Source organism: Cajanus cajan, chromosome 2, assembly GCF_000230855.2.
Source record: "Cajanus cajan strain Asha chromosome 2, NIPB_CcT2T_4, whole genome shotgun sequence".
NCBI classification, from domain to species: Eukaryota; Viridiplantae; Streptophyta; class Magnoliopsida; order Fabales; family Fabaceae; genus Cajanus; species Cajanus cajan.
Genome location: NC_138518.1, coordinates 71,588,127 through 71,649,074, shown reverse-complemented (window position 1 = coordinate 71,649,074; position 60,948 = coordinate 71,588,127). Strand labels below are relative to the sequence as shown.

Genomic DNA, 60,948 nt, shown 5'->3' with positions numbered 1-60,948 from the left:
AGAGAGATAAGGGGACATTTCGAAGAAACTTTTCACTAAATTTTATTGAGAAGCTAACTAAAAGTCTAAAACAAACAATCGTATTTCAGTAAGATTCATGGCCAACCAATCTCCTAGGCGAATACCATTTTATTTACAACAAACATATCACATAGCCATATAAGAAAAACTAGCTAGTTTAAGACAATCAGTACAAACTATATCACCAACACAAATGACTAATAATCCAATTACCATATACATATTCCTCAAACCTGAGAACATATGATACACCACTTATATTAGTAAGACACTAGTTACCTATAAATCAAATATTATTGATTATTTTTTTTTTAATCTTTTATCTCCTTTTAAAAGTTTATTATAATTCTTTATTTTTTTAAAAGATTCAGTTTTGAAATTTTAATTTTTAAATATTTCAAATCAGGTTCTATAATTTTCATATAGATAAATCTAAAAAAAGTTTCATGTCCTAAATTTGTAAAAAAAAAAAAAAATATTAATATAAAAATTAAAAGATCAAAATAAATCTTTTATTAAAAATAAAAAACCAAAAGAAACTTTTATCTTAAAATAAAAGATAAAAAATACATTTTAGCCCATATTATTTATATTCAAAAAAAGAATGAAGAAGAACGAGCGAAATGCTTGAGGTGCTGGTATGGAAGCTGTTCTGCCACAAATAGGTGGAAAAGTCCCATTGCTCCTGTGTGGCCTCGGTTGCTACTGTAGTTAGTCTCTAGAGTTAAAGTTTCACCATCAATTATTTTGACAGAACCTGGTCGAGGATAACATGTGGACATTCCTACAACGTAGCCTTCCTCATTTCCTGCTTCCTTTCCCTTTCCATAACTTGGTGTTGAAGAACATATAACCCTTCCATTCTGATCACAATGTCATGCAAAACATTTCAGAAATCAAGTTACACACTACAAAAGATTGAAAATGTTACACCAAAATATTTAAGAATATATGGATGTAATAATTTAGAACATGACCTGTCCATATAGAGTGGATCCAGCAGCACCTGCATGCATATGAGCAACACCATAAATGACATAACCACCCTTTTGCATTGGGATGATTGTCCTCTTCACATCAACACAGCCATTACCATCGTTTTGGCCAGTGCTGCAAGATTTAACCTCATACTCAATCTGTAACAAGGAACTAATTATTGTTAATCACTTATACGTACTCAACAAAGAATTTTGGACCGGTATATGTTTCTTTATGAATTCACTTACTTGGCAATCATGCTGAGGGATCATTCCTCTAGAATCATCATCTGATAATTTAAAAGTATCAGTGACATCAAATATATAAATCTTAACAGGCACTATAAACCTGTCCCAATCAACCCACTTTACTGTGTATCTTAGGTAGAAGCTCCTCTTTGGGCCCTCAAAGCCTTCCCTCAACCTGCATTGAGTTTGATCATAGCAACATAACAAACCTCCCTTATAGTCTGACCTTAGAGGCTCCCCATATTCATCCTTTGTAACATTATAAAAGTCACACACGCACTCAGTGCAACTTATCTTATCCACTACACCACGTGTGTCAATGGCATGGACATTGACCATTCACTTCTCCTCATACCCCTCTGGAATTTCTTCAGGATTACCTACAACTATCCCAAAAGGATTTGGAACTTTCGTAGTTGTTCCTCGTGTTCAGATCCAAGACCAAAGTATTGTCCCAGAATATCTCTCTGGCATATACCATTGTTCCTCACCGTTATATAATCAGAGTGGTGATGAATCTTATGGCCATCATACCTCATGTGTGTCATCAAATATTTAGGTTGATAGTATTTTACAACAGCCCAGTGGTGGAGATAAGTTTCATGGAGAGGAACAGGGTTCCCTACCTCATCAACTACTTCAAGATCGAAACTTTTCAGTGCAATATGACCTCTAGGAAAATCGATATCATAGTAATATTTATTGGCAACGGATCCCGGTCCAAGTTCAAACTTGGGGGACAAGACAGCTGATTTCACATTATTTTTAGTCTTCCCGAAGACACATGAGTAGGGTGTGCCTAGTATCAACACAAGTATTGCCAGAGGAAAAAACAAACCTCGAGATACAAAAAGCATCTTGATCTATCAATAAAATCTTTATCAGTGTCTAACTAGTTATTTATTCATTGAAAATTACATGCTTAAATATATTTTTAATTATGATGAAATGAACAAGTTCTAGCGTGGATCTTGTAAAAATTTTATCAATGTATTTTTGTTTAATTTCTTAAAAATGTAAAATAGTTATATTTAGTGTATAATATTCATTTTAATAAGATATATGTTTTAGAGATCTATAATTTTGTTTTAGAATTCTCTTGACATAGTAATACATACAATTATGAGTGAGCATGAAATTGCCACTTAACCTTCTAAAAATTACACAAGTAATTAACATAATCACATAATATTAAAAATTAAAGATAGTAATTTCAAGTTTTAGAGAAATTGAAAAAAAATTACATAGACTAAAATCAAATTTATTCATTTTATGATTGCTAAAAGTATATTAATTTAAATAAAATAGATTTAATTATTTTTTAATTCTTATACTTGTACAAATTTTTCCTTTTAGTTCATATTCTTAGAAATAGTACGTTTTAGAATTATACAAGCATACTTTTTTTTCCAAATTAGTCTCTGCCTTTATTTTGTATTGAACATTGTTTATGTATTGTTGACGTGGTCTTAAAATTCATTACTTTTTTTTCATATGAAATGTTATCCCGTGTGAAAACCTTTTATGAGTCTTCTCCTCATCGTAATATTCATTTCGTAACCACTTGTTGCACTATCTTAGTTGGAGGGTTGGATCTTCAACATATGACAACCATTTTTTTTTTAAGGTTTAGGTATTGTGTTAACTAACAATACTATGTCACCATCTATTTTCTAACTCATCAATAATCAAATAAAGTTGAGTCAACATTTTCATGATTGCGTCAACAATACAAACGCAATGGATACTGGTAGTCATCTAGGCATTCAACAACTCACTACTATAATTAAGCCAAACAAACAAATTCCAAAAGCAAGAGCATAACCGCGCGGTACCCTTTCAATCAAAGAAACAATAGAAACGTGATGAAAAAAGTACGAAACATACGAACAAGACTATGATATAAAGATGAGAGCAAACAAAAAGAATGAGGAGAAAGAAAAGGCTATATATGAATATGACTATGAAGAGAATTTAGCATGCAAAGCAATGAAAAGGGAATAATAAGTGAGGGAAGAGAATAAAAGACTATGCCAGAGAAGCTAAGCAGAGGATATGATGATGATGAATACAACGAGAGTATGGAGGAAAATGGAATTGCGTACTGCAAACACTGAGCCAAAAAGACACGACAGTTGAAGGCTTTGTTTTGCTTGACGAGATACATTGTAACATGATCCAAGCAGATTATTTATAGACCAAAGAAAATATGTACATCCCACACCACCCTATTTTGGCCAAGGGGTGAGGCAGAGGGAGGAGGGAGATAGAGGAAAAATGAAAGAAAAAAGAAAAAGTGATAATATGGTTCATAATGAATTAAAATTACACTTTTAATCAATTTTAGTTCTTTATGTCAATTGAGTATTAGTTGATAGTTAGTCAATAAAGATATGACATCACACTTTTATAGTGATATAACATTTTATATAGTCAAATAATTTGACACATTGATAATAATGTAAAATAATGACATGACACAAAAGTAAATATAAAATTTATTTTAAAATAAGAAAAACATAATCAAAGGTAGAAATTGACACTTTCAACAAACTTCATTATTTAAACAATCAAGCTACTCTTGAATTTATATTATATATAACATTTTTATATGTGTGAATTTCTTTTGATTTTTTCATTTAATGTTAATATGATTTAAAATTAATAAACAATAATTTTATTTAATAAAAATAAGATTTTTTTTGTCAATTACTTATATAATTTATTATTTAATAATATTTTTTTACAATAAATGAAGACATATAATCTCCTTTATTTTTTATTTTCTTTTAAATTCAATTTTTTCGTTTTAAAATATATCACTTAAGCTTTATTATTTATTTTAATATTATTAAATTTATATTATTTTGCATAAAAATATATTAAATAATAACCACTTTTAATTTTATATTTTAATAATTAAATAAAATTTAAATAAATAGGCTTAATAATATTATCAATAAATTATTTATGATAATATTATTAGTAATACTAATATTATATTTAATTTTATTTATTTAGTGATAACAAATATATATTTTTTGATACATGAATGAAATTTATAACATATATTTTAAATAGCTCAATAATTATATAATTTTAAAAAAATATAAAATAAAAATATATTAATATATTAGTAATATTATCAATATTAATTTATTACTAATATATTATTAATACTAGCAATGTATGTAATTTTTTTTATTTAATCGTGATAAATATATGTGTGGAATTTTAGACTTTGTTGCATATATGATAATAATAATAATAAATTCATTAGTGTAATCATTACTTATTATTATTATTATTATTATTATTGCAGGTAATAATTTTTTATTTAACCCTAATAAATATATGCATAATTTTGGTTTCCTTTAATATATATATATATATATATATATATTAATTTTATTTATGTATTGAGAAAATTTATTGGTGTAAAGAAGTATTATTATTGTAGATAAAGAAATAGACATCAAGCATCATATTAATAAAAATTGATAGTTTTTTAATGAAAAGTTGGTAAAAGGAACTAAAATTGTACAATTTTGAAATTAGAGGGAAAAAATTTGTAATTAAAAAAAAGAAAATCAAAATTGTAGATAAAAGATTATAAGAGAATTAACGTGTAATTTAGCTTATATAGTATATTAAAAATAGACAAAATTGTATTTTAAAAGAATAATATATATGTTTATTGATAATACTTTGGTAATACTTTATTTCTTCATTAAGTGTGCAACAAACAGAAAAATTGCAGAGAGAATAAAATTTGTATGATTAAAAGAGAAAATGCTAAAAAAAATTGAAGTTTGGAGGTATGCATGGTTGTGCTTCCCTATTGCATGGTTGTGCTTCAAGTGAAACATAACCCACATGTACGACCATGCATGATAAGCATGGTCGTTTTCAACAATATGTACAGTCATATTCCTTTATGTCCCAAGCACACCCTCCTTTGAATGAAGTGTGTATGCTAGTGCTTACTCACATGCATGACTAAACTTTTGTGTTTGTCCTAAATTTTGTTGTATATAAATAGGGATTTTTAGAAACACCAGAGGCATCCTGTTTTCTATTAAATTTTTTTTGTAGTTAGTTTTTCTCTTTTATATTTGTTATTGAGGCTTTATAAGATGTTAACGGCCAAAACCTCGGTAAAGGATTCTTCCAATTATGGTTTATTCTTCTCTCTGTTTAATGGGTTCTAGTACCATGTATGACTAGTTCTTTCATTCTAAGGTTGTGATGTAATTGTTTCTTGAGAACTCTCAATGATAAATTCATGAATATCTTCTTGTTTAAATTGTTGTGATATATATTTTATTGCTTCCAATTCTTAATCTAATTAATTAAAAGTTGCATGATCAAATTCTTTTGATTAACAGAATCTTAAAGTAATAGAATTATTGTAAAATTGACATAATCAAGTTATTTTCATAATTTTCAATTGAATTAAATTATTAATTCATTTCTACTAGGAATACTTTATTTTTTAAAATATATCACTCACAATCAATTTTGATTTTTCTTAAAATCTAAGACTGTTAACTTTCTGGAATCATAGGGTTGTTAACAATTTCAAAAATACAATTGGCATCAATGATTGTAATTCATGAATTTTTATTTTTGAGAGATTGGTAATAAAGTTACAATCCAAGGATTTTTTATCTCTAGATTTTCAATAATAATCTTTCTACTTTTGTCCTTAATCATTAAATTCTATTAATCAATCTTTACTTATTCAAGTTGTTAAAATTTAATAAGTTGATAATTGCTTGAAGTTAGGACTTTAGATTCTATATATGGACTCTATCCATTATTATTATTGGGATGAGATATGCTTGTCTTAAATGTATTTTACACACAACAATTAGTGATGATAAACGCTCATTGGCTTGGTGGAGCTTTCAAGTGATGGGATGACATGGTAAAAACTTTCATTTTTATGATAAAAATTCATTTATGGCTTTATGTTTCTCCAAAAAAAAAAAAAACTTAAATATTAAGATATATTTTTATTTTTTTAGTTATATTTTTACAATATTTTAAATTATTTTTTAAATTTTATAACCAATTATTAGTAATTTTATGTCATTAAACAAATATATAATAATACTTTAATATAAATTAATCTTCGATCATTGAATTTAATATTATAGTTATTATTTTTATTTTTATTTAGAAAATTTATGTTAATATTACACGTTTTTTATTTTTAAAATATCATTATTTAAAACAAAATTTGAACAGTAATAATAATTTCATACATGAATAATTTCTTTAATTGATCAAAATTTTATAATATTTTTTTAATTTTTTTTTTTTTGTGATTTTTATATTCTCATTATGCATATAAAATTTATACACTATAATTTAAAATTGTTATTTCTTTAATATATTTTTCTTTTAAAATTTTCATATGCAGATTAATTTCTTTTATGAATTGTTTTCTTTAAATTGTGCTATGATTTTGATAACAATATAATTATTTTTAAAATTTTATCAAAAATTGTTGAATATTTTAATCTTTTTTACGCATTTTCGTCCAAATTTTGTTTGTTATAACTAATTGCTTATAGCAAATTTTACACAAAAACATTAAGCTATATATCAAACAAAATTTGTACGAATAGGCTTAATATAAATAAATAAAATTTAAATAAATCTGCTTTATAATAATATTGATAATTTTATTAGCTTGTTAATATTTTTCAATACTAATCATATATTTAAAATTTATTTATTTAGTAATAATATATATAGATATATTCTTAAATACATAAATAAAATTTATAATTTATATATCTAAAATAGATCAAAAAATTATATAATTTTAAAATATTTTAAAAATAATATGTTAACATACTAATAATATTATCAAGAATATTATTAATATTCATAATATATAAATTTTTATTTAATTGTAATAAATGCATATAAGATTTTGAATTTTTTAAGTATATATATAATTTTTACTTATGAAAAGTGTTCACAACACATTTGCAAACACATTTTTCTAAACACATTTTTATTTATTGACTATAAAATTAGGAAAGATAATCATTAAATAAAATGTGAGATCTACAAAATTTATATTTTAATAAATTTTAACTAATTAAATAAAGTATGTTTAAAAGAATGTGTTAAAATGTGTTACTAACATTTTTCTTTCACTTATATATTAAGAAAATCTACTTATGTAATGGTTAAGTATCACTACTGTATCTCCCTAAAAAAAAAGTATCACTACTGTATCGTTGGATTAATACTAGAAATTTGTCACATGTAATATTATTATACGCAATGAACCGAATGGAGAAGGGTTTAGTTCTCATATTTTTTTTGTTTTAATAAGTTTTTAATCTTATTTTTACATAACATATTAGTATTGTGTTATCCATCAATTAGCGTAAGTGTCACGTTAATAAAAATTGGCTTTTGTGATTAAAAAAATATGACAAAAATAACATATTGTACAAAGACGGGGTATATTGGTTTAGAATTTTATAGGATTTTAAAATATCTTTTTTAAGTAAAAAAGTCTGTTAATATTTAATCAGGATTTTATACTACATAAACATAATTTAGTGGTATTTAATCTAGATTTTTATGATTTTTTAAAGAGTCCATTAAAATTCATTGGTATTCATTTGAGACTTTTTATAACTTAAAAATAATTTATTGGTATTAAAAAAATATAAGAATTTTAAAGAATTGTTGTATTAGAGAGATTTTGAAGGACTTTTTAGTAGTATCTATAAATACCAAATTCATAAAACAATTTCATTCAAACTCATCAAATTTTGGAAGATTGTTTAAAGTGACTTTTCTAAGTGAGTCTTTTATCTCTTCTCTTTTTTTTTCATCTATGCTCATGTCTTCTCCATTATTTTTCTTTGCTAATAATACTGCATTATTGTTTACATATAATATTGTATTATTGTTCTCATTCTATTTTCTTATTTGGTAAAACTTTAGTATCTAAATAATAGTGCCAATTAACTTGCTCTATTTAGTTAAATTTGTTTCTCAGATATATAATACAGAAAATGCTTGAAAGTTAATTTTTAAGTAATAATTTTTTTATAACACATATTAAGAAAAGGGAAAGATGAAAGCTAAAATTAATATCATGATGTCTATAATCAACTGTAGATCTTCAAGACCTTGTAATCAATTTGGATTTATTAGAACAATTATATATATATATATATATATATATATATAAGATGAATTTGAGTTAAAGTTTCTGTTAGTAGAATGAGATGAGAATGGATCTTTGGTTGGAGGAAGAACCCTTTTAGCACAAAAACTGTCATCTCTTCCTCTCTTGAGTTTGTTACTCTTATTTCTCATCATTTTATGACTCAATTTAAAAGAAGTCTTGTTTTGTCTCAATTTAAAATTTTTATTAAAAAATCTACATTTGTTATATTTTTCATTTAAATGAAAAATAACACCCTTACAGTATTTATCCAAATATTAGTGTATTTTAAAAAAAAAATTGAGAAGATAGAAATATCTATTAAAAAATAGTGGTATATATAATAATTGCTGTATTATTCTTTTACCACAAACTTGAATTTGGGACTATTTTTATTTTTATTTCAAAAAATTCAAGTCTAATTTCACTTAAATCAACTTCATGTTACTAATTGTTCAAAAATACTAATTATAATATAAAATAATAATTTTGATATCAAGTGGTAAAACGTTATTTATTATACAATATTAGTAATTAAATGTTAATTTTAATATTAAGTAATAAGATTAATTATATCTAATTTGGTCATCAAATTTTTCTTAAAAATGTTTAATGTTATCTTTCGGTCTAAATTACATTAATAGGTAATATTAAATATTTTAAAAAAAATAGATAACTAAATTAAATTATTTAAAAATAATAAGACCTAATTAAACATTTTAAAAATAGAGGGGCCAAAATTGAATATTTTTTTTTCTAACATTTAAACACTCATTTTAATATTTTACATAGACATAAATAATTTTGTTAATTATTATTTAATTTGATTTCACTATTTTAAATGTTCAACTTGGTCATCAAATTTTTAAAAAATATTCAATGTTATCTTTTTGTCTAATTTTGTTAATATTGTTAGTGTCAATTTAGGTAAAAATACAGTATTAAACATTTTTTTTTAAATTAAAGAACTAAATCGAACCATTTAAAACAGTAAATATAAATTATATACTAAAAATAAATGAATCAAAAATATAATTTAACCTTAAATATATACTTCTACTTATGCTTGTTTTTTAAAATAGTTACTTTAAAATATATTTCAAGAACAATAGTTATTAAAAAAATGGTTTTATAAATATGAAGTTAAATTTAAAACCATTCATAATATTTTGTTTTAATTAATAAATATATAAAAGATATATTAATAAATAATTTCATATAAATATATATCAGGATAATTTTTTTCCTAAATTTATTATTAAAATATTTATATTTATTATAAAGAAGATATAAAATAGTAACTTTTTTTATCTTCACTTTCTAGTAAATTATTATACTCCTATTAGTATATATGGACATTTTTTCCCCCTTTGAATATAAGAGACAACTAAGACAACCTAAACCTAAATAAAAGAAGTTCCTATAGTATCTGTGCTAAGAATTTGTTTGAATATAAATTTAAAATTATTTTAAAGATTTTTTTATTAAAAATATTCTTTATTTTAATATAAAAAAACTCATTAATTTTTATTCAAAGAAGTTCCTATGGCAATTGAAACTTCCACCACGGACTGTGACATTTAAGAATTTATTATTTTTTTTAAAAGGGACTAACTGCCAGAACTCAGCCACAAAAACATCAGCTATTTAAGAATGTTGTTAACCACACGCAAGTGGACGATGAATGAGACTTAAACAAACACTAATTGATGATCAAAACTTCAACTTCACAATATTAGATGTAATAATATTGTTGTGACAACTGTACTTCTAATTCATTAATTTTCTTCTTTGTTATAAATTTTTATGTAAATTCACTTAACACAATTTAATAAATTTTTATATAATTAAATTATCTCTCTAATTTTTTTTTTTACTTTTATTCAAGTCAATTGCCTAATTACATGTTCATACACATTGACTATATAATTTATTATAAACTTCAACATTTATTAATTGTTACAATGAATTATTATACAAAAATAATCAATTATTTTTATAAATTTTTTTTATATATCATATAAGTATTTAAATGACACTTGATGGTGATAAATTAAAATAAAGGCCTTTATAACTATAATTGGGTTCGGAAGTCAATTACGTGTTGGAAAAGTGTTAGGCATCCTACACCGTCCTAAATCAGTACCCTATAATGATATTAGCATAATAATAAATAATATTTTAAATATCTTATCTCTTTTTGTTTAATATTATTTACATTACAAAAAATACCTATTATCTACATGATTATTTATTGACATATAAGAATTATAAATAAAATAATAAATAAATAAATAAACAAAATAATAAAAACAATAAATAAGAGAGAAGAATTTAGAACTTCCAAAACAAACCTTTTATAAGAGAATCTTCCCAAATGCGTGCGGGGCGTATTTTGGTAATCCTTCGCTCTACAAAATTCTCATTATCACTCAGAGATTTATATAGGGAGAGGGGAAGCTATGTAGCTTTTTGGTTACCTTTCACACTTACAATATCTCACCAAATCTCAAGAAATATAATAGAAGAGAGGGAGAGAGAAATGCTAGATTTTAAAGAGACTAATTAGATCTCAAATTTCCGGCCTGGCAAGCTGATATGTGAAAATAAGAGAACAATAAATTGTCAAAATATTAAAGTTTAGACTTCAACTTTATCTCTAACAACTAATTTTATCTTATATAGTAAGACACTTTATTTTATTTCCTTGAAATATTTGTTCAACAATACATGATGGTAAATGACAAAAATAATGCAGATTAACATAAAAAAATATTAGAAAGTGATTCATGGGTCTAACTCAACCTTTAAAAACTTGTTTGTAAGATGAAAATTATTTCCCATTTATATATACTATTATGATCTCATCTCTAGTCAATGTGAAATCTCTAATGCATATCTCTCATATGCTGAAGATTGAACATTTAAAACTTAAAGTGATTCATGACGGTAAATGACCAAAATAATGGAGACTAAAATAAAAAATATTAGAAAGTGATTCATGGGCCTAACTCAACCTTTAAAAACTTGTTTATAAGATGAAAATTGTTTCCCATTTATATATACTATTATGGTTTCACCTTTAGTCAATGTAAAATCTCTAACGCACATCTCTCACGCCAAAGATTGGACATCTAAAGCTTAAAGTTTGCAAGATTTGAGATCTAAAAGAGATTCGATAATGACCTAATAACAGATGATCTAATAAACCCACTAACAATTGTTAGTATAAGCTTTGATATCATATTAGAAAGTAGTTTATAGGCTAAACTCAACCCTAGATTGCTTTTCACGTCTCCTTATGTCGAGGACTAGACATCTCAATAAAGCATGGAGTTGCTTTTCACTTATATAAGCTATTATGAACTCATCAATATTCGATATGAGATCTCTAACACATCCCCTCATGCCAAGAACTAGACATCTCAAGCATATAGTTGTAGGACTAAACATCTGCAAATGATTTGATAACTAGTTGTAGGACTAAACGTTTACAAATGATTCGATAATGCTTTATAAAGGGCAACCTGATAAGCCCAATAACAATCATCAGGATAAGCTTTGATACCATCTTAGAAAAAAATTTATGGGTCTAACCCAATCCTACAAAACTAACTTGTAAGATGAGAACAACTCACCACTTATACACACTATCATGATCTCATCTCTAATCAATGTGAAATCTCTAACATATCTCTTTTACAAAACAAAAATTAAAGTTTAGCATAGTATTTTAAAATCTCCTACCCTAGGATATATAACATTCCCCTCTCTAAGGTCCTCACTCTTTGACGATCAACCTCAACGATGATGTTATCAATCTGTTGCTCCACAAACCAATGAAAGCTTCATGTAGACCTAGTGCCCCCTTTCACGCACACGAGGGAGCTTTATGTAGTGTAATTAAAAATTATTAAAATTTAATTTATAAATAAATATAATACATAAAAAATAAATTAGATAAAAGGTTAAAAAAATTCTAAAAATGTTCCTATCAAAGAATAACCCCTAAAAACACAATATAGTTATTCACGTTTAATATATAGGAATTAATTTGAATATATAAACTATATTTAAAATTTGTATAAATACATATTTTTAAATATATAAATTATATTTTATATTTAAGATAGATGATTTATATTATAGAATAAGATTATTTTAATTATTAATAATTTATTTTAAAATATTAAAATTTAATTCATAAATAAATGTGATAAATAAAAAAATTGAATTAGATAATAAATTAAAAAAATTACTAAAAATGCTTTAGTTGTAGAATAACTCTTAAAAATATTATCATACAATATAATTGATCACGTTTAATATAAAAAAGTTACGAGTTGATTTAATTTATAAATAAATATGATAAATAAAAAATTAAATTAAAAAAAAATTTAAAAAAAATATGCAAACTCTACCGTTTAAACAATGACCCCTAAAATGACTCTTACATAAAATAGTTCTCTGTGTTTAATATATAAGATAATATAAAAATAAAAAAAAAAGTATGTATTTATTTATGGATTAAAATATTACTTTTCAAATATTAATTTTTATATTTAAACAAACATGTGACTCCCAGGTATTACATCTGGCAATGGTATTTATATAAACTATATTTGCACTTCTGAGCTTTACAAAAGTCGATGAAGCTAATGAAACTTGATCTACCTAACCGCATTTAATGAAGAATTAAACGACCCATATTAATTATATTTATTATAGTCTTAAATATGTATTCAGTATATGTAAAACGTGCAAGTTTTCATTTTATTTCTTATTAAAAATTTCTTTATATTTTATCTTTTAAAATTATAAATTATTATTTTAATTCCTACTATTTTTGTGTTACTCATTAATTACTTCTAAAATTATATATTATAAACCAGGTCGAACATCTAAAACATATTTAAGTTTTTATTATATAATTTTAATAATTTAAAATTTAAAACAAATAAATTAATGGATAGATAGGTATAATGTTATCCGAAGCAAATCAATAATCAACTTCATTAAGATACTAATTTGGGGATTATTGGTTGAACTAATATATTATTAGGAACCACGTAAATTGATATATTAAATGATTTTAGATATATTATATATACTAAATATTTATTATATGTTACTAAAACTTATAATAAATTATATATGTAAATAAATATTATATTTAAATATACAAATTATATTTTACGTTTATAATAAATAAATACAATATTTATTTATTTATTCATATTTTAAAAATATTAAAATTTAATTTATAAATAATTATGATAAATAAAAATTAAATTAAATAAAAAGTAAAAAAAAAAAACTAAAAAACTCTCTTAAGTCAAAGAAAGTCACGGGGTTGATTATTTGTTTCATATATTAGTTAAACAAATGACTTAATTGGATTGGAGGTTGGTTACACACCTTCATTTTTTGGACAGTAAAATACTCAAGACTAGGTTGACAAGAAACAGATTTTTAAGATGTTGCAACTACTCTAAAACAATATTAACGTACTTAAATGTAAATAATCACAATAATCTTCAAGTTTAGTATCGTTCAAAATTCACAACATAATGTTAAGTTGAAGGAATACTCCAGAGTTCTTGACTCCTTGTAATATAAACAATTCAAATGCCTAATATTAATCATAACTCAAAATAGTAGGAAAATCTTATACTACATTTATTGATATTACATTCTATTTGAGTTTAATACTCTATTATACCATTAGTTACTCAAATTCAACATCAATTTCATGTATTCATGCAATTAACATCAATTTTCACTTTACTCTATAGCTCAAGGTTCTCCACAAATATTATAGATTCATGATTAAAACACTCAACATGAAATTAATCACACATACAACTTAATTATTACACATAATTAATACTAATAAGAAACATATAGATCTATGATTTTCTTTTCCCGAGTCAAATCATGAATTTCTCCAAGACTTAGATAAACAAGCAGACAAGATTGGATTAACCCCTTTACTAACAATTAATTTATACCCAAAAGAGAAAACCCTCACTCTCCCTTATCCCGGTAAGCACTAGATAATGGATGCGAAATCCAGGATGATATCTAAAAGCATAATTGTAAAATGCCAAAAGCATGAATTCACTAGGCTTAATCCCCTTTTATAAAAGAAGAAGAAAAAGAAGAAGAAGAAGAAGAAGAAGAAAAAAAGAGACTACTCCTTCCCTTATTTTTTTTAAAACATAAAACATAATTAAAATAAAATCACATTATAAAACATAAATTTTCTAAAATACACTCAATTAAAATTAAAATGCATTTTTTTTTCAAATACTTACCGTAACAAAATAATTTTACAAACCTTTCTTTATTAATTAAAAACACTCATAATTATTGAAAAATCTTTAAATACGTTTATAAAAACCATTTAATTAATTAAAAATTCTTTTAATAATTTTTAGAAAACTTGGGCATTGTAAAACTCATTTTTTTTCTTCTGGAAAGTCATTTTTGAAATATCATAACCCATTCATTTGGAAATTTTGTTCATATTTGTAGAAAGTGTAAGAAGATAAAGTTCAAGATCTTTAAAATCTCAATCAGGGTTTTGTTCAAACAAAATACTGAAATAGTAAAAAATGTGAAAAAAATTACTTCTATGAAAATTTTCCAAGTAGATTTATATTGAAAAAGGGTTATGGGGAGCATACTTTAACTATATTGGCTGCCTCGACCACCAAGATGAACTAACAATGTGCCCAAGAAGATAGCTTAACCCCTCATTAGTCTTAGTCGAGATAATTGAAATGTTCATTGCTCCATGTACAATTCTCAATTATCGAGACAATCGAAGTAATTAGCTTATATACATGTTCATTTTAATTGGGAAGTTCTTAGTATTCTCAACACCTAAAGTAGCTAAGATGACTAGGACTAGTTAATCTATATGTACATTTTCTTTATTTTGCAATAGCCTCAACATTCTTGACGATCGAAGTAGTCGAGAATACCGGGGCAATCATGTCTCGAAAAATTCATAATGTGAATTTCATAACTAATGAAGGGAATAAACAAGGTTAAGAGATTAATCTATCATTAACAATCATATCACCTAATTAGTAATTGAGAACTAAAATCCATTAGATTCAACATTGTTCACTTTTTGTTCACTTATAATGTCTTTTATAAGTATCTCACCTCTTGAAGCTCGAAATTTGAAAATCCTAGACGTTAGAGAATTATCGATGTATCTCTAAACAAGTACAAGATTCTCATAGTAACTATAAGACTAGTCAAAAATAATTTTCCTCAAATTTTTTGCACACAAGTCATTTTTTGAACCATAAAAACATATACAAACCATCAAATAATGATTCATTCAACAAATTAATTTATCAAACTTATCATATAAGCATTTTTAGAACCATACAAAATGAGTCAGGATAGTAACATGCGTTATATTTATGAACACTTTTTTCTAGATTTCAACTATAAAAAGGAAACTATAAAACTTAATAGCATACCACAACATTATAAACTTCATTTAAGATTCTTTCCCTGGAATTATTAAGAGGTATCACGCACACGCACAGCTAGTTATGCATAGAATGATAAAATCAGTTCGTGCGTGACCAAGTTGGTGTCTTGGATTAAGTTGGTGCTTATTTATCCCACTTGGTGTGACTGTGGTAAGTCGGATTTTGGTTTGTCGGGTGAGCTTAGGTCGACGATACGGCATTCTATTACTGAATTGATTTTGTATTATATATGATACCTAGGTGCCTAAAAAAAAGTGTATAAAAGAATATGTTAACTGCCATTTCCTATTTTTAAAATTGGATAAATGAAAACACCTTTTCTCAACCTTTATTTTATGACATGAGTATTTGATAAACAATAAAAGGACAAAATGTTTCCAGAAGAGTGGTGACGCACTCGTCAAAGTAAGATATTGAGACAGTTTACAGTTTGAAGAATTTGATTTATGCAAGGAGATATATAATCATTGTGCAAGTTTTTTCAATTTATTTCACTAAATTTTATTGAGAAGCTTTTCAAAATAAACTCAACTTATTTCCGTAAGACTCATGCCCAAATAGTCTCCAAGGCGAGGACCATTTAGTGTACAACAAACATATCACATAGCCATATAAGGAAAACTGGTTTAAGACAAACAGTACAAACCATCACAAACACAAATGACTGAATCCGATTGTTGTATTCCTCAAATATGAGAATATGCCCTTTGCCTGTGCTAGCTGCTGCAGAGAATGACAAATACATTTTCCAATTACATTTCCAAATTCTGTCGTCATATATTTTGACATTCATAAATACCAAGATACCGTCGATGATACTACACTAGCATAAGCATGTCACTACTTACCTATATCAATCAAATATACTATTTATATTCGTAAAGAATGAAGAAGAACGAGAGGAATGTCTGAAGTGTTGACGTGGAAGCTGTTCTGCCACTAATAGGTAGAAAAGCCCCATCACTCCGGTGTGGCCACGGCTGCTACTGTAGTTAGACTCTAGAGTTAAAGTTTCACCATCAATTATCTTCACAGAACCTGGTCGAGGATAGCATGTGGACATTCCTACAATGTAGCCTGCCTCATTTCCTGCTTCCTTTCCCTTTCCATAACTTGGTATTGAAGAACATATAACCCGTCCATCCTAACAATGTCAAGCAAAGAATTTCAGAAAACAAGCTACACTACATTATTTAAATTCTGAAATATATTTATCAGAACTGTAAATTTGCATCCTATACTTTCATTGTATACCAATCAAAGCAAAAATATGCCACTACTAATAAATTGCAAGCAAAAAAACTAACTATTTCAGCATTTTCTTATAAACTAAAATTGTGATCCACAATTGAAAACTACTACATGGAAAGACTTAAGAAAATAAGAGGTGCGAACTCATAATCTCTTTTAATTTAAGGACAAGGGTCATTATTCATTACCATCTTGCATGAATAGTTTTTATATAAAGTCATGCCACATATGTTGTACCCAAATATTTAAGAATTGCTGTAATATTGAACATCACCTGTCCATATAGAGTTGATCCGGTGCCACCTGAATGCTGATGAGCAACACCATAGATAACATAACCACCCTTTGGCAATGGGAGGCTTGTCCTCTTCACATGATTACAGCCATTACCATCCTTGTGGCCAGTGCTGCAAGATTCAACCTCATACTCAATCTGTAACAAAGAAATCACTGTTTATCACATAAACCCGACAAAGTAATGCACTAGTATTATGTTTTGAAATTAAATTGAAATTGAGACGATCGACATGTTTCTTGATGAATTCACTTACTTGGCAATCATGCTCTGGAATCATCCCTTTAGAATCATCTGATATTTTAAAGGTATCTGTTACATCAAGTAGATAAATCTTAACAGGCACAATGAACTTGTCCCAGTCAACCCACTTTACTGTGTATCTTAGGTAAAGGGTCCTCTTTGGGCCCTCAAAACCTTCCCTCAACCTGCACTGAGTTTGATCATAGCAACAAAACAAACCTCCTTTATAGTCTGAACTTAGAGGCTTCCCATGTTGATCCTTTGTAACATTGTAAAGGTCACACACGCACTCAGTGCACCCCATCTTATCCACTACACCACGTGTATCAATGGCATGGATATTGAACATCCACTTCTCCTCATACCCTTCAGGAATTTCTGCAGGGTTACCTACAACTATCCCAAAAGGATCTGGAACATCCGTAGCAGTTCCTCGCGTTTCAGATCCAAGGCCATAATATTGTCCCAGAGTATTTCTTTGGCATATACCACTGTTCCTCACTATCACAACGTCAGAGCCGTGAAGTATCCTATGGCTATCATACCTTGTGTGTGTCGTCAAATATTTAGGTTGATAATACCTTACAACAACCCAGTGGTGGAGATAAGTTTCATGGAGAGGCACCGAGTTCCCTGCTTCATCAACCACTTCAGCATTGAAACTCTTGAGTGCAATATGACCTCTTGGAAAATCAAGATCATAATAAAATTTATTGGCAACCGATCCAGGTCTAAGTTCAAACTTGGGAGACAGAAAAACAGCTGATTTTACATTACTTTCAGCCTTCCCAAAGACACATGAGCATGGTGTGCCTAATATCAGCACAAGTATTGCAAACGTAAAAGACAAACCATGAGACACAAACCCCATGTTAATCTGTCAACAAAATCTTTATCAGTATGTAACTAGTTATTAATTAAAAAGATGCAGATTGTAAAGAAAAGGGAATTCTGATATGAGAAATGATGAAAAGGGAAATCTAGATATAAACAGGCATGTGCTCGCTCGAGAGTCCTCTGAGAATTCAACAAATCAGCATCTATTTCTAACCCAAACCGAATTTGTACAAAAAATTTAAATAAAAAGACAAAGGCATATATACAGTGTTGGTGGTATGAAAAGTTAAAATAGGAACAACTTATAATATAAACTTAAGACAAAACAAAAACAAGTAAGAAAAAGAAAATGTTACAATTAGCAAATTAGCATGCAAACTATAGTAAAGGGCATGCGAGTAGTACATGAAGCCAAGATGTAAGTGCCGGTTGTAACTTGACAAGCCACAACACAATAAATAAACTTGTGTTATATCTCAAACAGATAAACTGTGTCAGGGGCAGTGAAATTCAAGAACAGTTTGTAATAATAAGCGCAATAAGCTAACCGGGTCATACAAATTAGCGATGAATCTAAAATATAAGATAGGACTATGAGGAAGACGAAGAGAGTGTGGAGGAAAAGGAAATGCTTACCACAAATAGAGAGGCACGAGGACACTATAGTGCAAGGCTCTGTTTGACGATAGACAGCATAAAAGTAGATTCATATGTGGACAAACAAACACCTTCTGGAAAGATACTGTTTCAGCGTATCAGTTTTCATTCACACCCTGAATTTTCTGGCTTTTCATTCATTCCCTATCTTGTTTGTTCTTGGATCGGTTGACACTTTAAAATGAAACACGTGTAATATTAATTCTTTATTTTTTTATTGTGAATATCAATATTTTATGGTTTTAACATATTTGATATTTTATTTTTCATTTATAAAAAACTAGAACATTACTTTATTTGTAATTATATATCTCATTTTAGATGCATTGAAATAGAAGAAAGATAAAAATTAAAAAAATGAAAAGAGAAAATGTCATTATTAATAAATCATATGATAATAAAATAAATAAAGGAAAAGTTAATATAGAAGTATAACTATTGTCATAATAATCGCATTTATGTATTTCTCAACATTTTACATTTTGTTTATTTTTTAATTATATTATATTATTTATTACTTTTTTCCTTTCTTTTCTTTATCTTATCATTTTTACTTTTAGTAAATATATAGTGTTCGGGCATTTATGGCCACAGTTAGACAAAAACAAAAATAAGTCTATGAATAATGTCATGTGTCGTAAGTCATGACGTATTATATCGATCCGACCAAATAGTATTTTGCATCCAGTTTATACACGTGTTTTCAGTTTTCACCATCCATTTTATACCAGTGTTTTTGGTATATCACGTGTATATTTTATCGGATACAATTTTTCACCGTCCCTTTTATACTAGTTTTTGCTATATCACATGTATATTTTATCGGATCCAATTTTGTTTTAGTAGAGTATAGTTATTAGGGCAATAATTTTTATACATGTTTACGACTCAAATTAATTTTGTTTAAGGCAGTAATTTTTATACATGTTTAGGACTCAAATTTGATATATTTAACTCAAAGATTTCACGTCAATTAATAAAATAATTAAAATATAATATACAAATGATAATAATTTTAATTTATAGACTGATTTTGTAAAAATAGGTCAAGTTCAATCTCATTTTCTTAAAAATTATTTTAATAATTATTATTGTTGGACTTATAAGTTACTCTTTATTAATTTGTTATGAGACTATCTCAATATGATAAAAAATGTTTGAGAAATCTCACATTGATTAATGAAATGACCAAATATAATATATAAGTGAGATTAGTTGTTTTTACAAATCTCACTTTTTCAAGATGGTATGAGATTCTTTCCTAGTTATTATTAATTGTATTAAATTTATTAGATCATCCATTATTAGACTACTTGATTACATTTAGTTTTGTAAACTCCATGCTTGAAATATCTAGTTTTCAATATGATGGGAGTGTGTTAAAGATCCTAAAATAACTAATGAGATAACCAAAATATAATATATAAGTGAGAGCAATTATACCTTACCAGTTGATTTCATGATGTTAAATTAGACTAAATTTTACTTTTTTAAGATGATATAAAAAATTATCATGATGATTATTGTGGTTAAAGTTATCAAGTCACCTAATGTTAGGTTGTTATTGGATAATCTACAAATATCCAATTCTACAAACTTCATTATAGATGTGTGTTTTTAAAATCTCACATTAACTTTTGATTAATGGAAGTCCCACACAAGTAGTACTTGTTTCTTTCTTTCTATTTTTGTTTCAAGATGTCATTGTTTATCTAAAAAAAAAAGGGGTATCAACTAATTTCCTTATATATAACTGAAATTCATTGAAAAATGAAGAAAAAAATATGCATTTTGAAGGTAAAATCTATGTAAAAAAAATTAACTCCTTTTATTGTGTATTCTCAATTAATGTAGTCTTATATACTCAAATTTTATGTTTTCGATATAAATGGAATTAGATTAACAATAACCTACTAGTATAATAGATAACATGAGGAAAGAGACACTACAACCGAGAATAATAACACAAAAACTTTGTGTTTATGTGTGTGTATTCTTCCATATATAATCAAGGTTAGGACAATTATTTAAGGAAAACTAATACACCAAACAATTGCATCTTGAAACAAAAAAATAAAAAAACTAGAACATCATACTTAGCCTACTAACAAAATCATATTTACTAAGCTATACCATTCTTATTTGTAATAAGTTGTTCTTATCGGAGATCGGTCGTAGGGGACGATTTGCTGGGCAAGATTAGTGAGCCTCCTTCGCTGGGTACGCTTGCTGTTCCAAGGCGGGGGTGGTACCTGCAAAAGAGACTCCCATGCTAAATTTAGTGTTTGTGGGTGTATGAGTTTCGTATAAGTAATGCACTTAACTTTGTGTGAATTAGGGTTTCATTGGGCCTTAGGCCTGAAGTCAGTTATGACCTATTTAGACAAGGCCGATGTCGTCTAACGCGTGACCGAGTTCGTTCTGCACTGTGATGCCGAACTAGAGCTCGGCTTCCCGGTACGGATAGTACATAAGTGAATGCCTTTTTTTAGCCCAGTTATCTTTATATTTTTTGTTGTTCTTTTGTAACATGTCAATTGTGAAAAAAGTTTACTCATTTTTATTAAATAAATAAATAAATAAAATTAATGTTAGGTTGAGTCAAATGTAACAAGATATTATATGTTAAAGGGTGTTTGTGGTGCAATTTGATTCAGGTTTTGCCTTAAAAGTCACCCAAGCCAACATAAAAAATAAAATTAAAAGTATATAAATACTAAAATATTCCAGTCACTTAATATATTTAACACTAACTATTATCTTATTATTTTAGTGAAAATATTTCTTTAATAAAATCTTAGTTATCATATTAAATATTTTTTCTCATATATATAATTTGTTACTTAAAAAATTATTTTTGAACATTATAAATAATTTATAATTTTCATTCTAAAATTTAATTTAGTAACTTATAATTTTATAAAGTACTTTTAAATATTATAATATATTTTTTGAGAGAAAAATCTTTCAATAGCTTACAATCTTATAAAACACCTTTTATGGTATTTATCAAATTTGTATACTTCGACAATATATTTAAAGAAAAAAAATATTTACAAATAAATGCAGCTTGGTTCGATTTGGATTGATTTCACATTTCAATTTGAAAATCAAATCAAACCACACAATTCTAAAAATTTAAAAATCAAACTGAACAATTAATTTGCAATTTTTCATCAATTTTTAGTTTTTTTGAATCGATTAGCAATTTTTTGTTTGGATTGATTAAATTTTAAACATCCCTATTATAGGTGACTTCAACTCCATTAAGAACTACTTATGTACATCCATTTTATATTAACCCAAATAGTTCATAAGAGAAAATTAAGTTATTTTGTTCTTGAGGGATTGATAGGACAAATAACTAATTTTGGAATATGTATATTTACACATTTAAAGGATTTAATAACAATTTAAGTGAGGATTGATAGTTAGAGTCTATAGAAAATTCTCTTTTGTAAAATCTTAAAGAAATAAAGAATACGCATATTTATTTATCATCATGTAAAGATGAATATTATATAATAATAATAGAAATTTTTTTTAGATTTAATTGAGATATTCACCATGATCATCATCAAAGTATTTTTTCCCTTCAATATTTTTCTATAAGAGTTTTACTAATTCCTTTTATAAAAAATAATGACGTGAGTCATGTTAGAAAATCTAATAAAAAAAGAAAATATCACACAAAATTTATATATTGTGACTCGACCCTTTATGTCTATGTATACAAAGATGTTTATTATATATTTCAAAATATATTATATATATACCCTAAAAATTCTCCTTTCAAGTTTTGTGGAATAAACTTAATAGCCTCTCCTTACAAATTTTATGGGTAAAACTTGAAAATCTCTTCTTCACATATTTTATGGATGAAACTTTGAAACTCCTCTATCACAAATTTTAAGGTAAAACTTGAAAATCCTTTTTCAAAAATTTTTCAATGAAACTTGAAAATCATTCTTTACAAGTTTTCTAATGAAACTTATAAATCTTTCTTCATATGACCTTATCTTTCATTTAAGACGAAAATCATCTCTATAAGATAGATGATTTTTCGTGATTTTTCTCACCTTAAGAACCTCTATTTGTTAACTTAACATTTTATTTTTATAAGAAGAAATAAATCTCTAAAATAAATATAATATTCTTAGTTTTAAACAATTTTTTAAAGACAAATAATATATTTGTACATGAGAACAATAGTTTAGAGATTTAAAATTGAAAATTTGAATTATTTTTCTATTTTATTTTCTTGAAAAATATTTCAAAATTTACAAGTTAACCCCATCTAACTTAACTAATTGAGTTTAATACATGAAAATTACATCTAGTTAGATGTAAATTAGTCTATACTCATAATAAATTATCTAAATTCGTAGTGTCACATGTAATGCAAAAACTAATGACAATTTTTTGGGATGACTTTTTAAACTGACACCGCTGCCCACAAGAGTTTGTGGATGGAGTTCCCTATTGAGGGCTGAAAATGATTTTCCAAGAATGGCCAAAGTTTTCAAAAATCATGCAAGCAACATGTGGATAGCGCCACCATATTTCAGTTTTGGGTCTCTCTCTCTTGTGTCTTTGGGCTTGGCAGGGTTTGTATCAGATCAACGTGGGAGTGAGAAGAGTTTGTTAGTCACGTCACTTTCTTCTAGAAAATAGAGATAATAAGGCTTCTTGGGTTTTGTTGTGAGGGTGGCTTCTTCTTATTGTGTCTTGATCCATATGTTTTATTTACCGTGGAGTTCCTCTCTCACACAAATGTTCACATTTGCAAATTTTGTTCTGCAATTTTTTTTTTCTTTTCTTGTTTGCTGTTTTGGTTTAACATTATCAGGCACTTGGTATTCCTGATCTGTTTTGGACCAGCACACACGCGTGGAACTCTCCATGCAATGAGGGTTTTAAATTGTGCTCGTAATTTTGTTGCAATCCTTGATTTGCGACCCAAAATTTGTATGTAGTTTTACTGTAGCATAAATGTTTCCTAAAGAGTCGTGACACACTCATCAAAGTGAGATATGGGGACATTAACAACTTAATTTATGCTAGTAGCTTTATAACCTTAAACCTTTACATAAGATAACCATATAAGGAAAACCATTCTATGTATAACAAACATAACATAACCATACAAGGAAGAGTGGTTTAAGACAAACAGTACAAACCATCAACAACACATGACTAATAATCTGATAACTATATATTTCTCAAACTTGAGGCTGAGAATCTACGATACAGCACTTATATTACCATGTCGCTCGTTACTATCATTCAAATATACTATTTATATTCATAATGAATGAAGAAGAACGAGAGGAATGTGTAAAGTGTTGATGTGGGAGTTGTTCTGCCACCAATAAGTAGAAAACCCCCATTACTCCAGTGTGCCCAGGGGTGCTGCTGTAGTTGGACTCTAGAGTTAAAGTTTCATCATCAATTATTTTGACAGAACCTGGTCGAGGATAACAAGTGGACATTCCAACAATGTAGCCTGCCTCATTTCCTGCTTCCTTTCCCTTTCCATAACTTGGTATTGAAGAACATATAACTCTTCCATCCTGATAATGTCAACCAAAAAAATTCAGAAAACAAGTTACACTACAATATTAAAATTTTGAATCAATATTTATTAGTAATTCCTAATTGAAAAATTTCTTCTTTTCCTTCCATTGAATACCAATGAAAGCAAAAAGATGCAACTACCAATAAATTTAGCAGACAACTCATTATTCAGGATTTTCTTGTAAACCACACTTGTGATCCTCAGTTGAAAAATATTACATGGAAAGACTAAAGAAAAAAAGAAGTGTGAACTTGTAATCAGTTTTAATTTAAGGGACAGGGTCATTATTCATTACCATCTTGCATGAATAGTTTTTATATAAAGTCATGGCACAAATGTTATACCCAAATATTTAAGAATGGCTGTAATTTTACCTGTCCATATAGAGTTGATCCAATGCCACCTGAATGCTGATGGGCAACACCATAGACAACATAACCACCCTTTTGCATTGGGAACGTTGTCCTCATTACATCAAGACAGCCATTATTCTTGTGGTTAGTGCTGCAAGATTCAACATCATACTCAACCTGAAACAAAGAAATATATGTTGCTGACTTGTACCCAACAAAGTAATGGACTAGTATTATGTTTCGAAATAAAATTAAAATTGAGACGTTCTACATGTTTCTTGATGAATTCACTTACTCGGCAATCATGCTCTGGGATCAACCCTTTAGAATCATCTGATATTTTTAAAGTATCGGTCACATCTAGTATATAAATCTTAACAGGAACAATGAACTTGTCCCAATCAACCCACTTTACTGTGTATCTTAGGTAGAGACTCCTCTTTGGGCCCTCAAAGTCTTCCCTCAATCTGCACTGAGTTTGATCATAGCAACACAACGAACCTCCTTTATAGTCTGGCCTTAGAGGCCTCCCATATTGATCCTTTGTAACATTGTAAAGGCCACACTTGCACTCTGTGCACCCCATCCTATCCACTACACCTCGAGTATCAATGGCATGGACATTGATAATCCACTTCTCTTCATACCCCTCTGGAATGTCAGCAGGATTACCTAGAACTATCCCAAAAGGATCTGGAACATCAGTAGTTGTTCCTCGCGTTTCAGATCCAAGGCCATAGTATTGTCCAAGAATATTTCTCTGGCATATACCACTGTTCCTCGCCATTATAAAGTCAGAGTCGTGAAGTATCCCATGGTCATCATACCTAGAGTGTGTGTGTGTTGTCAAATATTTAGGTTGATAGTATTTTACAAGAAGCCAGTGGTGGAGATAGGTTTCATGGAGAGGTACAGGGTTTCCTGCTTCATCAACTACTTCAGCGTTGAAACTCTTAAGTGCAATATGACCCCTTGGAAAATCAACATCATAATAAAATTTATTGGCAACCGATCCAGGTCCAAGTTCAAACTTGGGAGACAGAAAAACAGCTGATTTCACATTACTTTCAATCTTCCCAAAGACACTTGAGCATGGTGTGCCTAATATCAGCACAAGTATTGCCAATAGAAAAAGCAAACCTGGAGAAATAAATCCCATGGTGATCTGTCAACAAAATTGTTAAGAGCAGTTAGTTTGTAAGTTTGTTACAGATAATAGCTAGTTCTTATAAGTTCCCCATATATAGAGCATTTGCATAGTCTAATTCTATCTTAATATGATGTTTGAACTCATCAAGTTGGAGTTGGCGTTACTTGTATCTCCTCTTCTTAATTTTCTAATACAAACTAACTACTCTTAACAACAATCTTTAAGGGTATCTAACTAGTTATTAATTAAAAAAAAGTATATTAAACAGTTGCAGATTGTAAACAGACATGTGCTTGCTCACAGTCCTCTAAACAAATCAGCATCTATAACTAAGCCAAACAGAATTTGCACAACAAAATTATAAAAAGGCAAAAGCATAAACGGTGTCAAAGGGCAAAAGTTAAAGCAGGATAATATAAACTTAAGACCAAACAAAAACAATTAAGAAAAATAAAATATTACAATTAGCAAATTAGCATGCAAACTATAGTAAAGGGCATGCCAGTACATGAAGCCAAGATGAAAGTGAAATTCGTAACTTGACAAGTCACAACACAACAAATAAACGTGTTATATCCCAAACTGTCAAACTAATAGGGATGAAATTCATGAACAGTTAGTAATAGTATGTGCCATAAGCTAAACGGATCATAAAAATAAGTGGTGAATCTAATATACAAGATAGGATTATGAGGAAGACGATCGAAGAGAGTGTGGAGAAAAAGGAAATGCTTACAACAAACACACAGCCAAGAAGACCCTATAGTGCAAGGCACTGTCTGAAGATAGGCAGTATCAAAGTGGATTTATTTATAGACAAACAAACACCTTCCTGAAAGATTATTTCAGCTTTTCAGTTTTCATTTCGAAAGTCAAATGCAAAAATAAATCTTATATTTTGACTTTATTTATTAAAACAATTCTAAATTTTTCTATCATAGTTTTTCTTAATATTTATTACTTTATATTGTAAATATTAAATATTTTATAGGTTTAAAATATTGTATATTTAATATTTTATTTTATACTGTTTATAAATATTAAAAATATTTTTAAAAATTATATCATTATTTATAATTTTATGTTATTTTAGATGTATTGAAATTGACGAAAGAGAAAAAATTAAAAATTAAAATAGAAAATATCATTATAATAATATATGATAAAAATAAAACCAAAAATTAAAAGAAAAGTCAATATAAAAATGTAACTATTTCCATAATAATCACGTTTATGTATTTTTCATTAATTTTACTTTTTTTTAAAATATATTTATCTAAACATACTATTTTATTTATTACTTTTTTCCCCGTTTATCTCTTCCTACTTAATACTTATAATAACTAGAGTGTACGAGGCCTTTCTCTGGACTCAAATAGTAAAAAAAAAAAAACAGAAACCTATGAATAACGTCGTATGTCGTAAGTGGTGACGTATTTTACACTTTGTACTGTGTTAGTAAGGAAAAATAAATAAAGTAAAAATAAAAATTAATTTGGTGAAAGAATATAAAAAAAATGAAGTAAATATCAATTTTAATTTAAAAGTAAAAAATAAATATTTACTATATTATTTATTGTAATAATTCTTTTTATTTTAAAAATAAATAAATACAAATTATATATTCACATATCGTAATACACATATATATTTACTTTTTATTTATATTGTTTATAAATATTAAAAGTACTTAAAAATTATAACATTAGGTTTTATATTTATTTTTTTATGACAAACCTCAAATAAAGAAATTACAACGAAATAAGGAAGTAAAATCTCCCAAAACATCATCTAATAAATGGTAAAACTAATCCCTTGCGCACTATCCAAATTTGCATATTTGTTTCTCCTTTGATAAATATAACACTTTCTTCTTTCGTGGCCTCATTTAGGAAAAAAAAAAAAAAAAGTCTATGAATAACACCGTGTGTCGTAAGACATGACGTATTATAGCGAACCGACAAAACATTGAAGACAGTATTATCAGTCTATTTTATTGGTAAGTGAAAAAGAAACTGAGAAAAATAAATAAACCAAGAGAAAGGATGTAATTAAGAAATAAAATAAAATAAAAATTATTAGATAAAGGAGAAGTAGAAGAAAAATACAGTGAAATGATTAGAAATTATATGTATATAATTGATTATAAATATATATTTGAAAATTAAGTTACTGTTAATAGAATTCTTGATAGAAAAAATTACTTGATAACTCATCATAATATATACTAAATTTTAACAATCTAATTAAATTAAAAAAATTATTATAATAAATTAAATTTATAAATTTTTGTAAAACTTAAAAATTATTTAGTATTTCATTATATAAATTTAAATTAATATATAATATCTTTTTATATAAACAAACAAAATCAATCACTCTATTATTTTTTTTCTCTCAAAACTACCATGTTAACACGTTGTTTCAAAATTAATATTTCATATTATCTTATTAGAATATTTGTTTGTGTAAATTTCTATGCCCATCTTTCTTCTATTATATTTCTGTTTTACAGTATAACTTACAACATGGAGAAGATAAAACGTGTCAAAGCTATCACTTATGAAGTCTTTAGAGACTGTCATGTCTCATAAAATTTTAATTGTGTCATTATCATAATTGAAAATTACTATTTTTTCTGTTTTACTTTCAAATTTTTCACATATAATTTAGGATGTCATAATTTATTTTAGAGGTTAATTTTTGCGTAATCTTATCATTTATTACATATTTCCTCTCCTCTTTATCATTTATATTATATTTTTATATTTTATCCATTGAATCACTTATTTTTTATTGATTAATTCTCATCTCACACGATAATTTGTATAAAAAAATAGAATGTGCTACTTTTTCTTCTTTTTTTTAATATTCTCAATTTTGTACACATAATTTAAAATTTGATAAAAAAAATTATATATTTCAACTATTTTGTTTCTAGATGCACAAAAATCATGTAAAAAGTGAGGAACTAATAAAATTGTAAACAAAGAAAATACAAAGGTAAGTGCTTCAATTTTATTTATATTTTATTTGTAGATTTAATGTGTCGGATAAAAATTTTAAATTATGTTAATGTAAAAAATATTTTTGCAGAAAAAAGAATAAAAATAAAATTGTTAAAATTGAATTGGATCCTCACTTACATGTTTATTGTCAACATGATTTATTTATTAATTTTTGTTTTTACTAGAACTTGAAAGGACAAAATTATGCTATCTATACAATACTTTCTACATTATTATTTTTATAATTTTATTGTCCTTCCATATTAGATTACTCATTATTTTATGAATTTTTTTTCTCTAAACTTATTTTTAAATTTTCTTCTATTTTCTCCCTGCATATCACTTCACCTTTTTCTCTTTAATGGTTAATATACGAATTTTTATTATTTAAATTTCTTAAATTAATTATGGTGACTAACTAAATATACAAACTTAATTATTTTTTCTTCAATATAAAATTTATTTTTCTTTCTAACCAAATAAAGGTTGAATCTTTTATCAACCAAAATTCAACACAATTTTTATAAAATTATAACTTTGATAAATCATCAACGATAAATTATCATATTATTGTCATGTATGTACACTTATCATTAAATAATAATTAATAATTGTGTTATAAAATACTTAAATTCATTTCCATTTTAATAAAAAATATTCAATTTGATCGAATATAGATAAACTCAACTTATTAATATATATGTATTCGTTTTAAATTTTTAGAAATTTAATTTATTCTTTCAAAAATTTACTTGATATTTATATAATTTTTATTCTATTTTAAATTTATATTAAATGAAACTTAATTAATATAGTTTTATAATTGTAACTTTATATTAAAATTCTTATTTTTAATATTTATTTTTAAAAAAAAATTAATTAATTTTTTATCAAATATGAAATGAATACAAATATATTTAATATCTAACAGAAATAAGAATATATACACAAATCCTAAACCCATTATATATAAAAGTAAAGATGAATATAAAATACAGAAATAAAGACGAAAATGGAAATGAAATCTGTATCCACCTCATCTTATTGCCATCCCAACCCTCACTATAATTATGATATAAGATATAAAGAACTTGGTATAATTATAATATAAGATGTATAATATACAGGTGTTATAAGAGTTTGGACTGGCCAAAAATTTGGTTCAACAAGGGGGAGAAACCTATAGTGAATGGTTGTTTAGACCCAAAACACAGAAAAGGAGTTTGAATAATTCAGAGCAGCCTTTAGAAGGATCCTAAAAGTCCATCTATTCCTTAACTCCTGAAACTAAAAGAATTAAATAAAAATGAGCCTCGAAGTTTTTTTCCTCATTTTTCACTATTTCGTTTGAACAAACAAGGAATTTGCCTGAGGAGTTCTATACGTGGTTTTGAAGAACTTAAACTCTATTTTCTTAACGCTTTTTACAGATTAAAAAAAGTTTCCTGACGAGTGAATTATAATCAACTCCAATAAGCATACTTGGGTTGATTATTATGTAACATGAATTGAACTCAAGCCCCATCCCAAAAATCTTCAAAATTTTGTCTTTATTTCTATTGACTGTCATACATACTTAGAGATACTACACTTATATTAGTTTATCACTAGTTACATATCAATCAGATTTACTATTTACATTCATAAAGAATGAAGAACGAGAGGAATGTCTGAAGTGTTGGTGTGGAAGCTGTTCTGCCACCAATAGGTAGAAAAGCCCCATTACTCCTGTGTGCCCAGGGCTGTTGCTGTAGTTAACCTCTAGAGTTAAAGTTTCACTATCAATTATTTTGACAGAACCTGGTCGAGGATAACATGTAGACATTCCTACAATGTAGCCTTTCTCATTTCCTGCTTCCTTTCCCTTTCCATAACTTGGTGTTGAAGAACATATAACCCTTCCATCCTGATCACAATGTCATGCAAAACATTTTCAGAAATCAAGTTACACTACAAAAGATTGAAAATGTTATACCAAAATATTTAAGAATATATGGATGTAATAATTTAGAACATCACCTGTCCATATAGAGTGGATCCAGCAGCACCTGCATGCATATGAGCAACACTATAGATGACATAACCACCCTTTTGCATTGGAACGCTTGTCCTCTTCACATCAACACAGCCATTTCCATTCATGTCGCCAGTGCTGCAAGGTTCCACCTGATACTCAATCTGTAACAAAAAAATCATTGTTGATCATATAAACAAAGTAAAGGCCTAGTATTATGTTTTGGAGTTAAATTTAAATTGAGACAATCTACATGATTCTTGATGAATTCACTTACTTGGCAATCATGTATAGGGATCATTCCACTAGAATCATCTGATACTTTAAAAGTATCAGTTACATCAATTATGTAAGGCTTAACAGGCACAATGAACTTGTTCCAGTCAACCCACTTTACTATGTATTTTAGGTAGAGGCTCCTCTTTGGGCCCTCAAAGCCTTCCCTCAACCTGCAGTGAGTATCATCATAGCAACATAACAAACCTCCTTTATAGTCTGAACTTAGAGGCTTCCCATGTTCATCCTTTGTAACATTATAAAGGTCACACCTGCACTCGGTGCAACCCCTCTTATCCACTACACCACGGGTATCAATGGCATGGATATTGAACATCCACTTCTCCTCATACCCCTCTGGAATATCTGCAGGATTACCTATAACTATCGCAAAAGGATCTGGAATATTTGTAGATGTTCTTCGTGTCTCAGAACCAAGGCCAAAGTATTGTCCATTAATATTTGTCTGGCATATGCCACCGTTCCTCGCCATTATAATGCCAGACTGGTTATGGCCATCATTTTTAGGTTGATAGAATTTTGCAACAACCCAGTGGTGCATATAAGTTTCATGGAGAGGCACAGAGTTCCCTGCTTCATCAACTACTTCAGCATCAAAACTCTTAACTGCAATATGGCCTCTAGGAAAATCAATACCAAAATAAAATCTATTCAAAACCGATCCTGGTCCAAGTTCAAATTTGGGAGACAGAAAAACAGCTGATTTCACATTACTTCTGGTCTTTCCGAAGGCACACGACCATGGTGTGCCTAATATCAGCACAAATATTGCCAACAGAAAAATCAAACCTCGAGATACAAAACCCATGTTGATCTGTCAATAAAATCTTTATCAGTATGTAACTAGTTATTCATTAAAAAATATATTAAACAGATGCAGATTGTAAAGAAATTTCAGAGACATGTCAGTACAAGGGAATTATGCTATCAGAAATAATCAAAAGGGAAATCTAGGTGTAGACAAACACGTGCCAGAATTTAACGAATCGGCCTCTATAATAAATCAAAAAGAGTTTGCATGACAAGACTAAAAAAGGAAAAGGCATACACGGGGTCGGTGGTATTAAAGTATGAAAATTCATAGTACGAACACAACAATGATATAAACTTGAAACCCAAAAAAAGAAGTTAAGAAAAAGAAAAGGCTACTATTAGCAATTTAGCATGCAAACTCCAGAAAGGGCATGCAGTATACGAACCCAAGATGAAAGTGAAAAGTATATATAAGTTCACAAATCACAACAACTTGATGAAGATTTAGAATATGTTTAACACGTTTGCTTTAACGTCAAACATATTCTAAACATGTCCTTAATCAATTTATTATGTTCAAAATGACCAAAATCAGGTTTGTTGAATGTTTAATTATTAATAAAATTAATTTCAATATATCAAAATTTAAATGTATACTTTGAAGTAATTATTAATAGTTTCTTCATCATATAAAATCAATTTTAAAATTTTATCTATCCAAATTTATAATTATATACTTAATTAATTTTGATAACAGTTTTCAAACAACATTTAATACAAAAAAATTAAGTATATATATCTTATCATTCAAACGAAAATCACATTCCTTTAACTCAAGTTTACTCAAAATTAATTTTACAAGTTCATATCAATTTAAAATCAATTGTATCAACAACACATATCTAATGGTACACTTATAATGAGGAAGAAGCTAACTGTGCGTCAAAATGTGATTTTTCACGTTTGACTGGAAGGAGGAAATAATAGTTTCTCCTTAAATTGCTACTTGGACATGGAGAGACAAAGAAATTGAGTTTCAAAATTGAAATCAAACACACACTGAGTAAGGAGATCATACGTACCTCTACCAGTGAGCCAAGAAGATAAGATTGTTGAAAGAAAATAGCTTTATTTATAGAGAAAGAAATTAAACAGCACTTCTCAAAAGCCAATATTTGAGGCTTTTCAGTTTTCGTATTGGGAAGTGAAATGTGAAGCTTTTTTACTTTCATTCCGTTTTGAGTTTGTGTTTAGAGAGTTGTGGTATGGGATAGCAAATGTAGAGGAAGTGATGGCATCTGTAATAAAGCAAATAACAGCATGTTTGGTTGCGTGCTGGAATGCCCAAAATCACGTAAAGTACGTCAAAAAAAAATGAAAGTAATCGATTTTTAAGAATTACAAAGAAGCTTCACCGTAAATACGGATAAGTAATCGATTTGCCATTGCCACCATTGCACTTTCTACTTCCAGATCTCCGGTTTCAATTCTCTGAAAAAGTAATTCTCTTAAATTTAAAATTAATTTTTTCAGTCTAATTAAAAAATATTATATTACATTTTTGTTCATAATTTTGATCTCTCAACTTTGTGAAACTAGCAACATTAGATAGAGATAGATGACAAAATAATTAACATGAATAAGTTACACTTTCTTTCTAATACAAATATTAAACTCTTCTTTTTTTATATTAAAAATTATAGTTCACTCTCTCAACAAATTTTAATATATAATACTATTCTTTTTTTTTTTTTAAGTTTTTCTTTAAAGTTTCTAAAAAAGTTATTATCAAAACACCTTTTACATTAATATCTCATTAGAGATATAAATAATGTACCACCATCTCTTCTTGTTTAAATAAACATTTTTTCACTTAACAAATTCAAATATATTACACTTTTAACAATTTATCTTTTGATTTACATATTTAATTATTATTTTAAAATTATATAAATCTTTTTAAATTTGATTATACATTTTTTAAAAGATATTTTTAATTATTAATTTTACAAAATATTTTAAGTTATAAATCAATATATATATATATGTATAATAAAATTAAATTCAAATATTAAAATACTATTTAATTATATATTACCTTTATATATAATGTGATATTTAAGCTTAATTCTTAATAAAATACAACCATGTCCATTAATAATAACAAATTTACATGTAAAATAAAAATATCAAATTAATATAGTTAAATTATAAAAAATAAAGATACTAAAAATTATAAGTTAACATAAATGATTAAATTATATTTTATACAAGTATTTAAAAAAATTCTAATTTATAATTTTTTATTAACTAATTTTTTAAAATTATTTTAAATTAAAATTTAAAATTAAAATATATTTTAATTGGAGCGATTTAACCTTTCTTTTATTGGTTTTGACTAGTTTTGGATTGGTTCTACTAATTTTCTAGTAGTTCGATACAAAACAATTTACTAGGCCAACCAAACTGATTAAGGATCGATTCTGTCCAATTTTAAAAATCATGATAATTTATATTAACAATGTTAAGTTAAATAAATTAAATTATATATTTTAACATAAAAGGAGATAGTTTAATATTTTTATCTCTTAGGAGAAGGCAACGTAATTTATTCTTAATATATAATTGGTTCTAATTATAAGTAATACACGATAAATCATCAAGACCAACTAATGTTCTTTGGTTTGACTGGTGTTGCGATTCGTCTTCTAACCTCAAAGTCTCTAGTTCAAGTCTTCGATTTGATTAAAAAAAAAGTTAAGAGAGATATTCTTAATGTAGTCAAGATTCACAGAGTTTGAGTTTTATATTTGATTTAAGAAAAAAAGACTTTGGAATGGATAACCTTAATGCAGTCAAGATCTCAAAAGAGACTAATTTTCTTAATGCAATTTAGGTCTTAAGAAAGAATAGTTTTCAACGAAGTTGATAAATACTCATTCCAGTATCCATAATACCAAAAAAAGACTAAAAGAAGTAATTAAGTTGATTGTTTTTAATTAATTTTGTCATAAATTTAAATTTTATTCCAAAGATACTCTTTGTTTTAATTGAATATGTTATATTTAATGTTAGTTATAGAAAATAGAGTTAGTAATTAATTAAGGATATAAAAGAAATTTATTGTTGAGTAACTTTAAAAACTAATAATTATGGCTTATAATTAAGATAAAAGAAAAATTTATTTATTTTTGCTTATAATTAGGACTAAAAGTAGTAATATTTAGCCTAAATTACACTTTTAATTCTCATTTTCATCCTATTTTCATTTTATTTCACTATTTTATCTGATAAAAATGAGAAATAAAAAGTGAAATTTAGTCTGTATATTATTAAATATTAATTGTTATGTCATCTATTTAATCTTATATCATTAATATTACAATTTTAACAATTAACAGATAAATGTTTTAACAAGAGGACCAATTTTTGAAAATTTTATAAAATTGAAGAACTCAAATTGTGAAAATAAAAATATAATGACCAAAATTACGAATTTGATATTATAGAGGAACTAAAAGTATAATTTAAAAAAAAAAAGTCTTTTTTCAAATATTATAACAAAATTCATCACATAAAATTCACTTTTTAATGTCATTATTAATCAAAATATTAAACCTAATTAATGATGTACAATTAACTCAAATTGTCACCACATGTAATGTTACCGGTGGTATAAGCTTTTTATAAAATTAAAAATACTGAAGATTAATTTTAAACTAGTAATTCACTAGTGTGTTACACAAATAAAGAAATATATATATATATATATATATATATATATATATATATATATATTAAAAAAAGATTAAAAGTATGTTAAATTATTATATTTCATAAATAAAAAATAAAATAGCAAATGCATAATAGTAATATGTAACATTGAATATTTGTTGTTATTCTAATTTTTTTAAGTTTATTGTGTCATTAACATGATTAATAGATTAATTGAAACAATTAATCTTTTTTATTCTAGTGATATACATTAAAGAAAAAGTGTTATATTTTTACTTTGAATTTTTACTACGTTGATTTTAAAATTCAACTCAATTATAAGATGTATCGAAGAGTAATTAAAATTAACAATATAAATTCAAATCAATCAACTCTCAAGTTTTATTCTCCTTGTGTTTGTGTTGTTGAAAATCATAGTTATAGAACTTGTCTTGGATCTTCATGTAGAGATGAGTTGGGTAGAGTATTTAGTATTGAGAAGTTGTAAATAGGAGACAAAATTACAGTAAAATTGTCATATTTATGTTATTCAAAACTGTAATTGTAGAATCTCAATGAGATTCTCATATAGATATGGGTTGAATAGAACATATAATAGTGAAAATTATAAATAGAAGACTAAATTGTATGAAATTGACATGTAAGCAATTATGCTAATATGACAAAAAAAATTAGTATTGTGACATAACAATGTATAGTTGTGTTGCTCAACTTTTATATATATTCTAAATAGATTTAAGAAACTAAAAATAAATTTACTTCATATTTAAGAAATTAAAAACGTATTAAGTATTCTTTAGAAGGAAAAAAAAAACTTAGGGTTGTTTTTCTATATATATTCAATGTTCTTTACTCTTAGATGAGAGTAGAACAAAATACATATATTTTTTTAAAGGCTACTTATATTATTTCATTAAGAATAAGAGATTCAATACAAGTAGGACTAAAATCAAAGATTTGTTGGCAAACAAAAAATCTAGATATCTTAACCAAAGAGTGAACAACTTAATTGACTTGCCTACTAACAAAATGTATACAACAATTTTGAAGAGAAGAAAGATTAGTAGCACAATTTTGTAGAATATGTCCAAACTCATTATTATGAAACTCCTTATTATGAAACAATTTTGTAGGTTTATTATGTACACTTTAAACTGTGGTATTGAACTTGAAAATGTAAGTGAACTTCCATTCATGAATTTATTGTAATGCAATATCCAACATCAATATGGGCTCATCAAATACTCTCCCACAACAAAATACAAAACTTTTTTTTTTATAACTATAATATTAATATGAAATATTAACCGTTAGAAATAATTATTAATCTTCAGCTGAAAATCGTAACCTTACATAAAATAAGCATTCCCCCAACAAACATACATAACTAACACTTTTCTTTTACTCTATTTCGTTTAATCTCCATAAGACAACTACATTTTATTTAATAACCATATGATAGCTTCCTAATCTTTTAGTTCCCAATAGTGCGGAAAGAAATCAAGCCAAATCAAATCACTTTATAAAAATGATTCAATTAATCAAACAATACTTTGAAAAATTGAATTCCTTGTTTGAAATAAATAACCAAACCAATAAAAAAAATGCAAATCAAATTGAAAATAAAATCCAAATAAGATATGTTAATATAAACGGTACAGTTTGAAACATTTTTTTTTCATTCATATGAATCAAATTTGGTATTAAAAATGTAGAGCAAGTCACTCATTGTCTAACCAATTGAATTAGCCTCCTGGATATACTTGTTCTTCTAATTAGCCCTCTCTAGTGGCTTGCAATTTATAAATTAAGAAATGGAGAAGAAAAAAAAAGATGGAACGCATTTATTAGTTTTTCTTCTTGTTGAGTTCATATTCATATTCATACAAAAATTATCCAAGAATTTGAATGAATTATCAAATGAAACATCATAATAAATGGCAAGCGCTGCAAGAACTATATGAAAACCAACCAGGCAGGGAATGGCGTTTCTTAAATTTATTTCAAAACAATTAATTGGGATAGCATAATTTAATCAAATAGGAAACCAAAAAAAAAAAAAAAAAAAAGATCACAAAAAGCTATTTTCCTCGACCAGTTTCCCCGAATCCCCATGGATATACACCTGTCATTGACTTCCTTCTTTCTATATTTGTTGGAACCGGTTGATTGTATCATTTGTATGGTCCAGCAATTGCTTCATTATGTGCCCCCATAAACACCTATGAGCAAGGAAATCAGGATAAACCGGCCTCTTATCGTCCTTACAGTATATATCAAACTGCAATGTGTAAAATAGGGCGTATTCTGTTAGATCAGAATTGAGAAAATTTTAAGACATTATAGAGAGAGAATTAACATCCTAAATTTAATAGTTTGATTTAAGTCGAGCCATAGCAGTAGCACACTCTACTTACTAACATTAAAAAACAATTGTTTTGATGTCATGAGTAGAAGTTGAATCAGTGATGAATGATGATACCAACATATTTCACCCTCGCCCTCATTTACAGATAACATGGTTGTAGACATCCTATTGTAACCTAGTCATCTCATCCAAGTTCATTTTTTCATTTCAATGCTTGATTGCAGTAAAGCTCATCTTTGCAATAGGATTTCCCATTGAGAAGATAAACTTAGAGGGGCCAAGTGTCTCCTCGTCTATATAAAACTAAGATTTTGTGTTAGGTTAGGAATCCATTCATTATGTTGCAAGTATTATTTGGTTATCCTTGTAGCCTTGTACCATTCATTATGTTCCGAGTGTTTCTTAGTTGGCCATGACCGAAATTATTAGAAAAAATATATTCACTCTAAAAGTCTTAATTTTCTAAAAGGATCCGCATTTGTATTAATTGGATCATAAAACTCCTGCAATGATGAGCTCATTGTAAATAAATGGTAAGTGTAAAAGTTGATTATTCAAGATCCATGAAATTAAAAAAGAACCACTGTTTAAAGTTTCAACTATTGATTTAAGCAAGCAAGCACAATAGACAAAACAAGGCAGAGGCCAGGTACTATTCCAAGTCTATGGTAGAATGACCCACCAATCAGAATCAACACACAACAGAAGAGAAGATCCTTCGGTGCTTCCACCAACAAGGACCAGCCTTAAACAATACTTGGATTTAACCAACAAAGTACTCCTTGTTCGTAAAATTGGACAATCCTCTCCTCTTGGAACAAGCTTTTGATGTGCAGTTAATTCTAGTGTATTTCTATTAGGATATAAGTTTGGTGCATTGTTAACATTAACACATTAACAATAGGTGCCATGGCATCGTAAAATTCCCTTTTCATATCCAGTTCATCAAATTAAAATTAACATTAATAACCTCAATTCAATTAATAATCACACGATGAACTTTAGATTAAATTAGGAGTCGAAAAATACACTCTTTCCTTATTTAAACGGAGACTTAGTCAATCAAAAACATTTATCTCACCATCTCAGCACTAAGCGGAAGATCAAACCTTTTTTTTCTATTTTAAGTTACCAAAAATTACCATCATTTTATCTATTAATTTAATTTCATACATTGTCATTCAACCACAAAGGCACAAACTACTATATATGCTAAATTTGTCAATTGATTGATTGTGTAAAATTTTACAACAGCAATGTGTAGAAACTAAACTTTTTTCCTTTACACTTTCAAACAATTATTATAAGAAGGTTTAAATATCATTTTAGTTTCTATAATCTCATAAACACTACAGTTCCTTTTAGTCCATGTAATTAAAAAATTCTATTTTAGCCTTTATGCATTCCATTTCATCTATTACCATAGGAACTAAAAGAGTAGAGTCTTAATTATAAGAACTAAAACAGAATGACATGTATAGAATAAAATGAAATGTTTTAATTAGAAAAACTAAAAGGTAAAATTTAGGTCAAAATACTTTTTTAGCATACATAATTTCACTTATTTTACCTTTTAGTCCCTCTATTTATCTTTTTCAATCTTTTTTAATCCCTATTGTTTGAGATAAATCTCTTTAATTTAGAGTAATTTTGGCAAAATAAATTTAACACAAAGTTAAATTAATACCTTTGTCATGTTAACATAAAAAGAAACACTGTTACAAAAAAATTAACGACAGAGAATAAAAAGTTTAAAAAACTGCAAATTAAGGGTATAAAAAGATATATCTTAAACTATAGGAATTAAAAAAGATTGAAGAAGAAAATTATAGGAATTAAAAGATCTATTTTAAACCATAGGGATTAAAATGTAAAGTAAATGAAACTATAAGACTTAAAATAGTATATTTTAACATAAAATTTGTAAAACTACGGGAAACAAATGATCATTTAAAGCTGGTAGAAATCATTGATTTTACTATATATATGGGGATTTATTATGGTCACATGACATGGTAATAAAAAGAATTACATTATACAAGTGCATTCAAAGTAGAGTAGAGAGTCTAGTCTATGCAAGGTTTGTGTTGTGGTACAATAAATAATAAATTTAATGAGTTTTACGGTCTCTACCTATAACTATAAGCATAGAAATTGAAGTGGTGTTTGTAATTAAAAAATAAAAGATGAAAAAGGAGTACCTTTTGTGTGTAATTAACGAGGCTCATCTCATCTGGAAAGAGGCTTCTGCAGCAACGCCGTCAAGTAAAGCTCGCCATTCTTGAGGCCACCGGAATCGGTCTTGTTGCCGGTGGCCCACTTGACCTTCTTGTAGCCCAATTTCCCGAACAAGGGCCCATAAACCTTTTCAAGGTCCAGGCCCTTGCTGAAGAAGTGGTCCACCCAAAGGTACCCACCGCCCCGCAGCACGCGATCCACGTCCATCACCAGAAACTCCAACACCGTCAGAGGGATCCACCGGTTCACGGCGCGCCCGCACCGCACCAGATCCACCACGCCGTCGAACACCGGCAGCCGCTGCTGCAGCGGCACGTGCAGCGGCACCAGCCCGCGCACCGCCGCGGCCTCGCTGTAGGGCGCGGCCACGCTCATGGTGGTGGTCAGCACCGTCACGTTGCGCGCGCGCATGGCGGCGGCGAAGGCGCCCGCGCCGCCGCCGACGTCGAGACCGAGGCGCAGGACGGAGCCGGCGGCGGCGGCGATCTGGAAGAGCTGGGGGACGGGGAGGTCGAGGGCGGAGCTGTAGGAGTTGAATTTGGCAGCGTCGCGCGAGGGTTGGAATGCTGCGAGGTTAGGGTTAGGGTTTTGGTTGTTGAGGCAATGGAATGATTTGCACTTGTAGTGGTCCCAGATGACGGCGGAGTCCGGGAGGGAGGAGGGGAAGGGGTGTGTGGGGAGGGTTGGGATCTTGGGGGGCGTCCGGGAGAAGCAGCGGCGGCGGGGGAGGGGGTGGCAGCCGCGGAGGATTAGGGATTCGGCGATGTGGGTGTCGGAGGGGCAGAGGGAGAAGGGTGTGTAGGTCATGTAGGTGTGGAGGAGGTCTGGGTGGTTGTGGCAGGCCGAGGGTATTGGGGCCAGCTGCGAGTAGAGGAGTAGATCTGGTGGGATGGTTGATTTTTGGTCTGGCTTGTGGAGGCGCGTGAGGTGGTTGATGGTGGCGCGTATGGTGTGGAGCTGGCGGATGAGTTGGTCCGGGACTGGAGGGGGCGCCTTGGGGGACTTGGGGGATTGCAGGGTGGATGAGAGGTGGTAGAGTGAGAGGATGTTTGTGGCCACCATGGCCATTAGGAGGAGCAGGTTCAGTGCCATGGTGCTGAAGGTGAAACCCATTTCCCTAGGTTGACTATTTCCACTTCCTCACCTGGGAGTTAGTGAAGTGAAGAGTGAAGAGTGAAGAGTGAAGAGTGAAGAGTGTGGGATGAACTATACTAACACTGTCGATTGGGATCTGTAGCATGTGGGACCAGGGAATCTAGATTTACTTACTGTGTTTATGTAAATCTACAATCTATTAGTATTATCTATGTCTGCTCAAGACAAATTTTGGTTTAGCTTTTACTAGCTTCTAGTTCTAGTTCTAGTTCTAGTTCTAGGTCACTGCTTCTTTTTCTTTTACTACAATTAAAGACCATTTACTAGAAAAATCTGAATCAGAAATAGACTACTGGATTGGATTGCGATTTTTGTTTGTAGAATGGTTAGTCTTGTTGACACTGCATGTTTACGATCGATGAGAAATAGACTGCTACAAAGATTAACCTTTGTTTGACTTCATACTTTTAGAGCGCTAAGTTGTACACTTAAAACTAACAATACTTACTGTTGTATCTTTTGATATTTTAGACATAGATTATGGATGTTAAACACAGATCTAAAATGCACTAAGAGAAGAAGGGATTTAGAAAAAAATATATTAACTCTTTCTTTTATATATTTATTTGAAAGGGAATTAGGAAAGAGAGTGATACAAATTTGGGCATGGGCAAAGTGTAGGCCAAAATAATTGTGAGAAATGATTAGTTTCTTAATTAACCATTTTAATATATTTTAATTAAATATTCAATAGTTATCTAGCGTATTTCATCAAATTATTAAAATAAAATTATATTTAAAGTTTTAAGTAAAATTATAATAATAAAAAATGAGTTTTAAAAAAACCAATGAATGAGTGAGTGTATGAATATTCAAATACTCATTAATGATATTATTAATATATACTATCCTTCTTTCAATACATAATAATATATGTGTTAAATCTCACTTTCTAGTTTTCATTACATGTTTCATTAACTTCATTATATAATTTATTAAATAAAATAAAAATAAAAACTAAAATAATTTATCTTAAATGCTCTGAAAAAAATATCCCAAAATTTTTTCCCTTTATATTATAAAAGACGTGAAACACCTAAAATCGTGACAGTGATAACTTTTGTGTGTGGCTGTACTCATTTATACCTAACTAACACGAGTTGCACTGCTGTTGTTTTTGTTAATATTTTTTGGTAAATTAATTTGAATTTTATATTAATTTGTTCAAAAAAGCCTAGGTAAATGGGGATGTGAACAGTGATGTAGTTAGTTTCCTTCTATTTCTTTGGTTTCTATTTCTTATTTTCTTCTTTAGAATTGTCCATTTTCAAATCGAGAAACAAAAAAAGAAAAACGAAAGAGAAACTTTTTCCAACAGTAAATGAAAGAGCTATAACTTTTTTTATGAAAATATTTTTATCTTTCTTCATTATATTAACTACTTATCACACGCTTCTTTTCTTATTATATATATTTTGTTATACTCTATAAAAGTTATTACAGTATATAAATAGAAATTCTCCAAATCAAAAATAAGAAAAGAGCGGCAGAGCATCGAGATTCACGTGAATTCGTCAAGCTAGTTATTTATTGTTTCAAGCATATTTTATTATTTTTGTATATATCTTTATTGAATAAAGAATTCATATACTAATAGTATAAAAAACTTTTAGGATATCATCTAATCATAAACAATTGTATTATGTTAAAAACCATACTAAATATAATTTTTAGTTAATTAAAAATATTAAATGTTTTATGCTAATTAAACTCGTCTTTATTTCGTTAATAAAACAAGGAAACGTTACAAAAAAAAAAAAAAAAACTCATCTTTATTTGGACCTCATTGAAGAATCTCCAAGATAAACTAAAGTGATATCTATATCGAACGGTAGATTGTATTAACTGTCAAATGAAAGCCATTAATTTTGTTTAATTACAAAAGCTACCAAATTTAATTAGTCTGATTGGAGAGGGGGAGATTGGTGTCACGTAATTGATGGAGAATTAGAAGGAGCCTCACAAGTAGCGGAAGCATTAAATCTTGGGCTAACGTGGGAGACGTAAATATGGCCATAATTATTATCACTTTCCATTTATCATTTTGTTCAAATAGGAAAGTGTGAACCACAATAGCATAGATATCATACAAATGATATGTTGCCTTACTTGTCACGTTTTGGGATCATTGGAGAGTTCAGAATTGGAGTATAACGCACTCTACTTGCGTCAACTTTCAATAAATCTTTATCCTCTCCCCCATATCCATTATAGATTTATAAGGGTAACTTTTGACGGAAAAGAGAAAAAGGAATCTTCATAAATGAATACTTCCTTTTATGTCACGGGTTATTTAGTTGTGGCGCTATCATAAAATTGTCACCAAACATTTTAATATTATAAGTGTTGTTAATATTCTTTATCAATGAAAATTAAATATTTTTCTTAGTAAGTTACATATCGAAAGCTAGCTACAATTATTGAGATGAGTATTTTATTTTAATCAAAAAATAATACTGAGCACATAACATATTACATTATTACACTTAAGTTCTATATTTTAAAACGCAATAGTACACTCTTTGATTGGCCAAACAAACTCATACATAATCATTATCCCATTCCAGTGCCACAAGCAAGGAGTACCTTAGTATCTGAAATTAGATAGTTACAGCTGAAAGCCAATTCTAAAGCCAAATCTACCACTCAAATGGCAAAAACCCAAATACCCAAGAATAGACACATTGTTCAGGACTGAACCATAGCAACAGAAAATAAATAAATAAATAAAATTTAACGCTCTTATGCATTTACGCTCTAGCCTCGATGCACGATAAAAACCCAACGCTCTTATGCTCAAAGCAAATATTTTAACATGATAGAAAATAGAACCTCCAGATGGGTTAACAAACTAAAAATCAAATCAGATTTTAAAATTTAGCTACAACATAAAATGATTGGCAGTCATTTGCTTTAGAAAAAACGAAGGCACCAACCGAACACACCATTCTAATTTTTGAAAGTGATCGTTAACTAAAAAAGAAGAAGAAATTAAGTGATAAAGGATGAAAGCTACAAAAATTTATATCCCTATAATTTGGGTATGAAGCTATCTGTGGGTCTGAAATTTAGACTACTGCATCAATGAATCATCTAATCCTCAACATAAAAAAGGGGATATAAGTATCGAACAAATTTTTTTCTTCTTCTGTTTCCAGAGCACAAGTTTAAAAAAAATAGACATCTAAATGATCAGAATACAGAGGAGAACACTTTTTTAATCCGCATTGAATCAGAATAAACAATTTCAAAAGACAGTATTAGCAACTATTATCCAGACACCTAGAAATTTAGGAAATACAAAAACCGCCTGTCGTATTTCTTTTCAGACAATCCTCTCCAACTCCCTAGCATAGCTAAGTGTCTGGTTGATAAGCTGCAGAGATGGTATTTCTTTGCACGGTGCAGATTCTTTTGCCTTTTGGAAAAAGACACTACCATTCTTAATCTCCCACTCAGGATGCTCCTGCAATAATAGATAATAATAAATTTAGAACTTGAGACAAATGAAATTATGCGAGAGGAGAGATGAATGCTTTTCAATGCCATAAACAAATAAGCAGGCTCCAGGTTGTACACATAATTAGAGCACAGAATTATAATTCTAAGTTGACGTTCAAATTCATGACACCTCTAATCAGGAGTTGTTGTACAATAGGGTTTGTGACGGAAGTGGCAACAGTGAGGCAAGGGGCAGTAGGGGTGGCAGTGGTAGGACAAGGAAGTGGCAATGGTGAAGATGGTAATGACAACAATAAAGATGGTAGTTAATGGCAGAAGTGATTGGTGGTGGCAATGGCAGCGCTGACAATGGAGGTGACGGTAGCAATGATGACAGCAAGAGTTGAAAAAACAGGGGGGGTGTAGATACACAATTTGAAGTGACGTTGGAATTGTGATTTAAAGATAGAGACGTGAGCAATTGTTAAAGTTTAGTTTTAGTTATATATTCATGGAAATATGCCTTTGAATTTACTCTAAGGTTCACAAAACATCGTTATTGCAAATATTAAGGTTCAATTCCAAGTCTCAATCTCATGTCCAATTTCACAAACTAAACAACCCCCCACCCGCCCACAACACAAATATTAAGGGGTCGTGACATTGCTCACCTCTTTAATGTATTCCAGGAGTTCCTGATCTGAGGAGAACAGCAACATTTGCTTAGCATCCTTAATTGAAAGATAGTCGTATGCCTTCTCACTGCAACCTGCTATTTCATCTCTGAATGTTTGAAGATAAACATAAACTAATTAGAAAATCACTATAGATGCACAAATGGAAAAATAATAGAATAACTAGAGAGGCAGGTGTTTGAACTTTAAGATTATAATGAAGGTTGTGCTTCCACCAAATTGACATTGCAGTAAGCAGAAAGAATAGAATTACAAGCACACAAATAACTCAAAATTTAATAATAAAATTTTAGAAACCAGTATGAAGAAGAAAATTCCCAAAAAGTCTAAACTATATGCCCAAATTCTGAAGAAATCAAGCACGAGTTGTAGTTTCCTCTAGTTTATCAGATGAGTCCAACCATCTGCTAGACTATTAAAAGGAAATAATAATAGTGGTTATTACCTGACAGTCTTTGCCAAAAGATCCATGAAATAAACGTATGTATCATGTGGCACTTTCTGTCGTGCACTCAAGACACGATTGTAAGCCCCTTCCATAAAAGATTGTTCCAATTCCACAGCATGCTTAATGCAAGGATTCTCTAGAGCAGCGGATGAAAGCAATTCCAACTCAGTATGGAATTCAGCAATCCTATTCTGCACAAGTAGTCTCAACAGATTGAGACCTAGTATTGGGTATTCCTGAGGAGAAGGTGGAAGACGATTACTGCAACAAAGGAAAAGTCCCCATAAATACAAGAACCCAACAAGGAAGAAAAGAAAATTGCACATAAACATCATATTTCAATATCAATACTATAGTTTCTTGACATACACTATACAGGTTTATGTTAAGTGAACCATCAGAAGATGTCCATTGTTTGCTTTGGTCGCAGATTCAGCTGTCTCAGAATAAAAATATATATATTCTATATATGTAGAAAAGGGGTAAGAAAAAGTTACCAGGCATCTGTATAATAAGGTTTCAACTGGAAGAAATCCCTTTCAAACGCATCTTGATCCTCAATTTTTACACTAAGGACAACAGCATGCTCGTATATATCCCCTGGAAGTGTAAAATCCAACAGGGAAAAATATTAGAACTTCTAACATTTTTTTCCTTTTCATTTTATAAGTAGTTATTATCTTATTCAGATTTTATGCCAATATGATTCAGTCATGCAAAAATGTTTTATTAATTTGTTTGATTTAATCAATTTGGCTTATCTTTCCATTGCCTCAAACAGAGCTAACATATTCAAAATTTAAAAGAAAAAATTATTATACTCTTTTCTCTATCTTCTAATACAGGGTAAACCATATTAAACATTTGTCATCCAGTAAAACAAAGGCAAACTTTTCTCCACAATTAGATACAAAAATTCTCTTACTAACAAAAAACAGGATTGTTTTGCTTCATTTGCCACTGTCTACAATGATAGCCAGTACAGAAGAGAAAAATCCATTTTCAATCACAAAGAGCTTATAGACAAGGCAATGCAAACAAGTTTCCTTTGGGATATCAAGCAAATTAAAGATTTACTAACAGGATCTGCTTCAATTACTTAAATAAGTAGGCTAAGCAATGGTTGTATGACTATAATCATGGAAGAGGGGGAGACATTGTAACTGATTAGAGTGAAGGATGTTTACTTGCTATTGTTAACTCGTGAACTGCATTAGGTGTATCTGCAAACAAGGGTGGAAGACTTCTGAACCCTGTCAGTAATACCTGCAAGTAAACAACAGCAACATTATAATTAAACAAATAACAACAGCTGCAAGTATGTACCCGAAAAGAAGGAAGCTAAGACCTTACAAACTTCCATCTTATATACACTATAAAATAAAATCGATCTATTAATTCAAGCTGTTTGTTGCAGTTTGATCCATAGGAATTACAATGATGACAAAAAAGTTCAAACCTACGACCCTATGCATACTACCCAACCCCCACCATTAGGCCTAAAAATAATAAGACATCGCACTCTCCAAGTAAAACCCCTTCTATCATTGATCTGGGGTGGGAAACTAGTAAATCAATCATCCAACTTCCTGCTGTAATATGTTCCTTTACAGTTTATATACAGTAAAGATATCTACCAACCACACTTGACCTCATCACTACACTGCCGAAATGAAATTAAACTAGTACCCATCAAAGGCAAGGATTTGGTTCCTTTAAAGACAAGGAACTGTACATTAGAAGATAAAGTGCAGTTCCAACAGTTGAGAATTGTGATAAAATCAACCGCACAAGTAACAAACTCTAAAGCTAGTTACAATATCAACCATTGTGATTATTACTATTATTAATTAATACACTTTATCCTCAATAGTACACATTGCTCACTTTAATAAGTCAAATCCAAAGGCAAAAACCTAGTTTCTCACTACCCAGCACTAATTTTTTTCCGAGGACTACTAGGCAAACTAGTTAAATCCAAAATAAAGTTGGTATCACTGTAATCTATCCAACCCAAAACGCCCCATTCCTCTAATGATCTCAAAGTGAAGCAACCTACCCCAACCCAGACTTAAAGCCAAATTCAAATTATCAAAAAAAAAAAGAAGTAAATAAAGCAACAGAATATCGATCTTGAAAGAGCAGCAACAAAGTGAACGAAATGCTAATTTTGGAATTTAGCATAATAAGTAAACTAGGGTTACGTTGGGTGGAAAATACCTTTAGCTGGGAGAGGAGATTGGAACAGATATCATAGTCGCTCCTGAGAAACGCAGACTTAAAGCGATCAAAGAGCTGCGAAACCTCTGTTAGCTTTGGATCCATGTCTTCTGAATTTTCTTGCGCTGTGTCCTTTCCTCTCAAATTCAATAATAGCTTGAGTGTTCCCAACAACAACCTCAATACAACGAAGGACGGGGCTCCCCTTTCACCATCCTAAACAATTATCTTTGGGCCTGGGCTTCACCAACTATACAGCCCAGCCCATATTTAATATAATAATCTTTATTTTTTTTTACTGAATAATAATCCTATATAACTATTATCAAAAGGTTTAAACTTTTTTTTTCTCTTAACCACGTGTAAATATTTTAAAATATATAAGTTATATTTTAAATTTAAAACAAATAATTAGAACATATTAATTTAAGATTGACATTTTGACTTTTTTTTACTCTTTCAATTAAATTTACATTTCAATCACAATTTTTACAAATAATAAAAAAATTCTCCCTCAATGATATATATATATATATATGATTACTTATTTATCTTTTTTAATTCATTATCTTTCGTTTAGAATATGAATATAGATATAGATATTATTTCATGTAAATCAATTTCTTTAAGATTTTTTGTGAAATTATGAATTATCTATTTTATCTTTAACATAAATTTGCATAAAAAAATATGTTCGATCTCAAGTAAAAAGAATAAAAACGAAGAGACTTAACATTTGCCGTGGTTGTGAATAATACTATTATCTTTCAGCTTTATCTGTAAGCCAAATTTAAATATTTTAAAAAAATAATTAAAAATATGGAATAGCATTATATTAATTTTAATTTTTAAAAGCAATATATAAATTGATGAAGCTCTAGGATTGGCCTTATACTGTGAGAGCGCTTTTGGATCAGCCATAACCCGCAAAGCGGTAACAAACGCTTATTGCTAACGCGACCTCCTCCTTCTGCATCAGAGACCCGCTGCGACTAGGGTTTCTTCTGCACACTCAACCAAATGGTACCTTCCCAATCCCATTCCCATACTCGTTAAAAAAATCAAAATTTTCGAGTCACTAGCTTCTTCTTAGCTTTGCGTTTTTCTATTATTCCAACCAAATTACTCAATGGAATCGCGCATGCAAAACTAGACTTTTGCAACTCTTCTGGGTTCTGCAAATTTCAACAATTATTAATCAATCAATTAATTAAGTAATTAATTTCTGTTTCAGGCTGATCCTGAGTTGGAAGCAATCAGACAGAGAAGGATGCAGGAGCTTATGGCTCGCCATGGCGTGGTTTGAGATCATTGCCTTTATTTTTTGGCCCTATAGAGCAATAATTGCTTCTAATAATGTTGTTATTTGCTGGTTTGCAGGGAAATCAACAGAACCCTGAACAACGTGAGGCTCAGGAAGATGCAAAGAGGTTAGTTTGTGAATATAGATTTGTTCTTCTATATTAAGCTAATTATTTTACTTCAGAGACTTGTTCATCTTTCCTTGCCCTTTGAGCAGAACTAATTATTGATATGAATGGAAAAACAATTAATTTAGGGAGGCAGAGGAACGGAGACAAATGATTCTTAGTCAGATATTGTCTGCTGAAGCACGGGAAAGAAGTAAGTTTATAGCATAATTTTGCCTTCTTAGTTTATAACGTAAGCGCGAGAATGACTCTTGTTTAATTTAGAACTTAGTCTGGTTAATGATTGATCAAAATTGACATGGATGTGGATTGTGATGTACTGTACTGCCGATAGAGGATAAAAGTGAATCTTTTGTGGTTTGCGGTAGTGACACATGTCGGGGTCATAGTTGTTTTTGTTAATATTAAATATTATGTGTATGGTGTTCTTAAACTTTTTTGTGTTTTGTATTTGTAGCATATTGGGTATGGCGAGATATTTTGACACATGCAAACTATGTGCATAGTAGATACACAATCATAAAACATAAATTTAAACTTTAGAATATATATAAGATACATTTACTAGATATTGTATATCCATTTCATTTTATTACTATATAATCTTGTTGTGACTAAAGTCTTGCTCCAAAGTATATACCAAAATGCACTTCATTGAAAGGAGATATTAGTACATAAACTTAAAAGAGTTTCAAACTCAAGAAAAAGTATCTTTGAAGTCTGATCTGGTATTGGTAGCATGATAAGTAGCAATTTCTTGTATTTTCTCTATCCCTCTACCTCCTGTTTTTCCCTTATGTGCACACTCATGTTCTACTTGGGTACCTTCTGAGGATGACATAGGATGATTTGCTATGGTGTGAGTTTTTTTTTTTTTTTTTTTTTTTTTATGTATTTCACTCTGTACGTTTGAGATTTCAATGCTGCATTTTGCACTACGCTGTTTCATTTTTGTGGATATTGAAGTTGAATATTTATTTTTATTTGTAAAAGAAATAATAATGAATTAATGATGGAACGTGGAATAGAAAAAGTAGTGTTGTATGCATTGGTATTATAGGGTTTATTTGTTTAATGGGCTTTTTGATTGTTGTTTTGGACTTCACTAATCATTATAGGTATTACTAAGATTTTTAGTAAAATAATTGCCTACTCATAATCGGCCTTCTTACATTATTTCTAATTTCTGCTATCACTAATGCAGTTGCTCGAATTGCTTTGGTGAAACCTGAGAAAGCAAGGGGTGTTGAAGATCTTATATTGAGATCTGCTCAAATGGGTCAGATAACTGAAAAGGTATAATATTGGATCTTGTTTTCTGCTGAGGTTTTCTCATTCTTGTCACCAATTGTTGGTGATATTCTTAATTTAAACTTAATAAACCTCATAGTATGATATATTTTGTTTGATTGGGAAGTTCTAGTTATACCATTTATTTGTTCGACCAATATTTAGAAGTGCTCAATCTATAATTGCAATGTTATGCATTCATGTGACAATTGTTAATTAGGATTTAAAGAGTCGGTGACAATTCCTCAAATAGTCTACTCTTATATAGTTTTTCAATATTAGAGCTCAAGTGTTTCATTTCATCTTTCACGTGTAACTTGCATGGAATATCAGTGTTGCATCCTATATGGTAGTCACTTATTCAGAAGTGTTTCATTTGTCAGTTCCAATGGTGTTGGTATGAGCATTATCGGTGGGCTGAGGGTTTTAAATAGTTTTGCCTTTTATGGTTTCGGCTGGTAAATAGTAATGTTAATCCCTTTATTCCCTTGAACAATGAAAGCAAATAAATCCCTTTCAAAAAGGGGGAGTGAGAAATACTGGGTGAAAAAATTGCTTATATATGGCGAATCCCATTAAAGTAATTTGTAAATATGAAACATTATATTATTTGTATCATATATCAATTTATCTACCATGTCTCATCTGATCATGGCATATTTAGGTTTCTGAGGAAAGACTCATATCATTGCTGGAGCAGATAAACAACCAAACAACAAGGCAGACAAAAGTTACAGTAAGTTATATAGAATATTTGTTGCACTGTTCTATTATCATTTTCCGAAGTATTTACTGATAGTAAATTACTATGCCATTTCAGATACAGAGGCGTCGAAGTGTTCTCGAGGATGATGATTAACTTTCACCGTCTCTGTAAACGGGGTGCCTTGCCTTGAGATTTCATGCTTTATTATGTATTTTACTGACAAAGTATTCATGCTTTATTATGTATTTTACAGTAAGTTTGAAATTTTGGTTGTCTTGCCGGGCTTCCTTATTAAACTGTATACTTGGAAAGCTTTTTATTATTATTTTGACATTCATTTGCGAAACAATTTCTATCATGTGGATGACATCTCACTGATTACATGGTTATGTTCTATGAAATAATTTTTATGTTTTATTTTTCCTTTCAAAGACACCGGAAGCATTCAACGAGACATGTCTGAGGATCATTGTGATTGTTTTAAGGCCAAGTTGGTTTAAATTGATCATTTTCTTTATTCTGGATTTGGTGATTTGCAGTTTTGATATTAGCTGGTTTATGTACCAAAAAGGCGAGTAAAAGTTGAATTCTCTACTTGTATTTATAGAGGTTGCTCGTGCTTCTAAAACGGGATACAATGGGTCCTTTTTTTAAAACTATTTTTAAAACTAAAAAGAAGAGTTTCTAAACAAGTCATTAAAAAAAAACTTAAGAAGCAGTTTCTAATACAGAAAATTGTTTAATTTAAAAAATAAGTTTAAATAAACACATAAAAAAGTTTTTATTTTATTTTAAAAAAAATTAAACAGTTTAAAGAATATTCTCTTTTCTCGAATAATCTCCGTTTAATTATTAGATAGAGGCAACAATCATTATTTGGGATTTTTCAAAATTAATTAACATCAATTTGGTTTATAAGTGTTAGTGTATATATATATATATTTTTTTTTTCCTTGTCCTTGTATTCCTTTACGTAGTGTAGTAAAAATATCTTCTTATTTCTTAACATGGTATAAGAGCGTTCGATCTTAGGTTTCTCTAATCTATTTCGAATATCTTCTTCATCTTTCTTTCTTCTCGTTTGTTCATCCATGTTCGCTCATCCAAGGCTAGTAACCCTAGCTCTACTTTTGCTCCATCATTTTTTTCGATTTTCATCATTGAGCATCTTAATGGCTCCAACTACCTTCATTGGAAGCAACAGGTTGAGCCTATTATCAAGTCCCACAAGCTTTAATGCTTCGTGGTGAATTCGCAGATCCTTCTGCACTATCTCAACAATGCCAATCATGCCTCTGATTTCATCAACCCTCTGAGTATGAGACGTGGGAAGTTTAGGACCAAATACTCCTGACTTAGCTTCAATCTACACTCTCGAAATCTATTTTGTCTCGTGTTCTTGGAGCAACTCACTTCTACCAAGTGTTCTTGGAGCAACTCACTTCTACCAAGTCCATGGGTGAGTATCTTTCTCAAATCAAGAGTGTTGTTGATGAACTCGTCGATGTTGGCTATTTAGTAAAGCCTAAAGAATATGTTGATTCCATTCTTGTCAATCTTTCCCAAGAATACACGCTTGTTGTTGTAGTGATAGAAGGTAACTTCGACTGATCAATGAGGTTGAAGCTTAACTCCTCTCCTTTGAGTCTTGCACTAGTCATTTTTGTCTGGTAACATTTTCGACAATTAATTATGCTTCTCGTGGAGGTTTTAGCTCATGCAATGGTTTCTCTAGTGGTCATGTTGGATGTGGCGTCTATGGCCTTACTTGAGGTGGTATTGGAACGTCTGATCATAGTGGTTGTCATGGTACTATTTCTGGTCGTGGCCGAGGTGGCTGATTTGCTAACTTCCAATGCCAAATTTGTTTAAAATTTGGTCATACTACCAATGTTTTCCATTTTCGAGCTGACAACTCCTATCAACCACTAGATTCCGTGGTGTTGTATGACCTAACAATGCAAAAACTTGTCAATTTCAAAAGTTCTAATACTTGGATGAATCCCAACCTCACCTCTGTTGTTCCTAGTGCTATGGCTACCACTTTCGCTTCTCAGGATGCCTTTGTTGAAGCAAATATTGTGTGGATTCCAAATTTAGGGGCTTTTAAGCATGTTACTAAAGTAGCTCAAAATATTACTCAGTTCTCACACTTTGATGGTCTTAACTAGATCTTCATTGGTAATGGTCAAGGTTTGACAATTAAAGGTTTTGGTTCCTTATCTTTTGCCTCTCCCTTTAATTCCAATGTTTCTCTTAAACTTAATCATTTGCTTCATGTACCTTCCATTACAAAAAAATTTGATGATTGTGAGTCAATTTGATAGGGATAATTATGCCTATTTTGAATTTCATCCTCATTTATGTTTTGTTAGATCTCAAAGGACTCATGAAATTTTGCTTCAAGGCACTGTTCGATCCAATGGTCTCCTCTCTTTTCCTCATTTAAGGCTGGACACATGTTTTGTTTCTACTATTGACCCTTGCCCAAATAAGGTTGATGTACATTTTGTCCCTGTACATTCTCTGGTTATTGTCACCTCTAATGTTTCATCCTCCAGTTCTAGTACACTTTGGCATATTAGGCTAGGCCATCCCAATTTACATGTATTGAACTTGTTCTCAATCAATGTAAACTTGGTTCAGTAAATAAAAATACTCTTGATTTTTATAAGTCCTGTTTTATTGGCAAATCTCATCGTTTATCTTTAACACCTTATATTTTGTTTACACTACTCCTTTGGAATTAATTTACACAGATTTGTGGGGTCCTTCTCATGTGATGTCATTCTTGGATTATCATTATTATATTGCTTTCTCGGATTATCACTATTATATTGCTTTTATTGTTGCCTTTTTCTAAATACATTTGGCTTTATCCCTTAAAATCAAAATCTAAAGCTCTTATTATTTTTCAAAATTTTAAATCCATGGTTGAACTTCAACTTAATCATAAAATTAAAGTGTGTAGCCTGACTAGAGAAGGGAATTTAGACCTTTCACAACCTTTTTGGCCTCTCATGGCATTAGTCACAAACTTATTTGCCCTCGCACTTATCATCAAAATGGAACTGTTGAGAGGAAACATCATCATATTGTTGAATCTGGTCTTACTTTGTTACATCATGCTTCTTTACCTTTAAAATTTTGGGACTTTGCCTTCATGACTACTGTTTATCTCATTAATAGGCTTCCTAATGCTGCTCTTCAGTTTGCTATTCCATATATTGTTTTATTCAAAACTACTCCAAATTATAATTTCCTGAAATCCTTTGGTTGTGCTTGTTACCTTCTCTTAAGGCCCTACAATACTTATAAACTTGATTTTAGATCACAAGAGTGTTTATTCCTTGGATATTCTCAGTCTCATAGAGGGTATAAGTGCCTTTTTATTTCTGGAAAGATTTACATCTCCAAGGATGTTATTTTCAATGAACAACAATTTCCCTATGTTGATTTGTTCGCTCACTATCCTATTTCTCCTTCCACTTTCAAACATTTATCTCTCCAACCTAATTTGTCTTCCTTACTTGTTATCATTCCACCATATTCTCTTTCTGTCTTATCATCTTCTTCTCCATCTTCCCTCACAGCAGCCAATGAACCTATCTCTTCTGAGCCTATGTCTCAACCATCCACTTTATCTCTTACCTGTGTTGCCTCACCAAGTACCAACACAAATACTAGTCAATTTTCTCCTACTCAGGATTTTACTTCTAAACAATTTGGTTCTGCTTCTAAAGAATCTATAAAGGTTATTCTTGTCACTACTAATACCCATCCCATTGAAACACAAGCTAAGTTTGGTTTTCACAATACTAGGCTTCACCCTTCTCTTTTTTTTATATCATTGTGAACCTAAGTCCTTTAGAATTGCTATCCAAGTTGAATATGATGCTTTGATAAAAAAAAACTAAACCTAGGACTACAGAAAAATAGTTGGCTACAAATGCGTTTTTCGTATTAAAGAGAATGTTGATGGATTAATTAAAAAATACAAACTACAAAGCTAGGTTGGTTGCCAAGGGGTTTCATCAAGTTCACGGTTTTGATTTTCATGAAACCTTCTCCCTTATTATTGATGTTAATAATGCCTTCTTAAATGGTTTGTTGGAGGAATATGTTTATATGGTGCAACCACTTGGTTTTGAGTGCCAAGATAAAAGTTTGGTCTGCAAGCTTAATAAAGCTCTTTATGGTCTCAAGCGGGCTCCCAGATAATGGTTTGTTCAACTGAAAACAACTCGTATCCAATTTGGATTTTTCTGCCAGCAAGTGTGGTCCCTCTTTGTTCATATACACTCTTGATCAACAAGTTGTTTATTTATTAGTGTATGTAAATATATTATTCTCACTGACAACTCTCTTTCTCTTATTCAAAAACTCACCCCTCAGCTGAACTCCGAATTTGCTCTCAAACAACTTGGGTAGTTAGACTATTTTCTCAATATAAAAGTCAAGCATCTTCCTTACAAGTCTCTACTTATGACTCAAACCAAGTATATTAGAGATCTTCTAAATAAAACAAATATGGTTGAAGCTCACTTTATTTCCTCTCTCATGCTTTCTAATTGCAAATTGTCTAAAACTAGTGCAGATTTATTTCAAAAACCCAATCTCTTCAAGGTTGTTGTTGGCGCCCTGTAGTATACTACTCTTACAAAACCTGAAATCAGTTTTGTTGTCAACCAAGTTTGTCAATTCATGGCAAAACCTTTGGACTCTCACTAGGTGACTGTCAAAAGAATTCTAAGATATCTTAAATGCACTCTTTCTCATGATCTTCATATGCAACCAACTATAGTTGGCAGACCTTTATCCATCACAACTTTGTGTGATGTAGATTGGACTTTAGATATTGATGACAAAAGATCTACCTTTGGTTCTGCCACATTTCTAAGACCCAACTTGATCTTTAACAAGTTATAGTTAGGTCCAACACCGAGACTGAATATAGAAGCATCGCATAGGCCTCTGTTGAGTTCACATGGATTCAGGCCTTATTGTAGGACTTCAAGTTCCTTTTTCTACACCTCAATTGATATGTGATAACCAAAGTGTCATGACCATTACTCATAATCTAGTTTTTCACAGTCGAACAAAAACATATGGAAATTGGTGTATTTTTTGTTCGAGAGAAGGTTTTGTCCAAACAACTCATTTCTCACATTCCAACTTTGGATCAATGGGCCAACTTGATAATCAAGCCTCTCTTCAGCTCGATTTAGTTTTCTTAGAGGCAAACTCAATGTGAAAAGTTTTTCTACAAACCTCTCCACATGAGTTAATTTGAAGGGGGTGTTAGTGTTTTTATTTTCTACTGCTATTTTGTCATTTGTAAAGATATTGTTATTTTCCTCTCATTATTAGTTTGTTAGAATATTCTTTTTGTTTTAGCTTTGTTACATGGGTACAACTATAGTGGATAGTTGTACCCTTCTTCTATATATTTGGTGTCTTTGTATTCCTTTATGCAATGTAATAAAAATATCTTTCATCTTTTTCCTTTCTCTTTGTTTCTTAACACTAAGTGACATTGTCCTCGCAATGAGATTAAGGAAATGTTATTTTTTTTTCCACCTTGAAATAAACCATTATTTTCGTCTTTCAAAGTGTATAATGAATAGTGTTCATCACGTCAGTTAGAAATTAAAAAAAAATCTCTAAAAATGCTATTTGTCAATCACATTATTTTAAAATTTAAAGTGTAATATATATGATAATATCGAAATACATTTAGAGATTAAAATAGTAGTTAGTTGTAAAGTTTAGGAGCTTGATGAAGTAACAAAAGGTTATTAGGATTTATTTATAATTTATTTTCATTTAAAAATTGATGTAGATATAAAGATGTTTTACATTTTCAAGGATCAATTAAGTGTTTACTCTTTTTTCTTTTTCGATGTTTTACATTTTCAAGGATAGAAGTGTTTACTCTTTTTTCTTTTTCCGTCTACAATTACTTTCTTTAAAAAAAATTATTTCATTGCTCTTTTTTAGATTTTTTTTTGAAAAAGTATTTCATAAAGCACTTTTTTTTTTAATAAGATTGTCCTTTTGTTAGCCATCTGTTTGTTTTCTCGACAAGGGACATTTTGCTTGTTTTTAGTATTTTTATAAATATCACGACTTTTTATTTGAAATTTTGTTTTAGAAATATTAAACGAGAAATTGTTATATTTGTATGGATTAAAAAGTAGGTGAAATGTTACTTGATGAAAAAATAGAAATTAAGAAAGAGATTATTTGCTAAGAAAAATATTTTATGAAGAATTCATTTGAGAAAAAAAAATAAATTAAAAATTTGTGAATTTTTGAGGAAAAAAAGCCTAATTAAACTTGTTATAATTAAAAATTGGGCTGATATTGACTTTCTTTAGAGAATTAAAATCAGGGTAAAATATCTTTTAGGTCTCAATTTTTAAATTAAAATTGATTTTAGTCCTGGTTTCGTTCCTTGTATCTTCTGAAATATGATGATTGTTTCCTCGACAGGTTAAAATGAAGTATATCATCAAGGATTCAGTTCATTAATTTAATAGAAATCTAAAACCTCTACTTTTAAAATGTAGAGACTGAAATTAATTTTGACTAAATCTCTAGAATATATTTTAGACTTAAAATTGTGTCACTTGTATTTTTCATTGAGTAAATGATTTTTTTATATGGATGTAAGATTAGTGAGAAGAGGGAGATATGCTGTAATGAACCTTCCGTCATATTACGTTAGGATTAAATTATTGGTTCTGGGCTAAGAATTAGGGCAAACTATTATTTTGATTCTTGATATAGTATTAGGTCGACATTAATTTAGATTTTGGAAAATAAATATTATTAAATGTTTAGTCGATGATAATAATTTTGTCTCCCAATAACAGGAAGAAACATTAATCTAATCTACTAATTAAGTTATCGGTTTATTCCATTATTAGTGTTACCTTATATGACTGGGAAATTAAAATGATTCCACTTGTATTTTTAGTATTTTTGGATAAAAAAAACTATTGGTTCCATATTTGACCAAAATGGATGTTTATTCTATTTTACTATATAGCCTACGAAAGATTTTTATCTTTTAGTGAGTTGTGAGTTGTGAGATTCAGTTCAGCTCTGCGTAGACAAGTTCATACTGAGATAATGAAGTCAGATGTATACGTATAACACAAACAATTTGTATCCCATGTAACGCCAACAGACAACTGTATCCATCATTAAATAATGCATCATATGTTTTCGGTTTAGAGTTTCATCGTTTGACAACTCTTTTACAGATTTCCATAACATTGGAAATCAAATAAGTGTGTCTTGTCCATTCAAAGAACGCAAATCATGCCACTGATAGTATGTCTGATTAACATAAAATTATCATACAAAGCCTCATCCATGTTAGTAACATGTTTTAACCAAATATCACATATTCACCATTCCTAAATCAGCTCCTTCTATAATGATGTTTGAAAGATGATTAAGAAGAAGATGATTTATTTATTTAAAAAGAAACTAATTTAAAACCGCGTTGAATATGTTGAAGCTGTCACATTATGTTCAATTTCTGTAGTTAAATGATGGAGGCAGGCATGGGGCACTAATGCGTCCATCTTGGCAGCAATCGTGGCCTTCTTCTCTGGCTAATGACAAAACCAAATAATAGATAAAATTCTCTTCTTATGTTGCAATCAGATCATGAAGTTAGGGGTTTTCTTTGCACCTTTCATTTCACTTCACATGAGCATGATGAGTCAAGGTTGCATACTTTTAAAGCCTTATCTCCCATATGTCACCATTTTCATTTAATTTGGACCACTACACCTTTTGGAAACTTGGCTACTCACGTAAGGATCTGATGCCGTGTTTATTTCAACTATTTTTTTCTATAAATATTTTTGTTAAAATAATTTTTATATATCTGTTTAATTTATTTATTTTTTTAAAAAAATTATAAGACACCAATAAAAAAATTAAACTCAATAAAATTAATTAACATAAGTATTTAGGATATGTTTGGTTTGTCATTTAGGCAACCAACATTATACCTTCTTGTTTGGTTTGATTTGATGCAAAGCTACTAGTCTCATGTTTTTCAGTTGAACGAAACTGAACCGAAAGCATTTTAGATTTCATTAATACATATTTGACAATATTATCCTTTTAAATAAAACATCTGAACGTCTATGAATCTTCTCTGGTTTTATTCGCCTATCTTTGCACCATGTGTGAATGAGGTTTTCTTATTTTAATTGAATGTGAACCCTTTTTTATTTTTTTTTTATCTTTTTTAACAAGAGTTTTTATTTTATTTTATTTTTTTATATCAATTGGTGTTGTTTTCATTAGTTTGGACCACTAAAGTAAGTCTGAAAATAATGTTTTATGTATATATTTTAACATTTTTTTTAATTTTAATATTTTTAATTTATTACATTAAACAACGAAAGATTTTAGATGAAAAAGTACTCTGTCCATTATTTTTTAATTGTTGATTTTTTTTTACATAAATTCAGTTTTTATTCATATGTTGTTTTAAAAAATTTAAGATAATATTAATTACTTTTTTTTATTTATAATTATACCTTTATTTTCTAATTAATTTTAAATTAATTTATACATCGACAATTATTATGTATTTATTATAAAATAAAGGTGAAAGGATGTATAATAAAAATATATCAAAATCAATAATATTGAAAGAAAGTATAAAGAAAAAATTAGGACCACTTGGCATGAAGAGGCGCGTGAGTGTAGCATCTACCTCCGAATGAGTGGTACCCAAATCATGGTTAACATTGTCACCCCCCACGTCAACACCCTCCTCATT

General features: G+C 29.0%; 6 protein-coding genes and 1 pseudogene across 11 annotated transcripts in view; 2 read left to right on the top strand and 5 right to left on the bottom strand.

The window, feature by feature from the left end:
- Positions 1–516: 516 nt before the first annotated feature.
- LOC109813247 (uncharacterized) lies at positions 517–3,678 on the bottom strand (annotated as a pseudogene). The gene is made up of 3 exons (XR_014431764.1): positions 1,248–3,678; positions 999–1,157; positions 517–884 (listed from the first exon to the last, which is right to left on the bottom strand). The product of XR_014431764.1 is annotated as an uncharacterized LOC109813247 (transcript).
- Positions 3,679–16,430: 12,752 nt separating this feature from the next.
- LOC109813220 (uncharacterized) lies at positions 16,431–19,393 on the bottom strand. 4 transcript variants are annotated; one of them, XM_083068928.1, is made up of 5 exons: positions 19,234–19,393; positions 17,774–18,637; positions 17,497–17,655; positions 16,820–17,115; positions 16,431–16,694 (listed from the first exon to the last, which is right to left on the bottom strand). In XM_083068928.1, exons 2-4 carry the CDS (start codon positions 18,629–18,631, stop codon positions 16,825–16,827), a joined length of 1,308 nt encoding a protein of 435 aa, XP_082925054.1. In that variant the 5' UTR covers positions 18,632–18,637; positions 19,234–19,393; the 3' UTR covers positions 16,431–16,694; positions 16,820–16,824. The 4 variants fall into 4 exon arrangements, with proteins under 4 accessions (XP_082925054.1, XP_082925055.1, XP_020232962.1 ...); XM_083068929.1 differs by having other exon boundaries at positions 16,431–16,691; XM_020377373.3 differs by having other exon boundaries at positions 16,431–17,115; positions 19,234–19,392.
- Positions 19,394–24,296: 4,903 nt separating this feature from the next.
- LOC109813225 (uncharacterized) lies at positions 24,297–33,654 on the bottom strand. Its single transcript, XM_083068930.1, has 7 exons — positions 33,490–33,654; positions 31,635–32,468; positions 31,363–31,521; positions 30,976–31,249; positions 25,481–26,325; positions 25,207–25,362; positions 24,297–24,827 (listed from the first exon to the last, which is right to left on the bottom strand). Exons 1-7 carry the CDS (start codon positions 33,637–33,639, stop codon positions 24,537–24,539), a joined length of 2,709 nt encoding a protein of 902 aa, XP_082925056.1. The 5' UTR covers positions 33,640–33,654; the 3' UTR covers positions 24,297–24,536.
- A 4,311-nt stretch (positions 33,655–37,965) lies between these two features.
- LOC109813205 (S-adenosyl-L-methionine-dependent methyltransferases superfamily protein) lies at positions 37,966–42,245 on the bottom strand. Its single transcript, XM_083068927.1, has 2 exons — positions 40,712–42,245; positions 37,966–38,423 (listed from the first exon to the last, which is right to left on the bottom strand). Exon 1 carries the CDS (start codon positions 41,859–41,861, stop codon positions 40,740–40,742), a length of 1,122 nt encoding a protein of 373 aa, XP_082925053.1. The 5' UTR covers positions 41,862–42,245; the 3' UTR covers positions 37,966–38,423; positions 40,712–40,739.
- Positions 42,246–45,023: 2,778 nt separating this feature from the next.
- Positions 45,024–48,896, bottom strand: RPN12A (regulatory particle non-ATPase 12A). Its single transcript, XM_020377376.3, has 6 exons — positions 48,708–48,896; positions 47,675–47,753; positions 46,985–47,087; positions 46,485–46,748; positions 46,016–46,127; positions 45,024–45,369 (listed from the first exon to the last, which is right to left on the bottom strand). Exons 1-6 carry the CDS (start codon positions 48,810–48,812, stop codon positions 45,229–45,231), a joined length of 804 nt encoding a protein of 267 aa, XP_020232965.1. The 5' UTR covers positions 48,813–48,896; the 3' UTR covers positions 45,024–45,228.
- Positions 48,897–49,572: 676 nt separating this feature from the next.
- On the top strand, positions 49,573–52,550 carry LOC109813240 (double-stranded DNA-binding family protein). The gene is made up of 7 exons (XM_020377400.3): positions 49,573–49,730; positions 49,942–50,007; positions 50,088–50,137; positions 50,266–50,330; positions 51,342–51,433; positions 52,092–52,163; positions 52,248–52,550. Exons 1-7 carry the CDS (start codon positions 49,728–49,730, stop codon positions 52,284–52,286), a joined length of 387 nt encoding a protein of 128 aa, XP_020232989.1. The 5' UTR covers positions 49,573–49,727; the 3' UTR covers positions 52,287–52,550.
- An 8,332-nt stretch (positions 52,551–60,882) lies between these two features.
- The window catches only part of LOC109813217 (two-pore potassium channel 3), an 8,557-nt gene continuing 8,491 nt past the window's right edge, over positions 60,883–60,948 (top strand). The window contains exon 1 of one of the 2 annotated variants that reach the window (XR_002240989.3): positions 60,883–60,948. This exon is cut by the window's right edge and continues 1,334 nt beyond it. The gene's annotated coding sequence lies outside the window, so the exon portion shown is untranslated. The other variant, XM_020377370.2, reaches the window with a different exon arrangement.

Excerpts from the sequence above, each read along its gene's own strand:
- LOC109813220 (XM_083068928.1), bottom strand. The coding sequence starts at position 18,631 with ATGGGGTTTGTGTCTCATGGTTTGTCTTTTACGTTTGCAATACTTGTG. Across the intron at positions 17,656-17,773 it reads TTCCAGAGCATGATTGCCAA|ATTGAGTATGAGGTTGAATC; the intron begins GTAAGTGAATTC and ends TCTTTGTTACAG. Across the intron at positions 17,116-17,496 it reads GATCAACTCTATATGGACAG|GATGGACGGGTTATATGTTC; the intron begins GTGATGTTCAAT and ends TGACATTGTTAG.
- LOC109813225 (XM_083068930.1), bottom strand. The coding sequence starts at position 33,639 with ATGAAAGTAAAAAAGCTTCACATTTCACTTCCCAATACGAAAACTGAA. Across the intron at positions 32,469-33,489 it reads TTCTTGGCTCACTGGTAGAG|ATCAACATGGGTTTTGTATC; the intron begins GTACGTATGATC and ends TTTTATTGACAG. Across the intron at positions 26,326-30,975 it reads ATTCTTTATGAATGTAAATA|GTTTGCTTTTTCTATTGGCA; the intron begins GTAAATCTGATT and ends TTATTTCTCCAG.
- LOC109813205 (XM_083068927.1), bottom strand. The coding sequence starts at position 41,861 with ATGGGTTTCACCTTCAGCACCATGGCACTGAACCTGCTCCTCCTAATG.
- RPN12A (XM_020377376.3), bottom strand. The coding sequence starts at position 48,812 with ATGGATCCAAAGCTAACAGAGGTTTCGCAGCTCTTTGATCGCTTTAAG. Across the intron at positions 47,754-48,707 it reads ATCTCCTCTCCCAGCTAAAG|GTATTACTGACAGGGTTCAG; the intron begins GTATTTTCCACC and ends GTTTACTTGCAG. Across the intron at positions 47,088-47,674 it reads TCACGAGTTAACAATAGCAA|GGGATATATACGAGCATGCT; the intron begins GTAAACATCCTT and ends TTACACTTCCAG.
- LOC109813240 (XM_020377400.3), top strand. Across the intron at positions 50,008-50,087 it reads TTATGGCTCGCCATGGCGTG|GGAAATCAACAGAACCCTGA; the intron begins GTTTGAGATCAT and ends GCTGGTTTGCAG. Across the intron at positions 51,434-52,091 it reads TGGGTCAGATAACTGAAAAG|GTTTCTGAGGAAAGACTCAT; the intron begins GTATAATATTGG and ends TGGCATATTTAG.